This window comes from Ranitomeya imitator, chromosome 7 (genome assembly GCF_032444005.1).
Source record: "Ranitomeya imitator isolate aRanImi1 chromosome 7, aRanImi1.pri, whole genome shotgun sequence".
Classification (NCBI taxonomy): Eukaryota; Metazoa; Chordata; class Amphibia; order Anura; family Dendrobatidae; genus Ranitomeya; species Ranitomeya imitator.
The window spans coordinates 61,778,206-61,850,294 of NC_091288.1; the positions used below are offsets into that span (position 1 = coordinate 61,778,206).

The following is a 72,089-nucleotide window of genomic DNA, read 5'->3' on the forward strand; positions in this document are numbered from 1 at the left end:
CCCAGAGTTCTTGTCGGACTTTCAGGATGTATTTGAAGAGTCCAAGTCTGATGCCCTACCTCCGCATAGGAATTGTGATTGTGCTATCGATTTGATTCCTGGTAGTAAATTCCCTAAGGGTCGTTTATTTAATTTGTCCGTACCTGAACACACCGCTATGCGCAGTTATGTGAAGGAGTCCCTGGAGAAGGGACATATTCGCCCATCGTCGTCACCATTGGGAGCAGGGTTCTTTTTTGTAGCCAAGAAGGATGGTTCGCTAAGACCGTGTATTGATTACCGCCTTCTTAATAAGATCACTGTTAAGTTTCAGTATCCCTTGCCATTGATTTCTGACTTGTTTGCTCGGATTAAGGGGGCTAGTTGGTTTACTAAGATTGATCTTCGTGGTGCGTATAATCTGGTGAGAATCAGGCAGGGAGATGAATGGAAAACGGCATTTAATACGCCCGAGGGTCATTTTGAGTATCTGGTGATGCCGTTCGGACTTGCCAATGCTCCATCTGTTTTTCAGTCTTTTATGCATGACATTTTCCGTGAGTATCTGGATAAATTCTTGATTGTTTACTTGGATGACATTTTGATCTTCTCAGATGATTGGGAGTCTCATGTGAAGCAAGTCAGAATGGTTTTCCAGGTACTGCGTGCTAATTCCTTGTTCGTGAAGGGATCAAAGTGTCTCTTCGGTGTGCAGAAAGTTTCATTTTTGGGGTTCATCTTTTCCCCTTCTACTATCGAGATGGATCCGGTTAAGGTTCAGGCCATCCAGGATTGGACTCAGCCGACATCTCTAAAAAGTCTGCAGAAATTCCTGGGCTTTGCTCATTTTTATCGTCGCTTCATCTGTAATTTTTCTAGCATTGCCAGACCATTGACCGATTTGACCAAGAAGGGTGCTGATTTGGTTAATTGGTCTTCTGCTGCCGTGGAAGCTTTTCAGGAGTTGAAGCGTCGTTTTTGCTGTGCCCCTGTGTTGTGTCAACCTGATGTTTCTCTTCCGTTCCAGGTCGAGGTTGATGCTTCTGAGATTGGTGCAGGGGCGGTTTTGTCACAGAGAGGTTCTGGTTGCTCAGTGTTCAAACCATGTGCTTTCTTTTCCAGGAAATTTTCTGCTGCTGAGCGTAATTATGATGTGGGCAACCGAGAGTTGCTGGCCATGAAGTGGGCATTCGAGGAGTGGCGTCATTGGCTTGAGGGTGCTAAGCATCGCGTGGTGGTATTGACTGATCATGAGAACCTTACTTATCTTGAGTCTGCCAAGCGCTTGAATCCTAGACAGGCCCGTTGGTCGTTATTTTTTGCTCGTTTTGATTTTGTGATTTCATACCTTCCGGGCTCTAAAAATGTGAAGGCGGATGCTCTGTCTAGGAGTTTTGTGCCCGACTCTCCGGGGTTATCTGAGCCGGCGAGTATCCTCAAGGAAGGAGTCATTGTGTCTGCCATCTCCCCTGATTTGCGGAGAGTGTTGCAGAAATTTCAGGCTAATAAACCTGATCGTTGTCCGGCCGAGAAACTGTTCGTCCCTGATAGGTGGACTAGTAAAGTTATCTCTGAACTTCATTGTTCGGTGCTGGCCGGTCATCCAGGAATCTTTGGTACCAGGGAGTTGGTTGCTAGATCCTTCTGGTGGCCATCTCTGTCACGGGATGTGCGTGCTTTTGTGCAGTCCTGTGGAATTTGTGCTAGGGCTAAGCCCTGCTGTTCACGTGCCAGTGGGTTGCTTTTGCCCTTGCCGGTCCCGAAGAGGCCTTGGACACATATTTCGATGGATTTCATTTCTGACCTTCCCGTTTCTCAAAAAATGTCGGTCATTTGGGTGGTCTGTGATCGCTTTTCTAAAATGGTCCATCTGGTGCCCTTGGTTAAATTGCCTTCCTCCTCTGATTTGGTGCCTTTGTTCTTCCAGCATGTGGTTCGTTTACATGGCATTCCTGAGAATATTGTTTCTGACAGAGGTTCCCAGTTTGTCTCGAGGTTCTGGCGAGCCTTTTGTGGTAGGATGGGCATTGACCTATCTTTCTCCTCGGCCTTCCATCCTCAGACTAATGGCCAGACCGAACGAACCAATCAGACCTTGGTAACATATCTGAGATGTTTTGTTTCCACTGACCAGGATGATTGGGTGTCATTTTTGCCGTTGGCTGAGTTCGCCCTTAATAATCGGGCCAGCTCGGCTACCTTGGTCTCTCCATTTTTCTGCAATTCTGGGTTCCATCCTCGTTTCTCTTCAGGACAGGTTGAGTCTTCGGACTGTCCTGGTGTGGATTCTGTGGTGGACAGGTTGCAGCAGATCTGGACTCAGGTAGTGGACAATTTGACCTTGTCCCAGGAGAAGGCTCAGCTTTTCGCTAATCGCAGACGCCGTGTGGGACCCCGACTTCGTGTTGGGGATCTGGTTTGGTTATCTTCTCGTCATATTCCTATGAAGGTTTCCTCTTCTAAATTTAAACCTCGTTTTATTGGTCCGTATAGGATTTCTGAGATTCTCAATCCGGTGTCTTTTCGTCTGACCCTCCCAGACTCCTTTTCCATACATAATGTATTCCATAGGTCGTTGTTGAGGAGATACGTGGCACCTATGGTTCCATCTGTGGAGCCTCCTGCCCCTGTTTTGGTGGAGGGGGAATTGGAGTATATTGTGGAGAAGATTTTGGATTCTCGTGTCTCTAGACGGAAACTCCAGTATCTGGTCAAATGGAAGGGTTATGCTCAGGAAGATAATTCCTGGGTTTTTGCCTCTGATGTCCATGCCCCAGATCTTGTTCGTGCCTTTCATGTGGCTCATCCTGGTCGGCCTGGGGGTTCTGGTGAGGGTTCGGTGACCCCTCCTCAAGGGGGGGGTACTGTTGTGAATTCTGTGGCTGAGTTCACTTCTGTGGTCACAAGTGGTATTGCAGTCTCTGGGCTTCCTCCTTCAGGTGTTTTGGTGAGCTCGTTGGCTGCCTTGCTATTTAGCTCCACCTGAGTCTGTCTTCCTTGCTCCTTGTCAATGTTCCAGTGTTGGATCTGAGCTACTGCATCTTTCCTTGGGCCTGCTGCTCTGCTAGATAAGTGCTTCTAGTTTGTTTTCTGTTTTTTCTGTCCAGCTTGCTATTAACTTTTGCTGGAAGCTCTGAGAAGCAAAGGGGTGCACCGCCGTGCTGTTAGTTCGGCACGGTGGGTCTTTTTGCCCCTTTGCGTGGTTTTCGTTTTAGGGTTTTTTGTAGACTGCATAGTTCTCTTTGCTATCCTCGCTCTGTCTAGAATATCGGGCCTCACTTTGCTGAATCTATTTCATTCCTACGTTTGTCTTTTCATCTTGCTAACAGTCATTATATGTGGGGGGCTGCCTATTCCTTTGGGGTATTTCTCTGAGGTAAGTCAGGCTTGTATTTCTATCTTCAGGCTAGTCAGCTCCTCAGGCAGTGCCGAGTTGCATAGGTAGTGATAGGCGCAATCCACTGCTGCTTATAGTTGTGTGAGGATAGATCAGGTACTGCAGTCTACAGAGATTCCACGTCTCAGAGCTCGTCCTATTGTTTTTTGTTATTGCCAGATCTCTGTATGTGCGCTGATTACTGCACGCTGTGTTGCCTGATTGCCGGCCATAACAGCAAACACCCAGGAATTATCTTCCTGACCATAACCCTTCCATTTGACCAGGTACTGGAGTTTCCGTCTCCAAATACGAGAATCCAAAATCTTCTCCACCACATACTCCAACTCCCCCTCAACCAACACCGGGGCAGGAGGATCAACGGATGGAACCACAGGCGCCACGTATCGCCGCAACAATGACCTATGGAATACATTATGGATGGCAAAAGAAGCTGGAAGGGTCAAACGAAATGACACAGGATTGAGAACCTCAGAAATCTTATACGGACCAATGAAACGAGGCTTAAACTTAGGAGAGGAAACCTTCATAGGAACATAACGAGACGACAACCAAACCAAATCCCCAACACGAAGTCGGGGACCCACACAGCGCCGGCGGTTAGCGAAACGTTGAGCCTTCTCCTGGGACAATGTCAAATTGTCCACCACATGAGTCCAAATCTGCTGCAACCTATCCACCACAGTATCTACACCAGGACAGTCCGAAGACTCAACCTGCCCTGAAGAGAAACGAGGATGGAAACCAGAATTGCAGAAAAATGGCGAAACCAAAGTAGCCGAGCTGGCCCGATTATTAAGGGCGAACTCAGCCAAAGGCAAAAAGGACACCCAATCATCCTGATCAGCAGAAACAAAGCATCTCAGATATGTTTCCAAAGTCTGATTAGTTCGTTCGGTTTGGCCATTTGTCTGAGGATGGAAAGCCGAGGAAAAAGACAAATCAATGCCCATCCTAGCACAAAAGGCTCGCCAAAACCTCAAAACAAACTGGGAACCTCTGTCCAAAACGATGTTCTCCGGAATGCCATGTAAACGAACCACATGCTGGAAAAACAATGGCACCAAATCAGAGGAGGAAGGCAATTTAGACAAGGGTACCAAATGGACCATCTTAGAGAAGCGATCACAAACCACCCAAATGACCGACATCTTTTGAGAGACAGGGAGATCCGAAATAAAATCCATAGAGATATGCGTCCAGGGCCTCTTCGGGACCGGCAAGGGCAAAAGCAACCCACTGGCACGAGAAGAGCAGGGCTTAGCCCGAGCAAAAGTCCCACAGGACTGCACAAAAGAACGCACATCCCGCGACAAAGACGGCCACCAAAAGGATCTAGCCACCAAATCTCTGGTATCAAAGATTCCCGGATGACCAGCCAACACCGAACAATGAACCTCAGAGATAACTCTACTAGTCCATTTATCAGGGACAAACAGTTTCTCTGCTGGGCAACGATCAGGTCTATCAGCCTGAAGTTTTTGCAGCACCCGCCGCAAATCAGGGGAGATGGCAGACAAAATTACCCCCTCTTTGAGAATACCCGCCGGCTCAGGAACACCCGGAGAGTCGGGCACAAAACTCCTTGACAGGGCATCAGCCTTCACATTCTTAGAGCCTGGAAGGTACGAAACCACAAAATCAAAACGGGAGAAAAATAGCGACCAACGAGCCTGTCTAGGATTCAACCGTTTGGCAGACTCGAGATAAGTCAAATTCTTGTGATCCGTCAAGACCACCACGCGATGCTTGGCTCCTTCAAACCAATGACACCACTCCTCGAATGCCCACTTCATGGCCAACAACTCTCGATTGCCAACATCATAATTGCGTTCAGCAGGCGAAAACTTTCTAGAAAAGAAGGCACATGGTTTCATCACCGAGCCATCAGAACTTCTTTGCGACAAAACAGCCCCTGCTTCAATCTCAGAAGCATCAACCTCGACCTGAAACGGAAGCGAAACATCTGGCTGGCACAACACAGGGGCAGAAGAAAAACGACGCTTCAACTCCTGAAAAGCTTCCACAGCCGCAGAAGACCAGTTGACCACATCAGCACCCTTCTTTGTCAAATCAGTCAACGGTTTAGCAACACTAGAAAAATTACTGATGAAGCGACGATAAAAATTAGCAAAGCCCAGGAACTTTTGCAGACTCTTCACAGATGTCGGCTGAGTCCAATCATAAATGGCATGGACTTTAACAGGGTCCATCTCGATAGTAGAAGGGGAAAAAATGAAACCCAAAAATGAAACCTTCTGAACTCCAAAGAGACACTTTGACCCCTTCACAAACAAAGAATTCGCATGAAGGACCTGGAATACCATTCTGACCTGCTTCACGTGAGACTCCCAATCATCCGAGAAGACCAAAATATCATCCAAATATACAATCAGGAATTTATCCAGGTACTCTCGGAAGATGTCATGCATAAAGGACTGAAATACTGATGGAGCATTGGCAGCCCGAATGGCATAACCAGGTACTCAAAATGACCCTCGGGCGTATTAAATGCTGTTTTCCATTCATCGCCCTGTTTAATACGCACAAGATTATACGCACCACGAAGATCTATCTTGGTGAACCAACTAGCCCCCTTAATCCGAGCAAATAAATCAGACAGCAGCGGCAAAGGGTACTGAAATTTGACTGTGATCTTATTAAGAAGGCGGTAATCAATACAAGGTCTCAAAGAACCATCCTTCTTGGCCACAAAAAAGAACCCTGCTCCCAATGGTGACGACGACGGGCGAATATGATCCTTCTCCAAGGATTCCTTTACATAACTCCGCATAGCGGCGTGCTCTGGCACAGATAAATTGAACAGTCGGCCCTTAGGAAACTTTCTACCAGGAATCAAATTGATAGCACAATCGCAATCCCTATGAGGAGGTAGGGCACTGGATTTGGGCTCATCAAATACATCCCGGTAATCCGACAAAAACTCCGGGACTTCAGAAGGGGTGGATGACGAAATAGACAAAAATGGAACATCACCATGTACTCCCTGACAACCCCAGCTGGACACAGACATAGATTTCCAATCCAATACTGGATTATGGACCTGTAGCCATGGCAACCCCAAAACGACCACATCATGCAGATTATGCAACACCAAAAAGCGAATATCCTCCTGATGTGCAGAAGCCATGCACATGGTCAATTGGGTCCAGTACTGAGGTTTATTCTTGGCCAAAGGCGTAGCATCAATTCCTCTCAATGGAATAGGACACTGCAAGGGCTCCAAGAAAAAACCACAGCGCCTAGCAAACTCCAAGTCCATCAAATTCAGGGCAGCGCCTGAATCCACAAATGCCATAACAAAATAGGATGACAAAGAGCAGATCAGAGTAACGGACAAAAGAAATTTCGACTGTACCGAACCAATGGTGGCAGACCTAGCGAAACGCTTAGGACAATCAGAGATGGCATGAGTGGAATCACCACAGTAAAAACACAGCCCATTCCGACGTCTGTGTTCTTGCCGTTCAGCTCTGGTCAAAGTCCTATCACATTGCATAGGCTCTGGTCTATGCTCAGATAATACCGCCAAATGGTGCACAGCTTTACGCTCACGTAAGCGTCGATCGATCTGAATGGCCAAAGACATAGACTCATTCAGACCAGCAGGCATGGGAAATCCCACCATGACATCCTTAAGGGCTTCAGAGAGACCCTTTCTGAAAATTGCTGCCAGGGCACATTCATTCCACTGAGTGAGTACAGACCACTTCCTAAACTTCTGACAATATATCTCTACCTCATCCTGACCCTGACACAGAGCCAGCAAGATTTTCTCTGCCTGATCCACTGAATTAGGTTCATCATAAAGCAATCCGAGCATCAGAAAAAACGCATCAACATCACGCAATGCCGGATCTCCTGGCGCAAGGGAAAATGCCCAGTCTTGAGGGTCGCCATGTAACAAAGAAATAATGATTTTCACTTGTTGAACAGGGTCACCTGAGGAGCGAGGTTTCAAAGCAAGAAACAATTTACAATTATTTTTGAAATTTAGAAACTTAGATCTATCCCCAAAAAACAAATCAGGAATTGGAATCCTAGGCTCTAACATTGGATTCTGAACCAGAAAATCTTGAATGTTTTGTACCCTTGCAGTGAGATTATCCATACAAGAGGACAGACCTTGAATGTCCATATCTACACCTGTATCCTGAACCACCCAGAGGTAAAGGGGAAAAGAGAGACAAAACACACTGCAAAGAAAAAAAAATGGTCTCAGAACTTCTCTTATCCCTCTATTGAGATGCATTAGTACTTTTGGCCACCTGTACTGTTATGACCTGGTGCTAAGGACAATAATGGACCTGGTGGTTAAGAGCACACGGAATGACCTGATAGTTACAAATAATATTGGACGAGCTCTGAGACGTGGGAACTCTGCTGACCGCAATCCCTAATCCTATCACACACACTAGAAATAGCCGTGGATTGCTCCTAACGCTCCCTATGCAATTCGACACAGCCTAAGGAACTAGCTAGCCCTGAAGATAGAAAAATAAAGCCTACCTTGCCTCAGAGAAATTCCCCAAAGGAAAAGGCAGCCCCCCACATATAATGACTGTGAGTAAAGATGAAAATACAAACACAGAGATGAAATAGATTTAGCAAAGTGAGGCCCGACTTACTGAACAGACTGAGGATAGGAAAGGTAACTTTGCGGTCAGCACAAAAAACTACAAAAAGACCACGCAGAAGGCGCAAAAAACCCTCCGCACCGACTCACGGTGCTGAGGCGCTCCCTCTGCGTCCCAGAGCTTCCAGCAAGCAAGACAAAAATCAAAATAGCAAGCTGGACAGAAAAATAGCAAACTAAAGAAAAACAAGCAGGAACTTAGCTTCTGCTGGGAAGACAGGTCACAAGAACGATCCAGGAGTGAACAGACCAATACTGGAACATTGACAGGTGGCATGGAGCAATAATCTAGGTGGAGTTAAATAGAGCAGCAAGCTAACGAATTAACGTCGTCACCTGTGGAAGGAACCTCAGAAGCCGCAGCCCCACTCACAACTACCAGAGGAAGCCCATGGACAGAACCAGCCGAAGTACCATTCATGACCACAGGAGGGAGCTTGACAACAGAATTCACAACAACATCGGGGGCTTATCTATAGCATTACAGAATGCTGTAGAGAAGCCCCTGATGCCGGTGGGCTTAGCTCACCTTCGATTTTGGGGGTGACAGGTTCCCTTTAGGAAGATCAAGTGTTACTATACCTATCAGGCCCAGGTGAATAAAATGCAATACAGGCATATAGTTTAGTTGTGCATGCACCCCAAAAATGATAGTTATGGCTCAGAGTATGGGGACAAAAAATAAATCCTTTAAAGTGTCTTGTATTGTACAAAACTAGTAGAACATAAACAAATAAATATAAACTATTAGAGCTGGAAACCTACCGGCCTGCAGAATAAAGACAACACGATATTTGTACTGCACAGTAACCCCTTCCCAGCATCCACTGTGTATGTGAAACACATGTTGGCTGCGCATGTAAGGAGCGGGCAATACATGTACACTCATGATGAGCAAATATACTTGTTACTTGAGATTTCCTGAGCATGCTCGGGGGTCCTCCGAGTACTTTTTAGTGCTCGAAGATTTAGTTTTCATCATCGCAGCTGAATGATTTACATCTGATAGCCAGCATAAGTACATGTGGGGGTTGCCTGGTTGCTAGGGAATCCCCACATATAATCAAGCTGACATACAGATGTAAATCATTCAGCTGCGGCGATGAAAACTAAATCTCCGAGCACTAAAAAATACTCGGAGGACCCCCGAGCAGGAGCATGCTCGAGAAATCTCGAGTAACGAGTAAATTCGCTCATCACTAATGTACACGTGATGCCATACAGGTGGCACCTGCTTCTGTCAGCAGTGATCAGACCTATCTAGCTCGGATCGCTGCTGTTTAACCCCTTAAATGTTGCTGCCACCTGACGATAATGGCGTTTAAATGTTAGAAGCAGGGGGGCTGCACATCAGTCATAGATCCATTCAAGACCCTTAAAAGCATCAATGAAAACTAGTTTAAACTAAAAAACTTCCTACCTTACATTAACCTAAAAAGAAAAAAGGCCATAACTAATTTGATTTAAAAAAGCCACATCCTTGAGTGGTAGCGGCCATGTTCACACGTTCAGTATTTGGTCAGTATTTTACCGTTCAGTATTTGGTCAGTATTTTACCTCATTTGTAAGCCAAAAATCCTAGATACACGTCACCACTCCTGTATTTCTCACCCACTCCTGATTTTGCCTTACGACTACTGAGGTAAAATACTGAGTGTGTGAACGTGGCCTTAGCTATAATTCTGCGCCCAGTTATGGAGTAACTGGCCGTGCACAAGGTTCCTACACTTCGGTTTCCGCAGTAACCTGCCTCTATGGCCTGAGCTGTGCAGTGAGGAGGCACAGTCAGTGTACGTGTAGAGAACAGACCGCATGCGCAATGCGATCACTTGTTTGCGTTCCACGCTCTCCGCCAATCAGGTGCTCCTTACTTCTAGCCAATGCGAGGCATGCAGCCGTGACGTGCCCTGACCCGGAAGCGGAAGACGTGTGCTGGAGGAGCGGCGCTGAGGCCCCGGGGGCCAGCAGGGAAGATGCCAGTTGCCGTGATGGCGGAAAATCCGGTGTCCTACCAAAGGCTTCTAGAGCAGTGTGAGGAGCAGGAGCTGGAGGTGCGTTCTGCTGACAGCGCAGGAAGCTGTGTATACGAGGCCATGTGCCTGTCACTCCGCACTGTCCCGTCACTGCTAGAGCTGCCTGCAGAGAGGGCCGTATCCCTCCACCCTCGGTATATAGTCCCTGGCTGCACTCTGCTTAGAGGGATTCTCCACTTTCTGCACTTACAGACTCATTTAAGTGTTAATATATTTCAGTAATGGAGGCCTATTCCCTGAGTGACACCCTGCCACCTACACAGACCATTAGGGAAAGCGTGTGTGATTGCTGGGGCCCGCTGATCGTAAGAATAGGGGCCGTACCCCATCATGTAAATGGGGCGAGCCTGTCTGGTACTGGTGGATGGACATTGGACCCCAGTGATGATGTCTGGCTGAATGACATAACAAGGCAGGAGGGTCTGGCTCAGTGTCATTGCCCCCCAAATGTTCCATCTGTTCTGGTGACTGCAGCATCTCTCATTTCTGTGCTGAGGGTTGGGAGATCAGTCCCCGCACTGGGATCGGGCTGATCCCGAGCGATCACCGGACACGCCAGGTATCGGGCACACGGCCTGTTCTTGCTGTTACTGCCGCCATGTAGCAGAGCCACAAACCTTAAGAAGGACTGCACAACCCCTTTAAAGGGAATCTGTCAGCAGGTGTTTTTGTGCTTTGGAATCTGATGGCATAATGCAGAGACACCCTGATTTCAGCGATGTATCACCTACTGGACTGCTTGGTGCCGTTTTCATAGAATATTTGTTTGTCAGATGTAGCAGATCTAAGACTTCTGGGCTGTGTATAACCCCGCCCACACCCCCAATTGGCAACTTCTTGTGTACATTGTCAATAAGTTGTCAATCAGTGGTGTGGGTGGGGTTATACAGATTAGCTGGACTGGCCTGCCCATGAAACCTAGTCCTGTAGTGATAATATCCTGCTGCTAAAACACTGATTGTATTGAAACTACAGCACACTGCCTAATAAGTGACACATCGCTGGAATCAGACTCTTAGCCCCTATCTGATGCTTCTTAGATTAAATAGCAAAACCTGCTGACAGATTCCCTTTAAATGGAACCAGTCAGCTGGTACATTAATTCCAAACCACGGACAGCATGTATCACTGTGGGTGCATCCTTTCAGACAGGTATGTTGTACCCTGAATCGCTGTGTCATTTGAAGGCTGTTGTATTTGTCTGTACAAGTCCCCTCTATAATGTAAAGTGTTGCGGAATATGTTGGCGCTATAGAAATAAAAAATATTATTATAAGTCAATCCAGGGACTAACAGCCTCTCCACATGCCAATCGCTATGAGTGACGTGTGTATAGGAGGAAACCTGTTACTCAAGCAGAATAGGAGAAAGTTGCTAAACACCTCCATCTTGGACTAGTCACATGTTCATCTTGATCCCCAGCTGACTTTTAAATGTATTTTTTAAGCCCCTCAGCATTACAGAATTGGGCCAGGATCAGATGACTGCATGAAAAATCTGCCTTTTCATCCGCGTCTGTTTTTTACACCTCCAGATTTATAAAACAATAGTTTTAAAATATCCATGATCAAGTACAGCTTCCTATGTTTATATTGACAATCTACCTGTAACAATCAGATGCAGAAACAAATCAGTTTTGAAAAAAATCGAGCCAGACATGTGACTGGAAGCAAGGATCACCAAGCTCCGAATTGCTTACTTTGGGCACATCATACTAAGAGAGCAATCGCTGGAGAAGGACATCATGGTCGGAAGAATAAAAGCAATAAGGCAGAGAGGAACACCAGCAACCCGATGGCAAGATGATATCAATATTACATCACGGAGAAGACTCCGGTGGACCTATCTAGGCTAACACAAGATCAATCTTCCTGCAGAGCGTTTACATCAAGTTGCCATTGCTCAAGATTGATTCGAAGGCTATTAAATAAATTAAACCGTAAAAATCGGATGCAGTACAGATGATCTGATTTTTTTTTTTCCCACCTATAGAACTCAGTAGGCGAGTTTGTATCTGAACTACAGAAAAGCTAGTGCTTGCTGCGATTTTCTATCTCAGACACTCAATCCATGTAAACGGTCATCTGGACAGTCATATTCAATACAATTTGTCAGTCTGCTATCGGAGTGTAACATGAAGCGCCCACGTACATAAGATGCACTCATCTGAGCTCTAAAACATACCTGGCTGAGTTGATGTTGCCACAATCTGGCACATGCAATATTTTGTGTAGCATTTATTTATCAGCTGTAAGGTTTAAAGGGGATTTCCGGTCCAAATTGATAAGTCTGCACTCACTATTAGTGATGAGCGAATATACTCGTTGCTCGGGTTTTCCTGAGCACGCTCTGGGGTCCTCCGAGTATTTGTTAGTGTTCGGAGATTAAGTTTTCATTGCTGCAGCTGAATGATTTACAGCTATTAGCCAGCTTGATTTCATGTGGGGATTCCCTAGCAACCAGGCAACCCCCACATGTACTTAGCCTGGCTAATAGCTGTAAATCATTCAGCTGAGGCAATGAAAACTAAATCTCCGAACATTAACAAATACTCGGAGACCACCCGAGCGTGCTCTGGAAAACAAGAGCAACAAGTATACTCGCTCATCACTACTCACTATGTATGACCTCATACTTATGAATTCCTGTAATGCACACACTGTGCACTGCGGAGATTCACAGGTTTCTGACCCGGGGCACTTGTGTGGAGCGAGGCTGCCCACTGGACGGCCGCGTCGCAAGGTGAGGCACGGTCTTGCTAAACACAAGTGTATTGTGCGTGGTCGCGCCCACTGGACGGGCTCTGGCCGGAAGTATGTATAACGCATTCATACCCTCCGGTCCTGACGAATCCTCGCAGCGCACAAGGCTGTTGCCTAAGTCGCTCAATGATAACTGCCTACGGCCATGATTTATATAGGAACTCGTAACCGCCACAATGTGTATAGACATGTAGGGGCAGGAATATCTATATCTATCTATCTATCTATCTATCTATATATATATATATATATATATATATATATATATATATATTATGGTTGGCTGCTGTAGACAAATGTGACTTTGTTCTAACAGTTTTTTTTGTCTTTGTAGTTAGTGATTCAGGAAGTCCATCTGCTTTTACACTTCATGATTGGTCATTAATGACTAAAGCAACTATATTATACGATGAATTAACCGGACTGTTTCTTTATTTAGGCCCCAGGAGGTGTTGCTACCCCTCAAGTCTACAGTCAACTTTTAGTCCTCTACCTCTTGCATAATGACATGTAAGTATGTGTTGTGTTACAACATATTTTAGAGGGGTAGCAATAGTCTACTGAGCAATTTTGAGGAGTGGTGTGTTGTTTTTTTTTTTTTTTTTTGCAGTAACTCTAGATTATGTAACCTGTGTACTAGACACTTAAGATCTCACTATTTACGCAGGGAAAACTTGTTTTAAGCTTGAATAGTGAGATGGTGTAACCGCAGGAATAATAAAAGGAAAAAAGTATTTTCAGCTCACCATCCTCTAGAGAAATTAAAATATTCAAAGATCCCAGGCCGGTGTCCTCAGGCATATGAAGCAAAGTAAGAAAAAGTATAATGCCTAAAATAAACTCTTGGAGCTAAACGCTCAATAAAAGTACATGATTTTATTGAAAAATACAAATAACAAGAATAAGATAAAACTGTAGGGAATTAAGATCAAAGATAGACCATAATACAGTCCCAAATGGTATGCAGTACACGGGATTCATATAATGTACACCTTGTTCTGATAAAGCCAATGCAGAATGCATGTCACAAGGGTCTTTCCCAGACCCTGCAGTGTAATCGCACTATGAGTAAGATGATTCCATCTTTATAGCTTGATCTCGCGCTGCCTGTCAGCCTATGAATTGAATTAGTGGGCACATATGGTGCTAATAGTTTCTCCAGTCACCTTCCACGACAGCGGTACTGGAGGATGTCTCCCCGCCCTAATGGGGGACAGGAAACAGAGGTTAAATACCCTCCCCTTCCTGCCACCTCCAGTGTTTTTCCTGTCCCCTATGGGGCATGAAGAGGTCCTGCGGTAGTGCTGCCGTGGCCGGCGATCGGAGCACTCAGGTCTTACCTAGCCGGGCAGCCTGGGTCGGGATGTGTCTCCTCCCTGCGGCGCTGCTCCCGTCTCCCCACATTGTGCGGACTCGGGACCCTTCCTCCGCTCCTCCCGCGCTCCTTCGGGAGTAAAGCGGAGCGGTGTGGTGCGGCCGTGGTCCCCGCGCGGCTCCCCGGCATTTCCTCCTCTCCTCATGGCCGGAAACGGTGGACGCGCGAACCGGAAGTACCCGAGCTTCCGGCTCACGGCATGTGCGTTCCAGCGGTGGAACGCACGCGCGTCGGACTACAGTTTGATGGCGGCATAGCGGTTTTTCCCCTACGCCTGGGACCGGGAGGAGAAGCACAGGATTGGACGCAGCTTCCACGGTATTTAACCCTGGTAGTCACCTCCAGGTAAGGCCCCCTGTCTGACTGACCATGGAGGGTGACAGATCTGTCTCTGCTTCTGCCGAGCCCTGCGTCCTCCCTCCTACCGTGAGTAGTGGGTTAAGGTCCCTCTATCCCTGTATTCCTTAGGGTGCCATATACTTAGTCCCCCTTCTCTCTCTCTCTTTAGGGAGACAAGGCCTCTGCCCCTAGGAAGGACAGATCTTCCAAGACAAAATCGGAAGATCGAAAATGTGGTGTTTGTGCATCGAAGCTACCTTCTTCTTACAAGAAGAGACTGTGCCAGCCCTGCACTGATGAAATAATTCGCTCAGAACAGCCGTCCTTGTTTGAGAGCATTAAAACCCTCATTAAACAGGAAGTTCAGTCCTTGGTATCGGCCCTTTCCCAGTCTCTGTTACCTCCGCCACCTCCTCCTAAAAAAAGGAAGACGGCAACGGTTACTTCTGATTCAGATTCTGGTGAACTTCATTCCTCCGGCTCGGAGGATTTGTGGGAGAATGAGGGCTCCACTTCCACCCCCAAAGAGGAGAGTAAAAAATATTATTTTTCCTCAGAGGACATACAGGAGTTAATTGGTATGGTCAGGGGGACAATGGGTGTCGAGGAGGAGGAGGAGAAGCCATCAGTGCAGGATGAGATGTTCGGTGGGTTAAAACCTAAAAAATTTAAAGGGGTTCCCTATACATGAAAATGTACAGAGTCTCATCCTTCATGAATGGGAATCTCCCGAAAAGGGTCTTACTGTTCCCTCTGAGCTTAAAAATCGTTTTTCTCTCGATGGAGACGTCTCTCTGTGAGATACCCCTAAAGTAGACGTGCAGGTCTCTAGAGTGTCAAAAAAGACAACCCTCCCTTTGGAGGATTCTTCCCAGCTCAGAGACCCTATGGACCGCAAGATGGAGAGTTTACTAAGAAGATCGTGGGAGACTTCTACCAATCTCCTTAAAACAAACATTGCGTCCACCTGCGTGGCTAGATCCCTGTTTCGTTGGCTCCGCACGCTGGAAGAGCACCTTACCCACGGAACATCTAGGGAAGTAATCTTAGATTCTCTCCCGCTTCTCCAGAAAGCTACCGGCTTCCTTGCCGATGCTTCGGCAGAGTCCGTATGAGTGGCTGCCAAATCGGCAGTTCTCTCTAACTCAGCCAGAAGAGCTCTATGGCTCAAGTCTTGGAGTGGGGATATAACGTCCAAAACAAAGCTCTGTGCCATTCCCTTTCAGGGCCGCTATCTGTTCGGGCAGGCCCTGGATGATATTCTGGATAAAGCAACGGACAAGAAGAAAGCGCTTCCGGAACAGAGAAATCCGAAGAAACGTTTTTTTCGTCCCTCAAAAGAGCAACCCTACCAACGGGAATTCAAAGGGAAAGGCAAAACAGGACGCTGGAGCTATCCTAAAGGGGGGAAAGGTAGGAACATCCTGGTTCCCCAGTCCCAGCAGACCCCGGACAAGCAGTGACTACGCCCAGGGCGTTGGGGGGCGTCTCTCGAACTTCATCAACCAGTGGAGGTCCATTTCGTCGAACCAGTGGGTACTCAACACTATTCAGAATGGACTAAAATTAGAGTTCGAGAGCCCTCCCCCTCATCACATAAGGATAACCTCATTGCAGAGTCTCAGCCCTCAGGGCGCATTCCTTTCCGACCTCCAGAACTTACTCCAGGAAGGAGTAATTTCCCCAGTACCTCACCAAGAAATTGGCAGAGGACACTATTCCCACCTGTTTCTGATCAAGAAACCTTCGGGGAAGCACCGAATAATAATCAACTTGAAATCCCTGAATCAAGTAATAACCTACAGGAGGTTCAAGATGGAGTCGGTCAAAACAGCAATTCCTCTGATAGGACAGGACTGGGCGATGGCTACAGTGGATCTGAGGGACGCTTATTACCACGTCCCAATCCATCCAGAATTCCGTAAGTACCTAAGATTCGCAATATCTCAGGATCGGGAAATAGTACACTACCAGTTCAACTCCCTTCCCTTCGGAATCGCCTCCGCTCCCAGAGTCTTTACAAAGATCATGACAGAAGCCATTATATTCATCCGTCTTCAAGGGATCTACATAGTACCCTATCTAGACGATCTACTCATTGTCGCTCCCTCAGTCTCCCGCCTCAGGGCCGACTTAACAAGATCTCTAGAAATCCTAAAGTCGTTGGGTTGGATCCCAAATCTAGAGAAATCGGACCTACGTCCCTCCAGGAGGAAGAAGTTCCTAGGAGTCCTTCTGGACTCAGAGGCGAGGAGATCCTTTCTGCCCAGAGAACGTCAACTCGATCTGGTACAGAAGATAACAGCATTCAGAACCCTGAAGGCTCCTACTCTACGACATTCCATGTCTATGCTGGGATCTCTAACATCTTGTATCCAGATGGTACCTTGGGCTCAAGCCCACACGAGAGTCCTCCAAACCCATATCCTATCATCCTGGGACGGACAGCAGAGTTCTCTCTCCAAAAGAATTTGCCTTCCCAATCATGTCAAGGCATCCCTGACATGGTGGCTACGGCTCCGAAACCTCCAACAAGGGGTCGGTTGGGATCAGATCCCGCTAAAGACACTAACATCGGATGCCAGTCAATGGGGATGGGGAGCTATAGTCGAGGGAACCAATTTCCAGGGCACCTGGGCCCCAGACATCAGAGCAAGCTCTTCAAACTTCAGAGAACTGAAAGCGGTGGAAGAAGCATTATAAAAGCTGCATTCTCCATTGTTCAGGGACACCATGTCAGAATATATTCCGACAATATGACCACGGTAGCATACCTTCGTCATCAAGGAGGCACAAGATTCAGGAAACTAAAAACCTTAGCCTCAAACATTTTTTTCTGGGCAGAGAGGCACGTCCTCTCTATCTCGGCAGTTCACCTGAAGGGGTCAGCCAATACCCAGGCAGATTTCCTGAGCAGAAGGGATGTACATCCAGGGGAATGGTGTCTGGACCAGGAGGTCTTCCTCTCCCTGATTTCCAGATGGGGGATCCCAGAGGTGGACCTTTTTGCCAACAGTCAGAATGCCAAGCTGCAAACTTATTTCTCCCTAAATATGACAGACAGAGCACTAGGCATGGATGCGTTCTCTCACCCGTGGAGGTTCAACCTCGTTTATGCATTTCCTCCGATCCCATTGCTATCAAAAACTCTACAGAAGATCCGATCGGAACGAGTCGCGGCGATTCTAATCGCGCCAACATGGCCAGGGAGGAGTTGGTACAGCGCCCTGTTAGACATGGCTCAGGAAGGTCCAGTATGTCTACCTCAGAAGGAAAACCTTCTTCATCAGGGACCGTTGCTGCATCCAAACCTTCACAGATTGAATCTTTCAGCATGGCTTCTGAGGCCGAGATACTAAAGGCAAGAGGTCTCTCAGATAGAGTAATACATACTCTCCAAAACAGTAGAAAACCCATAACAAATGCCATTTATGCCAAAATCTGGAAGAAGTTTTCATCGTGGTATCTTCCAGATATTCCAGACCCATTTCATCCAAATATTGCTAATATTCTGGACTTCTTGCAGAGGGGTCTAGAGTTGGGCCTTAGGCCTAACACCTTAAAGGTACAGATTTCAGCACTTAGCTCCTATTTCGATCAGGAACTAGCCAAACATCGGTGGATCAGGCGTTTTGTAACTTCAACGAGTAGAATCCGTCCCAGAGTTCTCAACAATACTCCTCCTTGGGACCTTAATTTGGTTCTTAATAGTCTAACTCGGGACCCTTTCGAACCTTTATCGCAGTCTTCATTAAAGGTTCTTACCCTAAAAACGGTCTTTTTAGTGGCTATTACCTCTGCCAGACGAATAGGAGAACTACATGCTCTATCCATACAAGAGCCTTACTTAAGGGTAACATCTGATAGTATAATCCATCGTCTAGATCCTACCTTCCTACCTAAAGTAACATCAGACTTTCATAGAGGTCAGGACATAGTGTTGCCCTCATTCTACCCGGATCCTTCTAATGTGAGAGAAGAGTCCTTCCACACTCTGGATGTTCACAGAGTGGTTCTACATTATCTTTCTCAAACAGAGAGTTGGAGGATTGACCAAAATCTCTTCGTTCAACTCTCTGGGAAGAACAAAGGCAGAAAGGCTACGAAAAATACTATTGCCAACTGGATTAAACAAGCCATATCTCTGGCATACTCATCCCAGAATCTACCACCTCCTCCATCACTGAAGGCCCATTCTACGCGGTCGGTGTCAACATCATGGGCAGAGAGAGGTGACGCTTCTACGGAACAGATTTGCAGAGCCGCCACCTGGTCATCAGTACATACGTTCACCAGGCACTACAGGCTTGATTTCAACCAGGATTTAACTTTCGGCAGAACAGTTCTGCAAGCGGTTGTCCCCCCCCCCCCCTAGAAATTATTTGTTGGTACTACTCCAGTACCGCTGTCGTGGAAGGTGACTGGAGAAAATAGAATTATTCTTACCGTTAATTCGGTTTCTAGGAACCTTCCACGACAGCACTAATTTCCCTCCCTATCTGATGATTTTATTGGATGATTCCTGCACTTAAGTGGTAACTATTCATATTCATACTACTGTGTCCAGAAAAAACACTGGAGGTGGCAGGAAGGGGAGGGTATTTAACCTCTTTGTGTTTCCTGTCCCCCATTAGGGCGGGGAGACATCCTCCAGTACCGCTGTCGTGGAAGGTTCCTAGAAACCGAATTAACGGTAAGAATAATTCTATTTTTGATGTGTTTTGTTTCACAAATGCCCTTTATGTTTATAACATTTCACAGTGTTTGTACACTATATGGACAGCTTAAATCCCATTTTGTATACAGTATATTGATATTAACGTTTTAAAATCATGTAGTCTGGTTCGTCAATCTGTTCCAGTTTCTATTATTGGCACACACTTTTTTTTTTTTTTTTTCATGATCACTTTTCTGACTGTCTAGTTTAGCAGACAGTCTATTTTCACCTGTATATATTATATGAATCCCTCGCTCTGCATGCCTTTTGGGACTGTATTATGGTCTATCCTTGATCTTGCTTCCCTATAGTTTTATCTTATCGTTATTGTTATTTGTAACTTGTATTTTTCAATAATATCATGTACTTTTATCGAGTGATTAGCTCCACGTGTTTATTGTAGGCATTATATTTATCTGTGGAGTCTAAATTTTGATCCAGATCATCCCCATTGGGTTTAAATATGAAGATCCACATGGTTTAATTAATGCACCGATCCTTTATACGGTAACTTATATTCTGTGAATTTAATAATGCAAGTAAGAAAAAGGTAGTAATCCAGCATCGGAAATTGGAACTTAGCATTTCTGTGACGATGGACTCTAAGTCGTCCAAAACGCGTAAGAAGATTATGCACATGCTTTTTTTTTTTTTTTTTTTTCATTTTTTTTATCCTTTTTTTTGCATCATGTTGTTTATTAATGACTTTTTAATTGTTTTAGTCCAATTTTCACAGTGATGGATTCCTACGTTTTTCTTAAAGGCTGTATTGAAGTAACGGACCATAAATGTTTTCCAGCTCTTATCTTTAAAAAGAGAGTTTTCTACTTGACAACACCTTCCTAATAGCCCCTTGGTGCAAAACAAAATAAACTCTCTTCCAGACCATTGCTATTTCTCCAAAGTTGACCCTGTGTCCCCTACTGGTATCCGAAAATGTCACATGATTTGCTGCCGCTTTCAGAGTGGACTAGTGAAGGTTACTGCTTCTGATTGGCTGCAGTTATCACATGACATAGTGTAAGGAAACAAGCTAGGCAAACAGGGCTGAGATTGGAGCAATGGCCAGATGTTAGAGGACCTTTCACCCAATTTTTCATGTTGAACTCAACATGACATGTTTATTCATTTCAGTTAGTGTTTCTAGAACTGCTGTGCTGTATAATATATCTTGAATGCTTATTTCGGCCGGACCTGTAGACGCATGTCATGTGACCCTGATCACCTTACCACAGGTCCTTCTACACTTCTTTGTTGCTGCCTGCTTATGATTGGTCAGTGTCATACAGGAGGCAGAAGTACATGCCCCCCAGTGAAAAATATCTGATAATGCTCACGTAGGACTCAACTAGGTGCCAAATACTTGATTACTAATTATTTTGCAATGGAGAGGCGAAATAAGAGAGAGAAAAAAATGATTCCACTCCTCGGCCAGGGCATTAGTCAGCAGATGAGGGCTTAAAGGCAGTAGATATGATTTACACCCTCAGGCACATGAAGACCCTTGGCTGCCCCAGGACACTTCCACTGCTGACAAACTGCAGCTCACAGGATCACCCTTGATCTCAGAAGATCTCACAAAGCTAGGAACATCGTTCTAATGTTACAATCTCCAGATCCTGAACTCGCTGTGAAAAGAGAATTATTTCTATATAGCAGCAGAATGTGAACACTGTTAAGGGAAGAAAAATGTAATGGCACATTTAGACTAGCTGATAGTGTCTGATAATCATCCCGTGTAAACATGCCAGTATTCATCTCCTGAGCGATCCAAGTGTTTTATCAGCAGCACTTTGCCCTATGAAAACTGAGGCTGTGTTGCCGATAACAATTATTGACTATGGGGACAGAACATTTGTATTAATCATTCTGTTCCCATACTTTCTCATCAACTCATGTGAATGGTGAGGAAAACAATGGGGTCACTCGGTGTGCAGGAGATGTCTCACTAAGTGCTGCCTCCTACCCCCAGTATGTGCAGTCCCCACCGCCTGTGAAACAATGTTATTCTAGCCATACGCTCCCTCACCAATTACTCTTCTCACTGTATCCTAATATATTTATTAACCAGACTACGGAGAGCGAGTGACCTCCCAGCACATCATCCCTGGGTGACCGGCTCCGATAGCACTGATGCCAATAAATCTGTTAGGACACAGGAATCCCGACATTCAGAACGGCATCGGCTCTCTGTGCAGCTCCTCTGCTCGGTGATGACCCTTATCACTGTCTCCTGCCATTGTGACAAGGCTTGCAACTTTCCATTCACCAATTTATGCCTTGTGGCCCCACTCTCATCTTCTGTCCAGCATTCAGTCTCCTGATCGTTATCAGCATGTGGCTGACATTATCGAATAAAAGTGCATTTACAGGCATCAAGGACACATGTAGAGGCGATATTGCTACCTCTGGTTGTGTTGGTTGTTTTTATGTATAATTGAATTGCTTTAGGGCAGGGGTCCCCAACTCCAGTCCTCAAGGCCCACCAACAGGTCATGTTTTCAGGATTTCCTTAGTATTGCCCAGGTGATAATTGCATTACCTGTGCAAAACAAAGGAAAACCTGAAAACATGACCTGTTGGTGGGCCTTGAGGACTGGAGTTGGGGATCACTGCTTTAAGGAGTTCACTAGGCAAACATATATTTTTTAAGATCTAATATGTCTCATACATTCAATTGCAGCCAACTAAGCTTTCTGCTAAGAGCTAAATACTGCATCTTTCTATGACACTTTTTTTTAACCAAGTTAAAATCTTGCGAAAAAGTGTGGAGCGCTCTTCATTAGTGATGAGCGAATATACTCTTTATTCGAGATTTCTCGAGCACGCTTGGGTGTCCTCCGAGTATTTTTTAGTGCTCGGAGTTTGTTTTTATTTCCGCAGCTGAATGATTTACATCTGTTAGCCAGCTTGATTACATGTGGGGATTCCCTAGCAACCAGGCAACCCCCACATGTACTTATGCTGGCTAACAGATGTAAATCATTCAGCTGCGGCAAGAAAAACTAAATCTTGGAGAACTAAAAAAATAATTGGAGGACACCCGAGCGTGCTCGAGAAATCTCGAGTAACAAGTATATTCGCTCATCACTACTCTTCATCCTTCTCAATCACTGAAAGGACTGTGCAGCACCTCAGTTCTCCGTTCTGCCCAACACTGATCTGTCTGATCAGTGCAGGTCAGGATAGGAGGCTGAAACCTGCACATCACCAATGCGGAACAGGAGCTCCTCAGTGTTCACCAGGGTATCCTAAAAAAGTGCACTGAGCAATGGAGTTGAAGGACCTCCCAGGATATTAGTCCTGTGATCAGTCCTGCACCTTGTGAAAACTGGAAAATATGGGGAATAACAAGACTTTATAACTGGTGCTAAGCTACTCATAATTAAAGTCCACATAGGAGACCTGCAGTAGAAATATGTGCGTCTGTGCATGCGGAGCTGTGTGCTTCTGTGAATACATCTAACATGTACAAAAAAATTCCCACCTATTAAAAATAAACTTTTTATTGATAACAATTAAAAAGGAGCCCTGTAGGCAATCCCCAAAAAAACAACATCATCAACATGTATGTATAGTGACCCAACTAGTTTCAATGTATGTTGAGATGTCACACAAAAACAGGCGTGATAGAGGTCAGGTAGAGAAGTGCCCTGATGCCATTCCAAGGTAATTCACCCTATCAACAACCCTACCTGATCATGGAGGTTGGCACCCTAACTAGCACATGCAAGTTTTGGCACAGTCTTCGTGCCCAATCTGACTCTAGGGAGTTCTGAAAACACAAACCCCTGGTATCAATGGAATGGCTGTTATAAAGAAGAGAGAACATTAAACCATCCTGGCCCAACAAAATGCCGGTTTGAATATGCTAATCTCCAAATAAATGTAAATTGCGAGTACATGCAGTGGCAGTGTGTGCATCTCTACATGCAGTATATGCAGTGGTGCTTGTGCACGATGTGAATGCTGCAGAAAACCAGGTAAAGGAGCCGACTGTTAGGCCACATTGACACGTTCAGTATTTGATCAGTATTTTACATCCATAAAACTGAGCGTGTGACTATGGCCTTAAACTGATTACCTCCCTATATACAGTAGATCTCTAGAGCACTTTATTGACCCCCCCTGCTTATTTCAGTGACCAGGGAAATTTGAATTAGTAGAAATACATTTTTCATATAATGTATATATAAAACTTGGCGCATCTTGTAGTAAGGCGCATCCTAGAATCCAGTACATCATCAATAGAGATCAGCGACCCCAAACTTAAAAGTTCGGGGTACTTACCGGACAGTTAGTGTCCGGTGTTAAACTCCAACCGCGGACTTCTCCTGGAAGTCTGTTGTAATGTTCTCCAACTCCAGTCCTCACGGCCCCAAGCAGATCATGTTTTCAGGGTTTCCTGAGTGTTGCACAGGAGATGGAATTATTGCCAGAGCATCAGAACCTGCGACCTGTTCTCTTCCTAGTGTGAAATACTATGGAAATGCTGGAAACCTGACCTGTTGGGGGGGGGGGCCTTGAGGACCAGCGTTGAGGCACTTCGCTTTCCGGCATCAGATTTGTGTAGTCACCCTGTCCTGCTGGTGCTGTGAGATGTGTACAGATACTATATAGGCTGCTCTGCTGTACACAGAATACTTTAAGCTTAAAGCTTTTTGTAACAGGTTTTCCTTTTTCTTTTATTGTTTTTCAGGAATAATGCTCGCTACTTATGGAAAAGAATCCCGCCCGCTGTCAGAACTGTAAGTTTTACTTAGTAAAATCTGCTGTGCTGGAGCCCCTCTTCTACGTCCATGTACAGTCTGCAGTTTTAACTCTAAGGGTACCGTCACACAGTGGCATTTTGATCGCTACGACGGCACGATTTGTGACGTTCCAGCGATATATCCGTGACGTTCCAGCGATCTCGCTGTGTCTGACACGCTCCTGCGATCAGGGACCCCGCTGAGAATCGTACGTCGTAGCAGATCGTTTGAAACTTTCTTTCGTCGTCTAGTGTCCTACTGTGGCGGCATGATCGCATGGTGTAACAAAGGTGTGCACGATATTGTATACGATGTGCGCATAGTAACCAACGGCTTCTACATCGCACATACGTCATGAAATTATCGCTCCAGCGTCGTACATTGCAAAGTGTGACAGCAGTCTACGACGCTGGAGCGATATTGTTACGATGCTGGAGCGTCACGGATCGTGCCGTTGTAGCGATCAAAATGCCACTGTGTGACGGTACCCTAAGAGACTCACTTTTAAATTGTTTCTGGTTAGTGAGGCTGACGCTTCACCTTTAAGGGCTTTCTTAACTCTGGCGAGTAGCCAGAGTATAACTTGGATGAATGGCTGCATGCTGTGATGGGCAGAGTATATCAGATGGCATGCACCTATACAAATCTATGGGTGCGTGCAAAACATCAGACTGCACTCAGATTTTATCGAAGTGCAGTCCCATTTACGCCGACTCACACAATGGAGAAATTAAGTTTTTCATCTTCTCTGCACCTCTAACCCAATTTGCACATGCGAGAGAATCGGATCACAGTAAAGTGACACTCGGATCACTTTCGCAGCAGAGTTTGAGCCCAGTGTCATTTGCACATGGCATCCGATTCTCTCGCATTACAGAATCATCTGATGCTGTACGCCAGTGTGAATGAGCCCTAAAGGTGAGGGCATATACTAGATGTTTGGTCCTTAAACTAATAAAGGCTTCAAAACAGCTTGCCATAAAACAGTGTGAATTAGGCTGGGTTCAAATCATGCTATTGAATTTTGTTGAGGAGCACGTTGTGTGTTCGTGTTTCTTGGTCCAGTGAGGGTTCAACACAATACTACAAGATCGTTGAGCAGGATCCAGATGAATTTGATGCATTTTCTATCACAGGTTTGGTACCTTATTTAAATAATGTACCCTTCATTATTGGGCCTCATACAGACATCTATGATGGTTAAAAAAAAAAAAACAATTGTAAAGCTTCTGTTAACCTATAGCACATAGATGGCACCTATGTGCAGTCCATGATTTCCACCAACAGACTTGTATGGTTCATTTTGGTCCATGGTTCGGGTCAAAAATCTATCTCCATTTTTAAATTATTTTTTGGGGGGAATACACCGAAAAAACAAACAAACACTTGGGAACATCTAAATAGGTTATAATGAATACGTGTTCCTTCTGCAGGTCTACATTCAAACCTCTGTGTCTGTGCCTTCCATTTTTATTTTCTTAAGCTATAGGTTTGTATGATGCCTATCATTGATTCATACGCACATCAGTTTTGCAGATCAGATTTTAAGATTGAAGTCTATGGGGAGCCGTGAGACACAGATGAACTAGGGAGACGGGCTTTGTGCTTCAGTTTTCCATCCATATTTCATCTGATTTAAACTGATACATTGCAAAGAGTCACTGGATAAATATAAAGTTGTCTTCCTGCTTCAGTGAGAGAAAAAAAAAATGTTGAAACAAGGGTGACACCTTATACGAAATTGGTCCGCTTCTCTTGGATGATGGCACAGAATATAAACTTGAAAATCAGATGTGTGAATGAGGCTCTGCAGCGGCTCAGGAGCTCGGCACACGAGCCGTGGAGCCTGGTGCTGATAGAATGGGCAAACTGCTGGCTCTGTATGGTTCACGTTACATTTGGATAGCCTTTTCTAATCTAAAAAACTTGACATTTCCACAGAATGTGTTCCATGCTTGATTTACCAAAGTCTAGATGTGATTTGGCCAATCATATGTTAACATAACTTGTCTTGAGGTTACATATCATATATTTATAGACTTTTGTGGTGTTTAGTGTTTCATGCTTACTTTTCTTTATAACATTTCCATTGAGATGTGGCCAATTTTGTCCTCTTTAGTCGAGTCCAGAGATTGGTTGGATCTGGGAGGTAGGACAAAGGATCTGGCAGAGAGATTTCCCTGCAATCTATTCTTCAATAGCTGCCCATCAATGGTCAGAAAACATACAGCCCATCATCGAGGCTGTAAGAGGTAAGGAAAGCATCCTTGTATATTTCTTCCTAGGAGAAGCATTTACTATATGGCCAAAAGTGTTTTTGACATTTGGACATCACATCCTTACTAGTGATGAGCGAGTATACTCGTTGCCCGGGTTTTCCCGAGCACGCTCGGGTGGTCTCCGAGTATTTATGACTGCTCGAAGATTTAATTTTCCTTGCCACAGCTAGATGATTTGCGGCTACTAGACAGCTTCATTACATGTGGGGATTCCCTAGCAACCAGGCAACCCCCACATGTACTCAGGCTGGCTAATCATCCGGCTGAGGCAAGAAAAACAAAATCTCTGAGCCGTCATAAATACTCTGAGATCACCCGAGCAACGAGTATATTCGCTCATCACTAATCCTTACAGAATTCCTGTACAGCTTATTTCAAGCTATGACCTTTATTGTGGAATTTGTTTCCTTTTTTCAATTCTAAAGACTCTAGCTGATTCATCAAGACTGTCGCAGCTCACAATCGTGCTATGCCAGCCTTGCAGAAACAGAAGGCGCAGAATTTGAGTCAGTGACTGGAGTAGCATTTCTGGCATATTAACCCCTTCATGACCTTGGGATTTTTCATTTTTCCGTGTTCGTTTTTTCACTCCCCTCCTTCCCAGAGCCATAACTTTTTTATTTTTCCGTGAATTTGGCCATGTGAGGGCTTATTTTTTGCGGGACGAGTTGTACTTTTGAACGACATCATTTTAGCATGTCGTGTACTAGAAAACGGGAAAAAAATTCCAAGTGCGGTGAAATTGCAAAAAAAGTGCAATCCCACACTTGTTTTTTGTTTGGCTTTTTTGCTAGGTTCACTAAATGCTAAAACTGACTTGACATTATGATTCTCCAGGTCATTACGAGTTCACAGACACCTAACATGACTAGGTTATTTTTTATCTAAGTGGTGAAAACAAATTCCAAACTTTGCTAAAAAAAAAAAAAAAAAAATTGCGCCATTTTCCGATACTCGTAGCGTCTCCATTTTTCGTGATCTGGGGTCGGTTGAGGGCTTATTTTTTGCGTGCCGAGATGACGTTTTTAATGATAGCATTTTGGTGCAGATACGTTCTTTTGATCGCCCGTTATTGCATTTTAATGCAATGTCGCGGCGACCTAAAAAACGTAATTCTGGCGTTTCGAATTTTTTTCTCGCTACGCCGTTTAGCGATCAGGTTAATGCTTTTTTTTAATTGATAGATCAGGCGATTCTGAGCGCGGCGATACCAAATATGTGTAGATTTGATTTTTTTTTTTATTGATTTATTTTGATTGGGGCGAAAGGGGGGTGATTTAAACTTTTATATTTTTTTTATTTTTTTCACATTTTTTTTAACTTTTTTTTTTTACTTTTGCCATGCTTCAATAGCCTAGTGGGAGGCTAGAAGCAGGCACAACGCGATCGGCTCTGCTACATAGCAGCGATCTGCTGATCGCTGCTATGTAGCAGAAATGGAGGTGTGCTGTGAGCGCCGACCACAGGGTGGCGCTCACAGCCACGGGTCATCAGTAACCATAGAGGTCTCAAGGACCTCTATGGTTACAATGGAGATGCATCGCCGACCCCCGATCATGTGACGGGGGTCGGCGATGACGTCATTTCCGGCCGCCCGGCCGGATGCGGTAGTTAAATGCCGCTGTCTGCGATTGACAGCGGCATTTAACTAGTTAATAGGTGCGGGCAGATCGATTCTGCCCGCACCTATTGCGGGCACATGTCAGCTGTTCAAAACAGCTGACATGTCCCGGCTTTGATGCGGGCTCACCGCGGAGCCCTGCATCAAAGCAGGTGATCTGACCTTGGACGTACTATCCCGTCCAAGGTCAGATAGGGGTTAAAGGGAACCTGCTACCCCCAAAATCGATGATGAGCTAAGCCCACCAGTATCAGGGGCTTATCTACAGCATTCTGTAATGCTGTAGATAAGCCCCCGATGTATCCTGAAAATAAGAAAAAGAGGTTAGATTATACTCATCCAGGGGCGGTCCCGCTGCGGTGGGCGTCGCGGTCCGGGGCCTCCCATCTTCTTACGATGACGTCTTCTTCTTGTCTTCATGCTGCAGATTCGGCGCAGGTGTACTGCAAAGTACTGCAGTGCGCAGGCGCCGGGAAAGGTCAGAGAGACCTGGCGCCTGCGTACTGCAGTACTTTGCTGTGCCCTCAACAGGGCTGACAAAGTACGCATGCGCCGGAGCCGCAGCGTGAAGACAAGAAGAGGACGTCATCGTAAGAAGATGGGAGGCCCCAGACCGCAACGCCCATCAGACCGGACCGCAGCAGGAACGCTCCTCGGTGAGTATAATATAACCTTTTTCTCATCTTTCACGATGCATCAGGGGCTTATCTACAGCATTCTTTTATGCTGTAGATAAGCCCCTGATGCTGGTGGGCTTAGCTCATCATCGATTTTGGGGGTCACAGGTTCCCTTAAAGCTGATTGGGTGGGTTGTAACCAGCTCCACCAATTTTGGCAGAACTGATTCAAGCTAAAAATGTCACAATGTTTGCAAATTGTTAAAGCTTTTACTCGACTTTGTAACTTTAAAAGCTGAAATGCATCAGCTGCGTTGGCATTTGTAGAAACTTTTTTTTTCTAAACTTTTCTAGAAGCCAGATATGTTTCACAGAGGTGCATGTACTCTGTGATGTAAACCTGGAGTAATGCTCTAGTACTAGTGATGAGCGAATGAGCTCGGGTAAGGCATTATCCAAGTTTTCTCATTTGCTATCCAAGTGTCTTCGGCATGCTCGAAAAATAAGTTCAAGTTCCTGCGGCTGCATGTATCGTGGCTGTCTGACAGCCGCATCACATGCATGGATTGCCTGTTCGAAGATCTTATTCGAGTACACCAAAGTCACTCTGTTAGCACACGAGCATGCTCGGATAATGCCTTATCTGAGCACGTTCACTCATCTCTCTCGTACACATTGTACGAAGTGGGGTTAATCGGCCACGTTAGGGCCAGCTCTAATTTTGAGCAGCTAAAGAGTTAGAGCGGGACAGCTGCTCACCATATCTCCACCCCTGGGTGTGGTTCACATTGTAAAAGGGGACCTGTTTATCTGACATTTTCTTCTGTGTATGGAGGTGGGTAGACCACCTGGATTGTGTAGCTTTGCAAAAGGTCTTAGAAGCTGGACTCTAAGCCAAGCGGGTGAACCAGCACTATTGTTTGTACTGTTTTTATTTTGTTTCACTTTGTGCCGCACAAGGGCTGGATTTAAGTTTTCCTGTGATGTGGTTTATGAGTAGAGTTGAGCGAATATGTTCGCAATCGGCTGCCAAATGTGAATTTGACATTCGTGCCATATTGGTACCCTATTCGTGCTGAGTTTATTTGACGATCGATTCCAAACATATTCAATCATTTCTACTCCCATTGACTCCAATGACGTTCGGCGAATACTGTAAATACAATATTCGCTGCCGCAAAGTAATCAGAACCAAAGTTTGAAAAATTCCCTCAACTCTATTTATGAGGAATAAATTAAACCAGCCGGACTTTTAAATAGAAACTGCTCCAGTGATACCTCAGATCACTCCCAAGTGACAAGCATCGTTACAGTAGATTAAGGCCTGACTCACGGTGGACACTGTAACATGTTTTTAAGATGGTTTTAAGTCCTCGAGGATCTCAGCAGCTTTTTCCCTCACCTTTAATAGAGCGAAGACTTATTTGTTGGCTTAGTAATTTTACACTATGCTGCCGGATGGGACTTTTCCTCTTTCGATTATCTAGCGTGGCACAATGTCATATATGCTTCATGCCACTATCAATGATGTTGTGCTAGAAAGGCTTTATCAAAAGGGGAACCAAAGATGCTGGCTGGTAGGAAGCTGTTCTCTGAGCGGTACACAGCGGCTACATTAGTTGTCTGTGGCCACTGGGCCAGGGTCCTGCAAAATTTGCTCAACTTTCTCCTCTCTTCACTGCGGACAGCTCCCCAGCCTCATATATTTCACATTGCTGGAGGAGCGGGCACACCTCGTTGATTGACATGCATTGTGGCGCTGCCGGCCCTGGTGGTGCTATGAAGCCGGTCGTCTGCACCATATCTACAGTTGGACTGAAGCTGTCGGGGATCAGGTGAAGTTCTGTGTTCCTGGCCAGCCTTCTTGCAGTGCTGACAAGCTCGCTATGAAAGAGCATGGAACTACCTGTTTCCATTTACTGGTCTTGCATAGGCATTAATGATATGAAAGCATGTAAGCACTGCGCATGACTGGCCACCGCGGCTAGACTGCAGTGATTACTGGTCCCTCTGGCCATCAGCAGTAAGCAATTTGTTTAAAAAAAAAACAAAAAAAACGCCATATTGGAGTTCAGATTTTTCTGCATTGGTTTAAGGGTGCCTTGTCACTTTGGCAGAGCCCCTGAGGTGCCAGGATAGCAGAACCCTTGCATAAGTGACCCTTTTTTACAAACTACACCTCTCCGTGAATTCATGTAGATGTGCAGTGATCATATTGACACCACAAGTGTGTCACAGAATTTCGTACCATTGGGCAGTGAAGAATAAAATAATTACATTTTGACCAACAAAATTTAGTTTTGACACTGGTTAATGGGTAAAAAAGGCACCTAAATTTGTCCCACAATTTCTGCTGAATGTGGAAATACCCCATAGGTGGCTGTACCGCTTAGCCATACGGCGAGACTCAGGAGGGACAGAGCGCTGGACTAGGAATCGGCTGCTATAGCAGACACAGCCCTGCAACAGCCTTTTATAAATCCGGGGCAACGTCTTGTGTCTCATGTGTCCTCGGTGGACGTGTGATCTGGAAGCTGGTCCTCTCATTCCATTATTCACATTGCATTTGCATCATTTCCCGGCAGAGGGAGACACAGTCCACAAGATCCTGCTGCTTCGTCTTTGCAGTGTCTGTAATGCCGTTTCTCTCTGTGTAATAAGTGTGATTAGCCATAGTTTGTTCAATAAGTTTTACTGAAACATATACGTTTTCGTCCTCAGATGCTACACGACGGCGCGCGTTTGGCCTGGTAGCACAAGCTTATACATCAATTTCTGCTGATGATTTGGCAGCCTTTGTCGGACTTTCTGTGGAAGACGCTGTTAAAGGTGAGTTCGGCAGCAAACTCCATTGTATCTTTCATTTTATAGTAAAAAAAAAAAGAAAAAAAATGCTGTATATTTCAAAATGTAATTCAGAGGAAAATGAGTAGAATTATTCAATATTCAGAGTCCTGGCTCTTATACTGGGGCATCTAGCAATATGTTCCCTCCCTAGTAGAGATAAGCTGTCGCTTTGCACAACCCCGGTCTGGGTCAGTGCTCGTAGCTGTGGACTAGAGTTGCACAAATTTCCATGCCTTCTGGGGTCTCGGGCTCTGCTTACAATTAGCCAGGATGGCTAGAGATCACGTGTGCCACACAGATGATGTCACTCGAGATCGGCAAATTAAACGCCACGCTCCGGAAACTCGCGCAGCTCCTGTGGACAGCCAGAGAGCACTGACCTGAACCGCGGTTTTTGGTGACACGAGCTGAATTTATTTAACCATTGAAAAAGTAAAAACAAATCTATGCTTGTGTAGTATTGCCATAATCGTGACCTGGAGAATATGGCACAAAAACAATGGCAGTATGTCCCCCTTCCCCCCCGCGCGATCATTTCAACTCACTTGGAAATTTCTCTTTATTCCGGTTTCCCAGTACACTTATATAGTAAAAATTAATTATGCCATTCAAATCTGCAACTCAAACCCCCCCCCCCCCCCCAAAAAAAAAAAAAAAAAGCTCGCGCATGTCTGACAAATGGCAAATAAAAAAGTTAGGGCTCTTTTCCTCAAGGGGAGAAAACAAAAGGCAAAAATGAACTTGACTGTGTGTTAAAGGGGTTTAGGATAGACCATATGTTTCAGATTAGAGGGGGTTCCACCTTCCAGCACGGTCACTGATCAACGTCCTCCCGTGTTCCAGACAGGGCTCCAGACGTGTCATAGTGGTTGTGTCTGGAATTGCAGCTCACTGACATGCATATAAGTGCTTACGATGCTGTCAGGTTGGAATGCAAGGGCCAGGGCTTGAGGACGTAATGCACATTAAAAAATAAGGCCACCATACCATCAGTTGTGTGAATTGCCCTCTAATCTGGGCTGTTACCTCTGTGAACAGATGTGTCCACCCTTCCAGAATGTGAAAATTATTCTCTTGTCATTTACTGGGGACCAACCCAAGATTTATCCCATATTTTAGGCAGATTCCATATGGCTAAAATAAATCTTCACTTTCTATATTCTTATTATGACATTGACAGTTTGTATGCGTGAATATGAATTGGGAGGTAGATCACCGTAGTGTTGGAACACTGCTGGGTTTTTTTTTTTTTTGGTTTATTTTTTATTTTATTTTTTTATTTTTATTTTTTTCCTTTTAAATATACAGTTACTCCAAAATGACATTTTCTCTTTTGTGTTAAATCCCGTAACAGGTGTCGTAGAACAGGGTTGGCAGGCTGATTCCACCACACGTATGGTGATGCCCAAGAAACCCGGTAAGTGGCAGCTTGTGGAAGCTCTGTTTTAGTGATATTGTATCCAACAGATGTAAGTTGATCGCAAATTCTCATGAAGGGGTTCATCCATAACTACTCCCTCTTCCCACCACGATCTAACATTTGCTGTGGACAGTGGCGGTGGCACAGTTACAGTGGCGGCGGCACAGTTACAGTGGCGGCGGCACAGTTACAGTGGCGGCGGCACAATAATTCGCGATTATTGTGCATTGGACCTGTTCTAAGTAAATCCATGTACACAACTTGCCAATCAAGTTCTTCGGCATCTGTACCACTCCATGTACAGTTGCCCATCACTCCACACCCCATAATGACAGATCCAGCCTTGAGGGATGCTTCTCAGTTGGTGCTGGTTGAGTTCTCGTTCCTTGACATTGTTGATACAGTTGTGTTATTTGCGTTTTCACATTTGTTACATATTCCATAACCAACATCCGTGCTCCACAGATTACTGCCTGCTTTGTGCAGCTAATAAAACCTTGGCAGGCTGCCATTATTTTAAAGAAAAGCAACTGCTCGCAATCACGGGGCTCGGGGTTACATCCGCTGCATCCTCCCCCTAAGTTATTCATTGCTGTATAAAAAAAAAAAAATCCTTTTCCCTGTTTATGCTCTGTGTTTAATTTTTGCCTGCAGTTCTGTATGAGATTTCCAAAAACGCTGCTGGTCTGGTGGAGGCAGGGGAATGTGCATGGCAACCGTGTACATTTTGGGTGGGAGGTCCGTAACGGTTTGTTCTGCTTTCCCCACAGATTCTGCTCCCCTGTCTCTGATCCCCAACGAGCAGCAGCTGGCTAGACTCACTGACTACGTGGCTTTCCTGGAGAACTAGCTCTGCCTCCCAAGCCTGACATCAAGAATGCACAGAAACGAGCAGTAGGCAGACTGGGAAGGATTCTCCCAACTTCATTGCCTCCTCTTACACTTTGCAATCGCTGTTCTTACAGGTCACCAAAATCTGGGTTTGGACGGAAAGAGTTAGAGGATGGGAGCAGGCACCAATAAGTTGACCTGAAATTTGGCTTGGGTGGGAATCAACTGCTTTTCTGCCAGAAAGGTCTTAATCCTATGCACAATACCATACGGCAGGTTGTTCTGGCATTAAAGCGGCTTGAGGGTGTTTAAAAAAAAATAGGTTTAGCAATAGTTATTGACTTTGTTTCTTTCTGATGTGAGTCGGTAGCATACATTACCTGTTTAATTTACGACTCGACTTCAGAGCCTACATCACGAGACATCCTCTTATTGCTGTTTTTGTGACTTTTTCTAGTCTTGCTAGTAGTGGAACACGTTGGCATCTTCTTTCCTTCTAGTAACTTCAGACATGCGGAATTTCTTCTAAGCTTTATTCTCACTGTGACACTTGTCTGTCACTGAGGGTACTTTGAAGAGTCTGAAGTTATCATCTCAAAACCGGTAATCCCAGAGAAACACCTGTCAGTATCTCAACAGCCTGCAAAGAAATCTGATTTTGCTTGAAAGTTGAACCGGGAAAGCTGAAGAGGAAAGTGCAACGATGCATTGTAACCATCTACAATCTTTAGTGATGAGACCCGTCTACACTCATTGTAGTCCATAAGAAGCGAGTTACCAAAGGCGGCAGCCTTACGTCCTGGCTCGCTCTAACAAAGAAAATTTAGTTTTACCAATTGAGGGTCATCAGCGGGGCCACATATATGTACAACAGATTCAGCTAGATTACTGTTATCGGAAGACGCTGCACGGAAATCTTGTAGCCTGACATTATAGGCACTTTGAGGAGACGCATTAAAATGTTTACTACACAGATATGTCTACCTTTTGTCTTATGTTTTTCTTTATTACCAGAGGATTACAAGGAGCCTTGCTGAAAAATGATCCCTGAAATTGTAGGAAGTGTGCGTCTCCAAAAATCCCAGTAATTTTAAAAAATTACAAGATTAGTCATTATTTTGTTTAATAAATACTGTGATATGAAAAACAAAGCCAACTTTTTTTTAAAAAACTTAACACTCCCACCCTTTCCCCCCTCCAAAAAGCAGGTACCTGTATATCATGGAATGTGGTGTCTTCATGCTTTCTGCTGTACATGTACGCGATTCAATTATAGACAGTTTCCAGAAAACTTGTGTCTTCATGGTGCTCAAGGTGGACAGATTACTGAGTGGGGTTGGGGAGGACATTGTCGCCAATGACAGAGGTAGGTGGAAGGTTCTTAAACTTTCGCTTAATTCCCTGAAGTCATTTTTAAGGTAAAGACCTCAAAAGTAGTATTTTCTGAAATGCTGCATGTGCCACCTGTTATGCCAGAGAGGCAGCAGGAGATTAGAGAGGTGAAGAAATGGCTCAGGGTTTTGGTAGGCAGGAGGTTTTTGGGTTTCTTGAGAACTGGGCCAGCTTTTCAGTTGGCTACAGGCTCTACGCTAGAGATGGACTGCACCATAATGGGGAAAGTGCAGCTGTGCTGGGTGGGAATGGTTAAACGGTTGGAGGAGAGTTTAAATTAAGGACTGGGCTAGTGGGCAATTATTGTACAGGAGGGGAATGTAGATGGTGACCTTCACCTAAATGATGATACATGGGGAGATGATTAGGACAGTCAATATACTAAGCAGGAATGGAGGTACAGAGAAATACAAGTAGTGCATGTACACTGATGCCAGAAGCCTCACCAACAAGATGGAGGAATTACAATGAATTTTGGAAGGAAATTTTGATATGGTGGGGATAACTGAGACATGGCTGGACGAGAGCTATGTTTGTGCTGTTAATTTACAGGGCTACAGTCTGTGCAGGAATGACTTACAAAGAAGCGAGGGAGAGAGGGGGTCTGCTTATATGTAAAATTGTCCCTAGAATCCATCCTACATGATAATATATGTGAGGCAAATGAAAATGTAGAGTCCCTATGGGTGGAGATGAGGGGAGGGAGAAAGAAATAATAAAATATTGATAGGGGTTTGTTAATAAGTCTACAAATCTAATGAAAGCATATTCTTCAACCACGTAAGCCATAAGAAACGAAAAAATAATCTGGGAGAAATGGTGGAAGAGCATGAGAGGCCAATCTGCTAAGCACCTTTTTCGCTGCAGTATTCACACAAGAAAATCCCATAACAGATGACATGATCAGGGATACCATAAATTCTCCATTAAATGTCACCTATATATAAACATATAACCCAGACCCATTTCCTCACTTTGGGGGATGGGTAACACTCTGATAAATATACAAACATACTGATCAACGATCCAGTAATTAAACTGCGCTGAATTTTGGTTAAAAAGTTCTAACTTTATTGACATAGACACAAACATAATACAAGTAATTAAAATAGTGCCTCTAATCCACAAAAATACAATAATAGGTAAGCGTTAGCAGCTACGCAAATCTAGGGAAGTTACAATTTCACAAGTTTCCATGTAATATAAAAAGTGTTAATTCATTAATTAGGGCATAAACAATAATGAAATACCACGGTGAAAGACAATATATCAATGACTCATAGAGCATGCTGGGGAAAAACCTCAATATAAGTAGGTGCCTCACATTGAACTAGACAGATTAACATTGCAACAGTATTCATCCTATCTGTCTATACACATGGCAATTCATACCACAATGAAAGTCTTCCAAGAAACACATATTTGATATTGTTGGGCTTAAAATTACATTGAAAGCCTTTGCTTTTGTTAATTACTGCCAAAATTAGGTTATGAAATAACAACGTCTGAGTGACGTACCTATGAATGATCTAAGGGGTATAATAAAAACAGCACCAAATGTGCAGATTTCAGCAATAATGATACATCTATCCTAACAATCCTATGAGCCCTTCTCCGAGAAACCAATCACTAATGATTAATGCTGATTGTCTGCATGGTGATGATAAATGCATATACATCTAAACCGGCATCAAAATATGCAGGTTTAGTGGCAATGATGCACCAACTTTGCCACTAAACCTGAGGGCTTGCAAAGCGATGCCATCCTGCAGTATCTCAGGAAAAATAAGCTCCTGACCCAACAGCAACATGGGTTTATGAGAAATTGGTCTTGTCAAACGAATCTGATAATCTTCTATGGTGAGGTAAGTTTCAGACTCAACCTGATCTTATCAAAGTCTTTTGACTTTGTGCAAGATAAAAGGTTGCTACATAAAATGAGAGAAATGGAGCTTTGGGGAAAATTTGTAACTGGGTTAACAACTGACTGGGTGATCGAAAACACTTGGATTGGGTCTTATTTGACGGGGGTTCCTCATGGGGTCAGTTTTGGGCCTTCTTTTTTTTTTCTTATTCATATTAATGACCTTGTAGAAGGGCATACAGAGTAGAATTTCAATATTGTTAGATGTGGCTAAACTCTGCAGGGTAATTGACATACAGGAGCATAATTTAATATTACGGATTTATGCAAGCTGGATGCTTGGGCTGAGAAATGGCAATTGAAGTTTAATGTAGATAAATGTAAGGTTATGCACTTGGGCAAAGGAAATAAAATGTATAGCTATACTAAATTCTATAACACTGGTTAAACTTGTCATTGAAAAAGAATCCGGTGTATGGGTGGACGGCAAACTCAACTTTAGTGACCAGGGCCAGGCAGCTGCTGCTGAGCCAAATAAAATGGGATGCATTAAAAGAGGCATAGATGCTCATGACAAGAACATAGGTTTGCCTCTATACAAGCTACTAGTACGGCCACATTTCAAATACAGTGTATAATTTTGGATTGCAATGCGTAAAAGTACATAGTTGAAATGGAGCAAGTGCAAAGAAGTGCGACAAATGTTGATAATGAAATGGGTGAATTGCATAAGACAAGTTCTCAAACTTCATATTCACTTTGGAAAAACAAAGTCTTAGGGGTAATCTTGTGTTGTATATATCTATGAATGGACAGTGCTGAGCTCTTTCTAACTATATTTTACATCAAGGCCTGTGACCGTGCCAAGGGGACATCCGCTATGTCTAGAGGAAAAAAGGTTTAATCCTAATCACAGACTAAAATTCTTTACTGTAACCGTGAGAATATGGAAAACTCTACCACATGATGTAATGGCTGAGTCACTACCAAATTATGAGAGCCTGGATACCTTTCTTAATAAATAAAATATTACAAGATTCTGTAATTGGACGATAATCAAAGGAACTAGTCTGATTGTGAAGTCTGGAAGGAATTTTCAGCCAATATGAAGTAACCATTATTATTTATATAGCACCATTGATTCCATGGTGCTGTACATGAGAAGGGGTTACATACAAATTACAGATATCACTTACAGTAAGCAAACTAATAATGACTGATATAGAGGGTAGAAGGCCCTGCCCTTGAGGGCTTACATTCTACAGGATGGTGGGGAAGGAGACAATAGGTTGAGGGTTGCAGCAGCTCCGGTAGTGGTGAGGAGGCAGCGGGGTCAGTGCAGGCTGTAGGCTTTCCTGAAGAGATGGGTTTTCAGGTTCCGTCTGAAGGATCCGAATGTGGTTGATAGTCGGATGTGTTGGAGCAAAGAATTCCAGAGGATGGGGGATATTCGGGAGAAGTCTTGGAGGCAGTTTGGTGAGAGAATAAGTGTGGAGGTCTTGGGAGGATCGGAGATTACGTGAGGGAAGATATCGGGAGATTAGTTCAGAGCTATATGGAGGAGACAGATTATTGATGGCTTTGTAGGTTAGTATTAGTAATTTGAACTGGATGCGCTGAGGGAATGGGAGCCAGTGAAGAGACTTGCAGAGGGGAGGAGTAGAGCGGAGAGAGATGAATTAGTCGTGCAGTAGAGTTAAGGATGGAGTGGAGTGGTGCAAGGGTGTTAGCAGGGAGGCCACAGAAAAGGATGTTGCAGTAGTCGAGGCGGGAGATGATGAGGGCATGCACAAGCATTTTAGTACATTGATGGTTGAGGAATCTAGCATCTACCTCATAGGGTTTTTGCCTTCCTCTGGATCAACATGGTAGGATATAGATTGAACTTGATGGACTTATGTCTACCCTCAACCTTAAAAACTATGGAGGATTTGGTGGTGCAATTTTTATTTTGTTCAAGTTTTTAATGTGTAGCAAACCCTATATTAATCTGGTATAGCTGAATATCGTACTAAGGAACTATGTTATCACTTTTAACAAACGGTGAACGGCATGAAAAACAATTGCAAATGTTTCAAAATTTTCAGCAAATTTAAGAAATTTTCCTAAAAAGTGCAAAATCTACCGAAATTCAACAGAAACAAAGTATGTGGCCACTAAAAATTAGTGTCCGAATCTCTGGTGTATGTTGAGACATTCCAGAATAATTCACCATATAAAGTAACATCATAAAAAGCCCTAAATCGCACGTTTACTTTGATCTATTGCAGCTAAGCAAAAATTTACCAAACTGAAGAAGATATTCTAAGCCTGTATGAAGCCATGTCACCCCCGAAACTTAGTGGGTTGCTAAGCTTAAAGGTGCAGTATCGAGCACCGACCAATGTCAAAGCGGTACTACACCAGCAAGGGGGGTGACCCGATACTCTAGTCTGCATAAGGATGGCATTGAGGACCAAATTTGGCCTAGGAGCCAAAACGTTAGGACTTAAACTATAGGCAGGCATGTGCAAAGCTAAAAATATTTAATGAAATCTGTGTCTCTTGAGGTCAACCTGTGTGACTCAAGAGATCAGACATGTCCTCCCTAATTGTCCTCACTTTGTTGTGTCTGGCTATAAGGGTACCGTCACACTGAACGATATCGCTAGTGATCCGTGACGTAGCAGCGTCCTGGCTAGCGATATCGTTCAGTTTGACACACAGCAGCGATCAGGATCCTGCTGTGATATCGCTGGTCGCTGCAGAAAGTCCAGCACTTTATTTCGTCGCTGGACTTCCTGCTGACATGTGTGACGCCGATTCAGCGATGTCTTCACTGGTAACCAGGGTAAACATCGGGTTACTAAGTGCAGGGCCACGCTTAGTAACCCGATGTTTACCCTGGTTACCAGCGTAAAAGTAAAAAAAAAACAAACACTTCATACTTACCTTCCGCTGTCTGTCCCTCGGCGCTCTGCTTCTCTGCTCTGTGTAAGCACAGCGGCCGGAAAGCAGAGCGGTGACGTCATATAAAGTGTATAAAGTGCTAGTGCTCTGTATAACCAGTGCTCATAATAAAATGCTTTAGTTTTGAATTTTGCACCTTTATACTTATGCTGACAATGTGCTAATAGTATATCTAGTGGACCAAGTACCTGTTCCTATTATAAATGGCGCAATGCAAGGTATATTTTATTCTAAATAAGTGCACAGCCTATATTGCTGGATCAGTACCTTCCTTTTTCTTAACTTTCATATCGGCCCATTTTGATTTTTGTAATTTTTAAAATGTAAAAGATAAAAAATATATCTTTTGTCTAAAATGCAAAGGAAATATGTCATCTTTAACTTTTAGGCCTTTTAGAGATCCTTTTATCTGCAACTTGCTTAACTGTTCACAACAGCAGTAATTATTGCCAGGGGTGCCTAAACTTTAAATAATTGCCCAAAGTTGAAATATATCAGTTAAAAATTGTTACTTGGTATTCAATAAAATGGCTTTGGATTCTTATCCACCAACAGTGCCACATCTGTCCATAGTATCTGTCTGGTATTGCAGTTTAGTTTGGTTTAATATTATTTATATAGCACCATTAATTCCATGGGGCTGTACATGAGAATGGGTTACATACAAAGTTATATCGTTTACAATGATAGACTGGTACAGAGGGGAACAGACCCTGCCCTTGCAGACTTACATTCTACGGGATAATGGGGAAGAGACAGAAAGTCGGGTGTGCAGCATCTCGGGTGGTGTGAGGAGGCAGAATTGTTATTGTAGGCTTCCTGAAGAGATGGGTTTTCAGGTTCCGTCTGAAGGATCCGAGGGTGGTGGATAATCGGACGTTTTGAGGCATGGAATTCCAGATAATGGGGGATATTCGGGAGAAATCTTGGAGGTGGTTGTGTGAGGAACAGATAAGTGTGGAGAGTAGGAGGTCTTTGGAGGATCGAAGATTACGTGAGGGAAGATATTCGGAGATTAGTTCAGAGATATAGGGAGGGGACAGGTTGTGGATGGCTTTGTAGATCAGTGTTAGTAGTTTGAACTGGATTTGTTGGGAAATTGGGAGCCAGCGGAGGGATTTGCAGAAGGGAGAAACAGGAGTAGTGAGGAGAGAGGTAGATTAGTTGGGCAGCAGATTTGAGGACAGACTGGAGTTGTGCAAGAGAATTAACGGGGGGCCACAGAGGATGGTGTTGAAGTAATCAAGGCGGTGTCACACCCTTGCTTCCACCGCAGCTCCCTGCCCCCTGTTGTACTCGCCTGTCTTCGGCACGCCTACACTGCTGCGGGTTCCCGCCTGGCGTCCTCTCCTCTGTGCACACTCCCGGTCTCTGTGGAGCGCCCCCAGACACAGGGCCACAAGTCACTCGGTACCGGTCCTTTATGCTCAGTTCTGCGGTTGTCACGGTGGCTGGACCCGGTCGTGACCCTGCTAAGGGGCGTCCAATAAAGGTGGTGGTGCGTAGTGCGAGGAATAACGAGGACACAGGGTTCAGTTTCTTTACCTTTTACTGAAGGTTTTCAGGATCCTCAATCCGGGGCACTTTCAACAGGGCTGTCTGAGACCGGCCGGTCCGAAGGCACATCCAGAGTTCCCTTTGCACGTGGATATCAGTGTCTACCCACTAGCGCCTGTGTGTTGTAGTGCTTCCGTGCTGAGCATTCAGGATAGTCCTCACAACTGCTGTTCTCGTTCGTTCTCTACAGCTCTTTCTCTCTCTCGTTCTTTGGTTCCAGATGTTGCTAGTTTCTAACGTCCCCCAGGTATATTTTGGCTAGGACGCACCTTTAGGACAGGTAGGCCTGGAGGTATTCTGGAACCCTAGTATCGCCCCTCTCCCACGTTGCCTCCTATGTCCTTCTTAGGTGTTGTATGGTAGACAGCCAACCTGTAATTAACTGTCCTGCCGCTGTTTGAAGTAATGCGTGGAGACTGTTACTTCTTCGGTGCTCCGGCCACCGACTATGCGCCTCAGTAAGATGTTGCCATTCTCGGGGCACGACTCCTACTGGATCTCCTTTGTGCTGATCTCTTTTCTCACTGTTCCACAATATCCTTCCTTTCTTGTCTCCTTCTTTGGATACCGCCGCAAGGTAGTGCAGGCGCGGTCCCATAACAATCTGTCCCTTTCGCTAGGTACCTGCCAGATTTCCCAGGGCTGATAGGTCCTCCCTGGAACTCTCCCAGGCTTCGTTCTGCCTAACTTCCTGTCCGACCCCTAGTTTTACCAATGTGAGAAGTGGCCCAATAAATAAGCCTTTTGCTCCCCCTAGTGGCCGGAGTGTGAAGTGTAATGTGTGCTTGGTGATACCTGGTCAGGAGAATTCCTTTAGTGCCATCAGACGTACCATCACTCCCCTTAGTGGCAGAGCGACGTTATTGCAACGACCAGATCTCTGGGGCGCTGCATCTGCCTCTCATCGGCTGTGCGCGCATGCTCGGTTTAGCGCTGCACGCACACACCTCTGAGAGTGTCCCTGCCTCTCCGTCCTTTCCTCTCTATCTCCTGGAGGACTCCAACCCAGAAGTTCTCACAGTGCTGGCCTTATTATCCCGCCTCTTCCTCCAAACCTTGCCTTGTGTTCATTTGTGCCTGCAAGGGATTTAGGCTGCACTATTGTCCAGCGTTTCGTATACCTGACCTTGTGCTTCTTCCATTATCCCTCTAGGTCCAGTCCCTGTTCCTCATTCTGTCGGCTCCTACTTTGTCCTGCCTGCTTGCCCGTGTCCACTGCACCATCCTTGTTCCAGTCGCCGGTCTCACCTCAGCTACCTACCGGTTTGTGCTGCCCTCTTGTACCACCCCTCTGTCCGTACCACCCCTCTGTCCTGTCTTAGTCCTCTTAGTCTTGTATACCTTTCTGGGTCCTACCTCTAGCCCTTTCACTCTGCCTTCCAGCTGGGGTGGTCCATCTGGTCAGCTCGCCCGTGGGAGGATCGTTGTCACGGTCCAGTGGGTCTGCCCCTTCGTACCTTCTGTAGCATCTCCATCTTTGTCACAGGCAGGAGTTGATGAGGGCATGCACAAGAGTTTTAGTAGATTGAAAACTGAGGAAGGGACGGATTCTGGAAATATTTTTGAGTTGGAGGCGAAAGGAGGTAGCAAGAGTTTTGACGTGCGGTTTGAAGGACAGGGCAGAGTCGAGAGTTACTCCGAGGATTTAATAGGAACGAGATTTGTTATTCGATACTATTTGTGGACTGGCTTCGCTCTGTTTCTGGATTAAAAAAAAACAACTTTTTTTACTAATCATGGGCAACCTGTTTAACTGATCAGACAGGCATCAACATCCGCTTATAACCAGGACATGATTACCTTTTGTACACTTGTAGGATTAGTGTAATTTCCCTGGTTGTGCAGTTGTCAGACGGCAGTTAGCACCATTTTCGCATTGTCGATAAGAATGAACATGAAGAGCTTGTGTAGTTGTAAAATCAGTTTTCTTCTTGGCAGATTTCAGAAGGAAATGTTACTATGAAAGGGTTACAATTTGCTCGACTGCAGTTATGATTCTTATGGGGAGTCGATGAGTCATGTTGTAGGTTATAGTTGAATGTTTCTTAGCCTGCTGTCTTTTCCAGAGTGCTGATGTGGGTGAAAGACTTTTAGAAAATGTGTATGGAAAAGGCTCTGATGTGGGGGTGAATATGAAGAATAACCACAGAGTAGCGCCAGTGATCAACCTCCAGATTAATAACTTCAATTACATGAAATTTCAATTAGAATGGATCATGGAATATCATTGTCACATACAAATTATATAGCAGGCTCTAATTACTGAAGTATGATTCACATTTTCTGTGGCACTTATTCACAGCTGTACATTGTACTCATATATAGATGTGCATTGAGTGCAGCTGTTAAGAGCTATAAACAGGAAACATAGGACATAGTTTTTTCCATCACAAGTAGAACTCGCCCATTCTACACCAGCAATCTACTTCGAAAACATTCTATAGAGTATGACTCTAGAGTACTAAAATCTTTTCCATTTACCCAGGTTATAGTAGTAGTGGTGTACTAGCATGTAAATAAAAGGGTTAATCCAGGACTTTTTTTACATAGTTTTCATCATGAGATTCAGTGGCTTCCACTAATGTCACATAGACAGAGCTGCATTTTCTTTTCTGTTCTGCTCTGTTGACCCATCATGCACCATCAACAGAGCAGCTCGGAAAAGGGAGAACAGGCAGGTACTTCATAAATATATTGGAAATCAATAGAATAGCTAAGGGCAAATCAACAATGAAGTCATTGGACAATGTATTCAAATCGAGGAACATTTCACTGTAAAAGAAGAAACCGCTCGTATGTAGTCTGGTCTTTTCTATAGTAACATGAGGATGCAAAACCTGGACGATAAAGAAACAAGATAGAAGAATCAACACATTCGAAATGCTGGAGAAGGATGTTATCAATACCATGGATGGCAAGAAGAATAAATCAATTTTGGAACAAAACAAGGCAGACATATCACTCAGAGCAAGGCTTACAAAGCTACAGCTTGCCTACTGTGGACACCTCATACGGACATCATGGTTGGAAAAATAGAGAAAGGCGAAGAGGAAGACCAGCAACGTGATGACTTGATACAATCAAGATAACGGCAGAGTATACCCTGTGAACCAATCTAGGCTTGCACAAGATTGATCTTTCTACAGAGTGTTCATCCATCAAGTCGCCATGGCTCAATATCAAGCTGAACGCTGTTAAATAAAATAATACCAGGATGTGGGTCTTCAAAGAAAAATAACACTGGGTCCGTGGGAAAAAATGCAGGTGGAGCTTTGCTCTCCAAAATTTTATTTATTTACTTCAGTTTATAGTAACTGTAAAATCAAAGCTCGGGAAGAGCTGAAACGTCACTTTTGTCACAGATCACTGAAATATAACAAGGTGATTACGACAATATCTCATTTTCTCCTTCTGGATTTGCACTGATTTTGCAAACAAATACTTCAGAATCACAAGAATTGAAGATTGGAGTGTGCTATTTTCTATATGGAATATTCTTGTTATGATAATGAGACTTCTGAAAACTCTTCTTCAAAAGGACAGGAAGTAAGAATCTCATGTTTTGTTGGCAGTTTTTGATGCACTCAAGCAAAATAAAGTATACAAAGTGGAGATATATTGATTACTGTCTGGGTTCACACCATTCCGTGGTCCACATGACACTGTCTTGGACTTCTGTCTTAATTACCAAAAAATGGGATTCAGACATGCCCTCAATGGACCTTTCATTTTATGTCTCATTAAAGAGTTCAAAATAAATGATTCTATGGTGTCCAACTAAAAAGAGTGTAAAGTTTCACATTTTGAACTCCCATTCACGAATGGCGCTATCTTCGGTGAGTCTGAATCCTGTTTTTTAGTTATTCAGATGCAAGCCATAATTGTGGACCAAGACGAAGTGTGATCTCAGACTTTATTTATTTTTCCTTCTATTTGAATCCGGTCTTAATCCTCAAAAAAAACATCCAAGACTGCCACAAAACTGCATGTGTGATTCCAGCCTTACACTTGGTGATCTTGGTTCCGAATGATAGAATTTTAATAATCCAGAGAGGTACTTGACATTTCTATGTTTTTACACTATATGGGCACGGTATTGTAATTTTAATGTATCAAATCAGTATTACTGTATTTAGGCAGTGAATGGCTGTATTTTGTTGGATATTTTTTTTTTACATTGTAAAATTTTTTATGACTATACATATTGAAAACTGATGCAGAAAAAGACTAAAAGCGTGAGTAAAATCTTTTGTTTTTTGCTATTTTCAAAGCAGAATATGATTCCACATTTGGCACAAATCAGAAGACTTTCCCATACTCTTAGACTATTTATACAGTATATGAATAAAACTTTAGTGTGCCAAAGAAGAAAAAATGAAATCTAGCACATTCTAGCAGATTTTATTTGGTGCTGGAGCTGTTACTTTAATGCAGACTTAAACTAGTTGAAACCATATTATTCGTAATTTTGCAGACACCGATAACTTGTTTGGACGTTCTCCTTTATTTTTCTGTTTTCTCTTTTACCGTGGGTAATTTGTAGAAGAAATGAATGTATTAAGTGTAAAAGTGTAATGTTCTGCATTGTTCTGCGTGGTGGTTGTAAAGTCCAACACAATTACGATAATTCTCCACCCACTCCCTAATGCAATACATAAGCAACTTGTCCCCCCAGATTGGATCGTGGGCTCAGGCAGGTGCTGTGTGTTTCAACTTGGCAAACATCTGCAGGATTAAGCCCCTAAGGACCACATTGATTTTAATCATTTCCACTAACCAGGAAACATGGATGATTTCTTGCTGTTCTCCAGAAATTACAGTAAAACAAGATGCAAATTTGAACCCCTATATATCATGTCGATTATTACATTTTTTTTTTTGGCACAAGTCTGAATCAGGTCGCTGCATAAAATCATTTAGAACTGGGTTTTAAATTCATTTCTGGCTTTTGTTCCCCCTGGAGAGTTAAAAATAACATTTGCTTTCATTCTTGTGTTACATACATGCAGTACAAATAGATGAACCAATGGGAAAGGAATTATCCTCTCGCTAACGTGGCCGATCCTGGAAATCACAATTGTTTATAACTCTGCAGATTATAAGATTTTGTTTAAAAGAAGTTAAAACAGAAATTGCTGCTTTTTCGCACATATGTGTTTAGCAAACGCAGCTGTATCATAAACGGAATTGTGTTGGAATAAGTAAGACTCTTAAAGTGTGTTATGGAGAATGTAATTCTCCTGCCTAAAACTACAGCTGACCGAAATAAATGTCCAAGGAGCTAAATCTTCTACTAAACTGAAAAGCTTGAGCCACCTCCCTGTTCTGCATCTCCTGCCCATGCTGAAGATGATGTACAGTTGAAACCAGAAGTTTACATACACTATATAAAAAGACACACGTGCATGTTTTCCTCAATATGTGACATGAAATCAGAATAAACCTTTCTCGTCTTACCTCTGTTAGGATTACCATAATTATTAATATTTGCCAAATGTCATAACTGTGAGATAGAATGTTTTAGACATTTTTATTACTTACCGCAAATTCAAAAGTTTACATACACTAAGATTACTATGTCTTTATACAATTCTGGACTGGCCATATATTGATGTCATGTGTTTGGAAGCTTCTGGTAGGTTTTTTGGCAACATCTGAGTTAATTTGAGACACACCTGTGGATTTATTTTAATTCACCCCTGAAACACACTGCTACTTTGTGTAGCATCATGGGAAAGTCTCAAGAAATTAGCCAAGATATCAGGAAGAGGATTGTGGACTTGCACAAGTCTGGCTCATCCATGTGTACAATTTTAAGATACCTCAAGGTGCCTTATTCATCTGTACAAACAATTATATGCAAGTGCAAACAAGATAGGAATATCCAGCCATCATACCGCTCAGGAAGGAGACGGGTTTTGTGTCCCAGAGATCAACGTGCTTTGGTCCGACGTGCAAATCAACCCAAGGACAAAAGCAAAAGACCTTGTGAAGATGATGGCCGAAGCTGGTAAGATTGTGTCATTATCCACAGTGAAGCGAGTACTATATCAACATGGGCTAAAAGGCCACTCTGCCAGGAAGAAGCCATTACTCCAAAAGAAACATTAACAAAAAAAAACAGATTAATGTTTGCAAATGCACAAAGGAGCAAAGACTTTCATTTATGGAGATATGTCCTGTGGTCTGATGAAACTAATATTGAACTTTTTGGGCATAATGACAAATATGAATAATTATGGTAATCCTAATTGACAAAAAATGGGAAAGGCTTATTCTGGTTTCACGTCAGACATTGAGAAAAATATGCATATGTGTCTTTATATAGTGTATGGAAACTTCTGGTTTCAACTGTGTCTTAGACTAGCTGTATATCATGTTTGGGAGATTTGATTCCTACCTACTGTATGTCTTTAAAAAAAAGTCATTTTCTCATGTATTGCTCTTCTTCATCTGTGTCCAAATCATTATTGTCATCTAAAAGGACATATGTTAGAATGGATCTTTCAAACATGACTTAACGAAGCAAAGAAAGAAGGAAAGAAAAGAGGGTGAGAAAAAAAGAAACAGAAGAGATAAAAATAAAGAGGAAAGAAAGAAGAGAAAAAAGTTTAAAGAAAATACATTTATGAATTTCAAAATAGCTTTAATTAGCAAATCATTCTTTTTGTCTAGGGAGATAATCACTGTGGAACAGTATAATTGCTGATGACTTGTTGCGCAAACACAAACTTGTCCTAGACAGCTACTATTCATAGATACTAGTGATGAGCAAGTGTACTAATTGCTCGGGTTTTCTCGAGCACGCTCGGGTGACCGAGTATTTATGACTGCTCGAAAATTTAGTTTTCATCGCGGCAGCTGAATGATTTACATCTCTTAGCCAGCTTGATTACATGTGGGGATTCCCTAGCAACCAGGCAAGCCCCACATGTACTCAGGCTGGCTAGTAGCTGTAAATCATTCAGCTGCCGGCGATGAAAACTAAATCTCCGAGCAGTCATAAATACTTGGAGGTCACCCGAGCGTGCTCAGGAAAACCCGAGCAACGAGTACACTCGCTCATCACTAATACATACCCATGCATTGTGGCTATTGGAAGCAGTCTAGTATAAAAATGTGTCAAATAGAAGTGCACCCCGCTGTAACCGTTCCACAGCTCAGCGGCGCAGAGGAGCTGTCCAGTGATTAAACAGTTCCTTCTGTTTTTTCACCAATGATAACATTAAATTGTTATGGCCTCCAGGGTGATATTTAGTTTTGGTCTGGACCAGTGAGATTGAGATTCCAAGAATTGTGGTTATTCGGTCAACTCCCAAGGGTCTCTTCTCCCGGCCCAGGGCAGCGGCTTCCTCTTATTTCACAGAGTGAAGAACAGCTGGTCTCCAGCTCTCATGTAATGCAGAGGGAATGTATATACTACAAAGACTTTGATTTTCCATTAATAGACAGCAAAAGTAGATGTAGTTTAGAAGAACAATTCTGTTTATGCCCAGATTTGTTTATAGCGTGGAAACAGTTTCTTCCACCAACAAAGACACATGGAAGCACAAGCTGTCCAAGAAGTATACCTCCGGAGGAAGACCCCGACATATGCCAGTGCGTAGACATACTGTAGAAACGTTACTTATTTACTCATGCGGTTGAATTTTTGTGGATTGCTCCTGAATAGAAAAGTGTAGTCAACTATACGTATTTATAAAGTAAAAAATAAAAAAGTATACAAACGTATAGCTCTCTTGGCCTCCTTCAGGTGAATTGATATTTTCTGATGAATGTTTTTCCTGGCCACGTATGCTAAATGTAGGGCTCTAATGTGATATTAACAGGACCTAAGCAATAAGTATTACAGGGTATCCGTTGTTTAATTTTCTTTCTATAAATTAATAGTACTTGTAAAATGTATATATTATTGGCTTGAAAAAGGATTGGAAATCCGAAACGTTGCCACGCCGTCCAGGCATTAAAGCCCACTTTTTTCTATTATTTTTTATGTGTGCTGTTTTCCTTTTTTCTCATATTATTGGAACCATTTGAATATTGGTTTGGAAAGCTCTGCACCGCAAGTTTGGTAATATGATGCTGTTCTAATTTTTTTCTCTATATTTTATTAGAGAAATTTGCTTCTTTCTCCTGAACAGCTTCATTCTCAAAATTGTCAATTCATGGGTAAAATCGTCTTCAATCAATACATATTTTCTGTCAAGCGAGCACTGTTCGTAGTCACCTGGCAGCTCCAAAAAGGCAACCACAAAAAGGTTTTCCGCAAGCTTCTCCATTTCCCAGAGCTCAGGGGCTGCCCTGTCCTTCTTAAGCCTTGTACAGCAATCTGGGCTTAAACAGGATTAGGGCCACAGAGTAAGCTGCTGGGCGGTGGCACAAGCTAGCAAGGGTAGTCAGACAGCGTTAGGAGGTGCGGGAATACAAAATCATCAGGCAGGAGAAATGTCAATAAGCTAGCCAAGGTCAGGAAACAGGAGAAATCAGGATGAAACACCAGATGCACAGGTAAAACCAGGTAGCGCATACATTAACTGGCAGTAGGAACCGGGTCTCGGGTTTTTATGGTAAACAGCCATACGCAGATAAAAACCTAAACTAAGAAGATTAACCCTGTAACTTTCAGACTGTCCAAAGCCACAATTTCCATGAATAATATGGGATAGTTGCCATCAAGCATCACCCGCAACAAAGGCACAGCATTGCCTAGCGGCCAAAGCAGAAGCCAGCACAAATGTTACACTTTTCTGTTACTGAGATAGGAGAGGACAATTGATGCTCATGAAATTCTATGGAAAGCGATAACTTTGATTTCAGGAGAACTTGAAGCAGAATGTCTGTGTCTGCCTCTAGTCATCCCCTCTTTATAGAACTTTAAACATCCTGCCATCTCCTATCTCAGTAATGGTGAATTTTTTTGTTTTCACTAGATACAGATTTTGCCCATGAATTGAGAGTGAATGATCTGTCCAAAAGTTGAAAGAATTAGATTTCTCTAATGAGATATAGTACATTATTATCCTATGAACTATTGATTTCTGAAATAAAAATGTAAACCTTGCTTACGCTCTAAGAGGTTTCTTCAACTCTGTATCAGCATTAATAGTGTTAGACATTACATTCCGTTTTTCAATATTGTAAAGACATAAATGATCTGGTGTTTGTTTACTTTTATGCAAGTCCTTGAATAACACACTTACTATAGAATTGGAGGTACGTTATTTAGTCTACTACATTCAGAATCCTTATAATACAGCTACCGACCATCGTTTTTGGGGGGGTGGACCTTACACCATACTTAAAAAGGAAGGTCAGTTCTATGCATCTACATCAGGGGTGTGGAATGTTTTTTCTGCGAAGGGCTATTTGGAAATTTATACCATCCTTCGGGGACAGTACAAACTCCACCCACAAAGTAGATCCTGACTCTGGCACTGGTGTCAGGACATAATCTTTCATTGCATGCCCTTCAGTGTTCAGTAGGGAACGCTGCATGTATGTGCTAACAGAGCAAGAAGAAACTAATGAGCTTGTGGCAATCAAAATACACCTCCCTGCCCAAGAATGCAGTCCTTGAGAATCTGCTTGGGGGCCTGATAAAAGGTCATCGAGGGCTGCAAATGGCCCTGGGGTTTGAGGTTCCCCACACCTGATCTACATTTACACTAAAATAAAAATTGTATTTTTTAGGTATACCTGTCCTTTCAGATAAATTCAAAATAAGCTGTTTTGCATATAAATTAAGAATGACACCATTTTGGACAATTATTTAACTTGTACATTTTCACTAGTTATCCCCTCTGCATGCTTTATCCCTACTTTTCAGATCTCTTTGACCCAGTGGGAAGAGACTGCTGTAATGTCTCCCATAAACAGTGCATAGAAACAGAGAAGAGATTACTGCTTTTTTCTCTTCTGCACAGCACAGACAGAAGCAGCAGAAACATGAAGGACATTACACAGTAATACTGAGCAGTGTATCTGGGAGTCCACCACTGAAATGAGGTAAGCACTGTTGCTTTAAAAGGGGTTGTCCAGATTTGTGATTAAATTCTGCTTTCATTTTATGTGACTGAAGGCTTCTGAATTGCTCATCGTTAGGATTCTGCGCTTCAGGCAGCAAGACGGGCAGTCATGTGTCCACAAGTATGCAATTTTGCATACTTACCACCACATTCCGACTAAACGTGCACGGCCTCAATCAGTGTTGCCAGATCTATGCAAATCGCATAGTTGCTGTCACATAACCGCCCGCTCTTCCCACCAGTACCGGAAGATCCTGACACTGCGTGACGCTGGCATCACAAACATGGACAACCCATTTAATCTGCAGCACTATCTCCCTGTCTCTCTATTAATTTATGCAGAAACATTGACCATTTAAAGTTGCAGAATTATCCAACAATATACGAGAAATTCTAGTTTTCAGACTACTCGGGTTTCTGCAGTTTTTTTGGTTGTTTTTGGTAAAAGCAGAATTCTGATTTGGTTATTTTGGATACATTCTTCTGTTTTAATAAATCCCAATATGGACAGCTATCATCCTACAGGTGTAACACTTTAGAGACTAAACCATCATCATAAACTAAATGAAAAATGTTTTTTTTTGTATTTCCAAATAAATAGATTGTGGCTCTTAACAATTTTTTTGTTCCGTACTATAGAGAGCAAACTGCAATCCAATAATATATACAAAATGTACCAGTTTGTGATCTGCCCCATTCCTAATGCACAGACCAACCGCCACCTTGTGTGAGCACATTGATATATACTTACAACCTAAGGACAATGGATTCGATCGGGTATACTGCTTTACACTGGTGAAGTGCCAAGAGCGGGCACACCTCTGTCAAAACAACAAAATCTACAGCACTACGGGAAGGGTAACGTAGGAAGGCTCCAGTACATGAGATGGTGCAATAGTCACAGAATGTCTTTAACTGGCGTATAAATCAGTTACATCAGTAACCTGTATAATAATGCGATTGAGAAATATTTAGTAAACTGTAACAAATCTGCCAAAAAATAAAGGAATTAGGAACTGATAAACTCCAAAATATGGCAAGGCTAAAGCAATTTCATACAATCCCAAACATATGGGCTTAAATTCCACTGAAGGAAAGCTGAATATGAAATATAGCACAAAGATGTCATGGTGGTCGTCATGGGCAAATCATGGGATTTGGGGTTCTGGGGAATATATTTAATTCTCATATGATTCTCATCTCTTTTCTCCTGTCACTGCATTTGGCTGACTATGTAGAAATACTTACTCACGCTCAGCCTTCTCTTCCTCTGTGTGTAACACTGAATCTCAAGCCAGGGCAGTGTCTAATCCAAACCACAGGACTATCAACCATGGAAAGTTAGCAGCTAAGCCAACAGTCAGTTAACTAATTCTATCCTGGTGTCCCAACAACCAACAGATTACTCCTAAAACAAGATCAGAAGATGAAAAATTCTAAAGTACTACATACTGTCGATCTTCAGCAAGAGGGAAGCTGGTAAAGTCCATTTACTTCTTCAATAAATGTGTCCATGTTCACCACAATGGCAATGTTGGCATCTTGTACTCATTACTGGATATAATGTGTAAAATACCAAAGTAATGCATAGATTTACCACTTATGTTTTAGTAAAACTGCTAACTTGCACATTGGGATTAGATGGAAAGCATCTAATAACATAGTTGTAGTTATTTTCCAGGGACCACCATCACTGATCCTTGTAAATGTCAAACCAAGACCAGATCTATAGTAACACAATGTTATTGACTTACCAAAACTGATTAACTTTTAGACTATGCAAACTTAAGCCACACACACCTCAGACAGTTTTTGGCTGAACAATAGTTTAGCTGAATGTTGGATAGTCAGCTGAGCCAAGTGCTCCTGTATTCTCTATCGGAGAGCCACTGCAAGACACCTCTGTTGGTGGCTTATATCTTCAGGAACAGAAGGATTGGTAGTACGAAATCGAACATGCTGGATCTTTATCTTCCTGTGCCATCATTTGTCAGGATTAGTAGTACCACTCCAGTGCTTCAGTCTAAAGTTTGAGGGATTTTTGACTGGCTAGTCAAAAGGTCCCATAATGAACAGGTAGGGTTCATATTGGGACCTTTAGGCTAGCCAGTTTAAAAGCCCTCAAACTTTACACTGGAGCGCTGGAGTGGTACTACTAATCTAAGTTCCCTAAGTTCCCATATGCATAAGATCCAATGCATATGGAGACCCCTGACAAATGATGGCACAGGAAGATAAAGATCCAGCATGTTCTTATACTAACCCCCCCACCCGCTTCACCTTTTATCCTCGCTGCTTTGGTCCTATGGCACCATCTTGTGAAACAACTTCCCACTGGTCAGAAGTAATGGTCACAAGTGCTCAAATCTATGAGAGCCAGAACAAGACTCTCATTGACTTGCGTTGAAAAGTGACCTAAGGCTCACCTAGCAAACACTGGCGCTATAAGGCAGGTCACAACCTGATGGAGACAGATGAGAGCAGCAGTGATATAAGTTGAGGATGGTGGCGGGTAAGTATAAGATTAGGGGCAGGGACCTTAGATTGAAATCGACACTCCAGCGGACAAATAAAAAAAATGCTGGATTGGTGCTTTAATTGTGTCCAGAATATGTTTAAAACATATAATAAATGTGGCACAGAGAATGAAAGTGTTTGTGTTTTGGCACAAACTAAGACAGATTTATGGAGAATAAAGCTTAATAAATCAGCCCCAATGGGTACATCAAACTATATGTCAGAGGGAAATTGCCTTCCCAAAATACTGAGATTCTTAGTTCTTAATTTTTTTTTAATCTTGTAATTAGAGGACAAAACAAAGAGAGCCTTTGGAAAAATACAGTGACTATAAATATCAATATTAAAACCTTTTTGTTCTAGAGCCTAACCAAATAGACAAAGAAGGTGCCTTGACCTCACCATTAGTGGTCCAAGGTTATGTAAAAATGAAAAATACTGCTCAATTTTGTTTTTTGAACTCTTCATAACAATAAAATGAGTTCAAAATGAGTTGATTTTGTTTCTAAACAAGAGATTTCTGCAGCCAGAAGAAGTGCTGGACAGTTTCTAATAACTTCTGTGAATACTAACTCCCCAGCTAAGACATAGCCAACAACTAGGGCCCGCCTCACTGTTGAGGACCACCTCACAGTTTGAGAAGCTCTGCTTTATTGTTGACCTCCAGGACGTAGGTTGCAAAGTAAAATTGCTCTGGAATATTCAATTATATAAAAGAAACTATGGGACCCTAAAACCCCAACATCAGTAGATTATTATGAATATTTATATATACATGTAATGTATTTTAGGGTAGCCCAAAAGGAATCGGCCCTGTGAAAAAGTGTTCTTGCAAATAATTACATTTGTATTCATAATGATAAAACCATGTGTGTATTAATAGTACATAGAAATGATAAACTGTTGGGACTACAAGTATTTGGACAGTGACAGAATGTTCATTATTTAGCTCCTGTGGATTTCAAACTGCACCAAGAAGATGTGATTGAAGTGTAGACTTTCAGCTTGGATTGAAAGGGTTTTTATAAACATAATATTTTAGCTATTTAAAAATAAGTAAATTTACAATATTCCATTAGTCCAAATATGGATCAAAAAGTACAGACTAGCTGCAGATATTCTGACCTAAGCTTAACAGCCTCATTGTCACGCACACAGGTGGCACACGTGGTTTGTGGACCCACTGTGGTTCGGGGCCGGGCTTGCCTAGGAGGGGAGTAGCTAAAATACCTGGTTTTCACTGGAGCTCCTGATGGTGGAGTCATGCTAGAGCTGCAAATACCTGCCAGATATCACTCCTAAGCAGTCCCCAATACTGCAGCTGCTGACCCCAGGAGTCAGGTTCGCACACATGGACATGGGCCCTGTACATTCTACATCGGTTCTGAATCCTCTGGCAGAGCGGACACTGACACGGAGTCACAGACAGAGCTGGATTTGGAGACTGGGATGACAGTCCAGACAACACAGTGTAAAGGGAAAGGTACAAGTTAAGACACATGGGTCTTGGGAACTGGTTCAGGTTCCGCCGGAGCAGTTTAGAGTTCAGGGACTGCCAGAGCGTCTTCAGAGTTTAGAATCTGGCTGCACAAGAACCAGGGTTTTGGGTTCAGGACCCAGAGACACAAAGACCAGGGATTCAGGTTCAGGATCTGGCTGCACAAGGATAAAGGGTTCAGGTTGTGGGACCTAACAACTCACTAGTAGAGCAAACTCACTAATGAGACAATGTTGGATAGGCACCTCCCTATTGGGAAGGGTGCCTTATATACAGTATGGCTCCCAGTCTTTAAAATAGGGGAGTTAGCGCACTAGGTGCTCCCCCAGGATGTAAGGCGTGAACAGACAGCAGGAAGCAGAGAGAACACAGAGGACAATGTCGTGTGGACAGGCTGGTAAGTATTTCTACATATCTGCAAGGAGGAGGAAGGAGAGTCATGTGGGGATGCTGGAATTAGCACAACATTCATAGGTAAGAATATATTGAGTTCGGGACAAGACCCACAGGCCATGCCGTACTCAGACCGTGTTTCACGTAAATCTGAATTAGGTCTTATATGGATTATTTTAAATAGTTGGATTCAAATACTTTGCAGATAGTGACTGCCTGAGGTCTGGAATACATGGACATTACTAAATACTGAGTTTCCACCCTTTTAATGTATTGTCATGTTATTGCTGCTTCTGCATATCTGTGGGTCGCTCTTCAGGTTGAGATCAAGTCACTGACTTGGTCATTGAACAATTATCCATAACTAGATGGTGGCTTGATTCTAACGCATTGGGTATTCTAGAATATGCATGTATGTATTTATGTATATATATAGCAGCCACATAGCATACAGCAGAGGCCATGTAACACAGACAGCCACGTAGTATATAGCACAGTCATGTAGTATATAGGAGCCACGTAGTATATAACACAGCCATGTAGTATATAAAACAGCCCACACAGTATATAGCACTGCCCACGCAGTATATAACACTGTCCACGTAGTATATAACACTGCCCACGTAGTATATAACACAGCCACGTAGTATGTAACAGCCCACGTAATATATAGCATCCATGTAGTATATAACACAGCCCACGTAGTATATAACACTGCCCAAGTAGTATATAACACAGCCCACATAATATATAGCATCCACATAGTATATTACACTGCCCACGTAGTATATAACATTGCCACGTAGTATATAACACAGCCCACGTAGTATATAGCATCCTCGCAGTATATAACACAGCCCATGTAGTATTTAACATTGCCCACGTAGTAAATAACACTGCCCACGCAGTATATAGCACAGCCCACGTAGTATAGAGCAGCCTCGCAGTATATAACACAGCCCAAGTACTATATAGCACTGTGGGCACCATATCCCTGTTAAAAAAAGAATGAAAATAAAAAATAGTTATATACTCACCCTCCGGTGTCCAGCGAAGCTGTCCCTTTGCGCGCAATGCGGCCGCCAACTTCCGTTCCCAGCGATGCATTGCGAAATTACCCAGATGACTTAACGGTCTCGTGAGACCGCTACGTCATCATCTCATGAGATCGCAATGCATGGCCCGGAGCGTCGCGGAGCATAGGCAGCATCAATAGTAAAAAGTTGGTCACACAGGGTTAATAGCAGTGTTAGCAGACTGCATTACACCGCGGCATAATGCGGTGTAATGCAGCCATTAACCCTGTGTGAGCGCTGACTGGAGGGGAGTATGGAGGGCGCACTGACAGAGAGTAGGACGGGGCAAATTCGGGGCCGGACTGTGCCCGTCACTGCCGGTCGCAACCAATCAGCGACGCTGGATTTCCGTGACAGACAGACAAACAGACGGAAGTGACCCTTAGAGGATTATATATATAGATGTTACCTTAAGAAGCTATTGGTTTCTTTTTGCAGTTTGTTTTCAGAGAATATTAGTCTGTATTTCTAAATTCTTGTCCTATCTGTTGTGCAGCATTTGAAGTACAATGCAGAGCTCTCTACACTTCAGATTTCATCCTGGTACATCTGTCCATAGTCACATCATTAGTAACCAGGAGTGACCTAGTCCTACTGGAACCCATATTTCTCCATGCCATAACACTGCCTCCACCACATTTAATAGATGGTGCGGTATGTATTGATTCATGAGCCAATCCCAGTAACGTAACTTGAGGCTTGTGGAGCCCAATGCAAAATCTCTCACAAGGGCCCTAAATTTCATGTGCATGTAATAGTATTGGTCTTCTCATATGGGCCAAAGGGAATTTTTTGAGCCCCCTTTTGCTCAAGGGCATGGGTTCAACTGTAACTCCAGCATTCAATAACATTACTCCCCTGGTTATTTCTTTCCTTCTCCATATCCATACAGTTCTCTTTTAATTTTTCTTGTACGATTTTTTTCTTGTTTTTATAGTCTTGTTAAATAACCAGGCGGCTTTTTTTTCGATTTTTTTCTAGTGAAAGTCTGATCTGACCTTTCTTGATTGTCACAATTGGTTTCTATCTTGACATATACGCTCTAGATTTACATTCATTAATTTGTCTCTTTATTTTTCCTTGAGTGTTCTTGACTTGACTGGGCTACTTGGTGTGAAGGTATTTCTTTACCAAGACAATGTAATTTTTTTTCACGCTCTTTCAGGATTGTTGAGCTCAGTAGGGCTTTCCTTCTTTTTAAAAATGTACCAATTTTTGGAGTTAGCCAGAGTTTCTGCTATCTCTTTAATCTCTTCATGACTTTGAAATTTTCAATTTTTTCGTCTTCATTTTTCTTCCCACAGCCATATTTGTATTTTATTTTTGCCATTATGATTCTCCAGGTCATTACGTGTTCATGGATACCAAATATGTCTAGGTTTCTTTTATTTAAGTGGTGGAAAAAAATATTATATTTTTTAATAGGGCAAAAGGTGGGTGATTTGAAGTTTTATATTTTTTAAATATTAGTTAAAACTTTTTTTTATACTTTTCACTGACTTCAATAGTCTTCATAGTAGACTTGAAGCTGTGATCTTCCGATTGCTTGGTCCTGTACATAGCAGGGATATGTGTAGTAGAAATGATCATCTTGTAAGAATGCCCGCCACGGGCTGGCATCCATAGGAGATCTGCAATTGCAGGCACAGGGGTCTTCAGCAGACCCCTGGCCCGCAATCATGTGACAGGGGTGCTGATGGATTGGGTTTGTAATGTTCTTCTAGTAATCACGAGTTAAATGCCGCTGTCAGAGATTGACAGTGGCACTTAACATGTTAACATCTGCAGGTGGATCGCGATTCCACCCGTGGCAGTTAGGGGCACATGACAGCTTATGAAGTCAGCTGTTATTTGTCTGGAAGGATGCAGGCTCAACGCCAGAGCTTGCATCAAAGGGAGGGAGACAATCTACGACTTACCTATATGTCATAGGTCGTGAATGAGTTAATAGTTCAAAACTTGGTAGTAGACCAGCACTTGGAACATCAGAAAAGCATTTTTTTTCTTTATTTATCGAAAGTGACACATGACAAACAAAATAAAATCTTATTTTGTCATGTGTTATTTTGGATAAATAAAGAAAAATATGCTTTCCTGATGTTCTCGAGTGCTGGTCTACTACCAACTTTTGAAACTATATCTACCGTGGGAACGCGGCCCGGCTTTTTTTTGTCCTGCGTACTGAGATTGCTTAATGGATGTTGTGGAACTACATATTCGGGTAAGAAGAGCTGATCACCATACTTTATTTCTGAATCTCTCTAACAGGTTGGTTGTATCTCTAATAGGTTTATTCTTTTTTTCAGCTTAATTGTATAAATGTCTTGATAACTTTATTCTGAGAGTCGTTACTTTTTAAAAAATATTCATTTTTCTTCCACTGAATTTCAAGAAACATAAGACTTTAATTTTTCCCCAGTGTAACTGTGTGAGAGCTCTTTTTTACATGATTAAAGTTGAAGTTTTCATTGGCATTTCATTTGCTTTACTGTTTTTTGGGAGGTAGATGAACAAAAAGCAGCATTTTGCATTGCGTTTTTTTACGGGCTTCACTCTGTGGATTAGATACCATAATAATTTTATAGTTTGTGTTTTGTTACTTATGCCAAGATATGTGTATTTTTTAGGAAAAACATGTGTTTTATACTGGATACTATATACAGTGGGGCAAAAAAGTATTTAGTCAGTCAGCAATAGTGCAAGTTCCACCACTTAAAAAGATGAGAGGCTTCTGTAATTTACATCATAGGTAGACCTCAACTATGGGAGACAAACTGAGAAAAAAAATCCAGAAAATCACATTGTCTGTTTTTTTAACATTTTATTTGCATATTATGGTGGAAAATAAGTATTTGGTCAGAAACAAAATTTCATCTCAATACTTTGTAATATATCCTTTGTTGGCAATGACAGAGGTCAAACGTTTTCTGTAAGTCATCACAAGGTTGCCACACACTGTTGTTGGTATGTTGGCCCATTCCTCCCTGCAGATCTCCTCTAGAGCAGTGATGTTTTTGGCTTTTCGCTTAGCAACACGGACTTTCAACTCCCTCCAAAGGTTTTCTATAGGGTTGAGATCTGGAGACTGGCTAGGCCACTCCAGGACCTTGATATGCTTCTTACGAAGCCACTCCTTTGTTGCCCTGGCGGTGTGTTTTGGATCATTGTCATGTTGAAAGACCCAGACACGTTTCATCTTCAATGCCCTTGCTGATGGAAGGAGGTTTGCACTCAAAATCTCACGATACATGGCCCCATTCATTCTTTCATGCACCCGGATCAGTCGTCCTGGCCCCTTTGCAGAGAAACAGCCCCAAAGCATGATGTTTCCACCACCATGCTTTACAGTAGGTATGGTGTTTGATGGATGCAACTCAGTATTCTTTTTCCTCCAAACACGACAAGTTGTGTTTCTACCAAACAGTTCCAGTTTGGTTTCATCAGACCATAGGACATTCTCCCAAAACTCCTCTGGATCATCCAAATGCTCTCTAGCAAACTTCAGACGGGCCCGGACATGTACTGGTTTAAGCAGTGGGACACGTCTGGCACTGCAGGATCTGAGTCCATGGTGGCGTAGTGTGTTACTTATGGTAGGCCTTGTTACATTGGTCCCAGCTCTCTGCAGTTCATTCACTAGGTCCCCCCGCATGGTTCTGTGATTTTTGCTCACCGTTCTTGTGATCATTCTGACCCCACGGGGTGGGATTTTGCGTGGAGCCCCAGATCGAGGGAGATTATCAGTGGTCTTGTATGTCTTCCATTTTCTAATTATTGCTCCCACTGTTGATTTCTTCACTCCAAGCTGGTTGGCTATTGCAGATTCAGTCTTCCCATCCTGGTGCAGGGCTACAATTTTGTTTCTGGTGTCCTTTGACAGCTCTTTGGTCTTCACCATAGTGGAGTTTGGAGTCAGACTGTTTGAGGGTGTGCACAGGTGTCTTTTTATACTGATAACAAGTTTAAACAGGTGCCATTACTACAGGTAATGAGTGGAGGAAAGAGGAGACTCTTAAAGAAGAAGTCACAGGTCTGTGAGAGCCAGAAATCTTGATTGTTTCTGACCAAATACTTATTTTCCACCATAATATGCAAATAAAATGTTAAAAAAACAGACAATGTGATTTTCTGGATTTTTTTTCCTCAGTTTGTCTCCCATAGTTGAGGTCTACCTATGATGTAAATTACAGACGCCTCTCATCTTTTTAAGTGGTGGAACTTGCACTATTGCTGACTGACTAAATACTTTTTTGCCCCACTGTATTCACAATAGTTCATTGACTGAGAATAAGGACAAACGCCATTGTGTTTTCACAGTACTACATAGCTTATTAATGAATACATCAGAGTCCCAATTGATCAAAGAGAAAACGGGCATAAATTGTTTTAAAAAGTAGCAAATTTTTATGCAATATGGAGTTGAGCAAAAATTTTGGGACTTTTGGCATTTTCTATTATGTCAAGGGCCACGGTGAAGCTGGAGAAGGAATGGGGACGTGACACCATGGATCATTGTTACGCACCTACCCAAGTTCGTTATATTTTGTTGTGCTGCATGTCAGGCTTTGTAGGTAGCACGGCGTGCTCCCATTTCTTGTATTTCCTGGGCCTATATAAGGCCACTCAGATGTGTTGGTATTGTATTAAGACTTGCTAGTAACTATTTTAGTTGTCTGTGAACAGTTACAGTCTACAGTCAACAGGATGTCTCCTGGCTGTCTGTGGTTTACTGTCCATGAGTTACTTGTCTTCAGTTTTCAGTAACCTTGCTACCTTTCAGAGGAGGACTTCACCTGCTTGTCAGTGGTTTCCAGTAACCCTGCCAGCTGTCAGTGGTCTTAAGGACTTCACCTGCTTGTCTGTGGTTTCCTGTAACCTTGCTACCAGTCAACGGAGGACTTCACCTGCTTGTCTGTGGTTTCCAGTAACCTGGTCTTCAGGACTTCACCTACTTGTCTGTGACTTCCAGGACTCCTTCAAGACTTTCAGTTTGCCTTTATTTGTCCAACAGCGGCTTTTGAGGTGTTTACAATTTAAGATGTTCAATATGCTTCTACGTGTCCGCCTGCAGCTTCTAGGACATCTCATATCTGCTTGCAGCTTCCAGGAACAATTTAAGACTTTCAGTTTGCCTCTACGTGTCTGCTTAGGGTTTTCAGTAACTCCACTTGCTGTTTCCCCGTGCCATACCTGTCTGCTGCACCGAAGATCATGGCCCGTGTGCTCACCCGGACCTTGGACTGAGAGTATCTACCTCACCTAGTGAACCCACATTGTGTAACTGTAATCTAATTCATGACGAGTTGTGATGTACCTTATGCCTGAAATCTTACTGCGGTCTCAGACTGGAGTAAGATTTGTGGCTAATGCACACTGAGGCAGACACCATTTTTTAGACACTCCCAATTCATTAAGAGGCATGTCCTTCCTAATGAATCAGGCTCTTCTGACTCCAGCACAACCCCTCATCAAGGCCGGTGAGAACAATACCGATTTTGATGAATTGGGGGTCTTGGTATTCATCACCACAAAAGAACCCACCATGGCAATTAGAGCCTTGTTGTGACTGACATCATTTAATAACACAGCCTAGAAATAGTCACATTCTATTGTGACATCACCACAATAGATTAATAGTTTACAAATTAATCAAAATAGGTGTGTGACATCACAATATAATACAGCCAATGAATAACCACAAACATTATCGTGAGATTATTAAAAAAGAACACAGGCTAACAATAAATAATAAAAATACAGTGACATTTGTTATGACCTGGTGGTAAGGACAATAATGGACCTGGTGGTTAAGAGCACACGGAATGACCTGATAGTTACTGATAATAAAGGACGAGCTCTGGGACGTGGGAACTCTGCTGACCGCAATCCCTAATCCTATCAAACACACTAGAAATAGCCGTGGATTGCGCCTAACGCTCCCTATGCAACTCGGCACAGCCTAAGGAACTAGCTAGCCCTGAAGATAGAAAAATAAAGCCTACCTTGCCTGAGAGAAATTCCCCAAAGGAAAAGGCAGCCCCCCACATAAAATGACTGTGAGTAAAGATGAAAATACAAACACAGAGATGAAATAGATTTAGCAAAGTGAGGCCCGACTTACTGAACAGACCGAGGATAGGAAAGGTTACTTTGCGGTCAGCACAAAAACCTACAAAAAGACCACGCAGAGGGCGCAAAAAGACCCTCCACACCGACTCACGGTGCGGAGGCGCTCCCTCTGCGTCCCAGAGCTTCCAGAAAGCAAGACAACAATAAAAATAGCAAGCTGGACAGAAAAATAGCAAACCAAAGAAATACAAGCTGGAACTTAGCTTCTGCTGGGAAGACAGGTCACAAGAACGATCCAGAAGTGAACTAGACCAATACTGGAACATTGACAGGTGGCATGGAGGAAAGATCTAAGTGGAGTTAAATAGAGCAGCCAGCCAACGAATCAACCTCATCACCTGTGGAAGGAAACTCAGAAACACCCACCAGAGGAAGTCCATGGACAGAACCAGCCGAAGTACCATTCATGACCACAGGAGGGAGCCCGACAACCGAATTCACAACAGTACCCCCCCCTTGAGGAGGGGTCACCGAACCCTCACCAGAGCCCCCAGGCCGACCAGGATGAGCCAAATGAAAGGCACGAACCAGATCGGCAGCATGAACATCAGAGGCAAAAACCCAGGAATTATCTTCCTGACCATAACCCTTCCACTTGACCAGGTACTGGAGTTTCCGTCTCAAAACACGAGAATCCAAAATCTTCTCCACCACATACTCCAACTCCCCCTCAACCAACACCGGGGCAGGAGGATCAACGGATGGAACCACAGGTGCCACGTATCTCCGCAATAACGACCTATGGAACACATTATGGATGGCAAAAGAAGCAGGAAGGGCCAAACGAAATGACACAGGATTGATAACTTCAGAAATCTTATACGGACCAATGAAACGAGGCTTAAACTTAGGAGAGGAAACCTTCATAGGAACATAACGAGACTACAACCAAACCAAATCCCCAACACGAAGTCGGGGACCCACACAGGGCCGGCGGTTAGCGAAACGTTGAGCCTTCTCCTGGGACAATGTCAAATTGTCCACCACATGAGTCCAAATCTGCTGCAACCTATCCACCACAGTATCTACACCAGGACAGTCCGAAGACTCAACCTGCCCTGAAGAGAAACGAGGATGGAAACCAGAATTGCAGAAAAACGGCGAAACCAAAGTAGCCGAGCTGGCCCGATTATTAAGGGCGAACTCAGCCAACGGCAAAAAGGACACCCAGTCATCCTGATCAGCAGAAACAAAGCATCTCAGATATGTTTCCAAAGTTTGATTAGTTCGTTCAGTTTGGCCATTTGTCTGAGGATGGAAAGCCGAGGAAAAAGACAAATCAATACCCATTCTTGCACAAAAGGATCGCCAAAACCTCGAAACAAACTGGGAACCTCTGTCAGAAACTATGTTCTCTGGGATACCATGTAAACGAACCACATGCTGGAAAAATAATGGCACCAAATCAGAGGAGGAAGGCAATTTAGACAAAGGTACCAAATGGACCATCTTAGAAAAGCGATCACAAACCACCCAAATGACCGACATCTTTTGAGAGACGGGGAGAGCCGAAATAAAATCCATAGAAATATGCGTCCAGGGCCTCTTCGGGACCGGCAAGGGCAAAAGCAACCCACTGGCACGAGAACAGCAGGGCTTAGCCCGAGCACAAGTCCCACAGGACTGCACAAAAGAACGCACATCCCGTGACAAAGACGGCCACCAAAAGGATCTAGCCACCAAATCTCTGGTACCAAAGATTCCAGGATGCCCAGCCAACACTGAACAATGAATCTCAGAGATAACTCTACTAGTCCATCTATCAGGGACAAACAGTTTCTCCACTGGACAACGGTCAGGTCTATCAGCCTGAAATTTTTGCAGCACCCGCCGCAAATCAGGGGAGATGGCAGACAAAATTACCCCCTCTTTGAGAATACCCGCCGGCTCAGGAACACCCGGAGAGCCAGGCACAAAACTCCTTGACAGGGCATCAGCCTTCACATTCTTAGAGCCCGGAAGGTACGAAACCACAAAATCAAAACGGGAGAAAAATAACGACCATCTAGCCTGTCTCGGATTCAACCGTTTGGCAGATTCAAGATAAGTCAAATTCTTGTGATCTGTCAAGACCACCACGCGATGCTTGGCTCCTTCAAGCCAATGACGCCACTCCTCGAATGCCCACTTCATGGCCAACAACTCACGATTACTAACATCATAATTACGCTCAGCAGGCGAAAACTTTCTAGAAAAGAAAGCACATGGCTTCATCACCGAGCCATCAGAACTTCTTTGCGACAAAACAGCCCCTGCTCCAATCTCAGAAGCATCAACCTCAACCTGAAACGGGAGCGAAACATCTGGCTGGCACAACACAGGGGCAGAAGAAAAACGACGCTTCAACTCCTGAAAAGCCTCTACAGCTGCAGAAGACCAATTGACCACATCAGCACCCTTCTTGGTCAAATCAGTCAACGGTTTAGCAACAGTAGAAAAATTAGCGATGAAGCGCCGTTAAAAATTAGCAAAGCCCAGGAACTTTTGCAGGCTCTTCACAGATGTCGGCTGAGTCCAATCGTAAATGGCCTGGACTTTAACAGGGTCCATCTCGATAGTAGAAGGGGAAAAAATGAACCCCAAAAATGAAACCTTCTGAACTCCAAAGAGACACTTTGACCCCTTCACAAACAAGGAATTCGCACGAAGGACCTGGAACACCATTCTGACCTGCTTCACATGAGACTGCCAATCATCCGAAAAGACCAAAATATCATCCAAATACACAATCAGGAATTTATCCAGGTACTCTCGGAAGATGTCATGCATAAAGGACTGAAATACTGATGGAGCATTGGAAAGCCAGAATGGCATAACCAGGTACTCAAAATGGCCCTCGGGTGTATTAAATGCTGTTTTCCATTCATCGCCTTGTTTAATACGCACAAGATTATACGCCCCTCGAAGATCTATCTTGGTGAACCAACTAGCCCCTTTAATACGAGCAAACAAATCAGACAGCAATGGCAAAGGATACTGAAATTTGACTGAAATTTTATTAAGAAGGCGGTAATCAATACAAGGTCTCAAAGAACCATCCTTCTTGGCCACAAAAAAGAACCCTGCTCCTAACGGTGATGACGACGGGCGAATATGGCCTTTCTCCAAGGATTCCTTTATATAACTCCGCATAGCGGCGTGTTCTGGCACAGATAAATTGAACAATCGGCCCTTAGGAAACTTACTACCAGGAATCAAATTAATTGCACAATCGCAATCCCTATGAGGTAGGGCACTGGCTTTGGGCTCATCAAATACATCCCGATAATCCGACAAAAACTCTGGAACTTCAGAAGGAGTGGAAGACGAAATAGACAAAAATGGAACATCACCATGTACCCCCTGGCAACCCCAGCTGGACACAGACATAGATTTCCAGTCCAATACTGGATTATGAACTTGTAGCCATGGCAACCCCAAAACGACCACATCATGCAGATTATGCAACACCAGAAAGCGGATATCCTCCTGATGTGCAGGAGCCATGCACATGGTCAATTGGGTCCAGTACTGAGGCTTATTCTTGGCCAAAGGCGTAGCATCAATTCAACTCAATGGAATAGGATACTGCAAGGGCTCCAAGAAAAAACCACAGCGCCTAGCATACTCCAAGTCCATCAAATTCAGGGCAGCGCCTGAATCCACAAATGCCATAACAGAATAGGATGACAAAGAGCAAATCAGAGTAACGGACAATAGAAATTTAGACTGTACCGTACCAATGGTGGCAGACCTAGCGAACCGCTTAGTGCGCTTAGGACAATCGGAGATAGCATGAGTGGAATCACCACAGTAAAAACATAGCCCATTCCGACGTCTGTGTTCTTGCCGTTCAGCTCTGGTCAAAGTCCTATCACATTGCATAGGCTCAGGCCCATGCTCAGATAGTACCGCCAAATGGTGCACAGCTTTACGCTCACGCAAGCGTCGATCGATCTGAATGGCCAAGGACATAGACTCATTCAGACCAGCAGGCATGGGAAATCCCACCATGACATCCTTAAGGGCTTCAGAGAGACCCTTTCTGAAGATTGCTGCCAGGGCACATTCATTCCACTGAGTGAGCACAGACCACTTTCTAAACTTCTGACAATATATCTCCGCTTCATCCTGACCCTGACACAGAGCCAGCAAGATTTTCTCTGCCTGATCCACTGAATTAGGTTCGTCATAAAGCAATCCAAGCGCCAGGAAAAACGCATCAACATCACGCAATGCCGGATCTCCTGGCGCAAGGGAAAATGCCCAGTCTTGAGGGTCACCACGTAACAAAGAAATAATGATCTTTACTTGTTGAACAGGGTCACCTGAGGAGCGAGGTTTCAAGGCAAGAAACAATTTACAATTATTTTTGAAATTCAAGAACTTAGATCTATCACCAAAAAACAAATCAGGAATTGGAATCCTAGGCTGTGACATCGGATTCTGAACCACAAAATCTTGAATGTTTTGTACCCTTGTAGTGAGATTATCCATCCAAGAGGACAGACCTTGAATGTCCATGTTTACACCTGTGTCCTGAACCACCCAGAGGTAAAGGGGAAAAGAGAGACAAAACACACTGCAAAGAAAAAAAAATGGTCTCAGAACTTCTCTTATCCCTCTATTGAGATGCATTAGTACTTTGGGCCACCTGTACTGTTATGACCTGGTGGTCAGGACAATAATGGACCTGGTGGTTAAGAGCACACGGAATGACCTGATAGTTACTGATAATAAAGGACGAGCTCTGGGACGTGGGAACTCTGCTGACCGCAATCCCTAATCCTATCAAACACACTAGAAATAGCCGTGGATTGCGCCTAACGCTCCCTATGCAACTCGGCACAGCCTAAGGAACTAGCTAGCCCTGAATATAGAAAAATAAAGCCTACCTTACCTCAGAGAAATTCCCCAAAGGAAAAGGCAGCCCCCCACATATAATGACTGTGAGTAAAGATGAAAATACAAACACAGAGATGAAATAGATTTAGCAAAGTGAGGCCCGACTTACTGAACAGACCGAGGATAGGAAAGGTTACTTTGCGGTCAGCACAAAAACCTACAAAAAGACCACGCAGAGGGCGCAAAAAGACCCTCCGCACCGACTCACGGTGCGGAGGCGCTCCCTCTGCGTCCCAGAGCTTCCAGCAAGCAAGACAACAATAAAAATAGCAAGCTGGACAGAAAAATAGCAAACCAAAGAAATACAAGCTGGAACTTAGCTTCTGCTGGGAAGACAGGTCACAAGAACGATCCAGAAGTGAACTAGACCAATACTGGAACATTGACAGGTGGCATGGAGCAAAGATCTAAGTGGAGTTAAATAGAGCAGCCAGCCAACGAATCAACCTCATCACCTGTGGAAGGAAACTCAGAAACACCCACCAGAGGAAGTCCATGGACAGAACCAGCCGAAGTACCATTCATGACCACAGGAGGGAGCCCGACAACCGAATTCACAACAGACATTGTTGTCACACTAGAAGATGGCTTATTAACCTACAAATAAGGATAAATGGTATTGTGACAGTACAATTATAGAAAACAGTCTAGGACTAAACACAACCATTATATTGTCATTATCACTATAAAATAATGCTGAAGAATGTTTGATGGTGACATTAAAATTGAACTGAGCCAAAGAATAATCATAATTATTTTTATGAAATCATAAAACATTATCCCAACAGGAACAGGAGGTTATTATGTCCTGTATAGTTAAACCTTGCCATATGTAGACAGGATGAAAAGTAGCAATACTAAAATACTGAAAGTGTAACAGAGCTGGGCGCAAGCCAAAGTCAGAGCAGATGTAACCAGGCAAAAGGTCAGGATAGGCAGTAAATGAACCAAGCAAACTAAGCAGCCATAGCTAAAGAAAGCAGAGCAATGGTACCAAAAGGCCTGATGTTCCAGGCAAAAAGTAAGACACTAAGGACCCTAAAATATCAGGTAATGCTCAGAACGCAAAAAGCAGAGGGAGGATTCTGCCACCAAATAAAAGAATGGGACATTGATGGGGAATAAACAAGTTACTGGTGTCCTGTTATAGCAATTTTGTCACAGAAATGTTTTTTTTTTCTAGGCTGAGTTCTATTCTATTAATGTCACCATTGCACTTGCCTTAGGCAGTGGTTTTATTTTACTGTCCAAATAATGTTTGCTTTACTGCAGTGATGTTACATAGATTTTTTAGTTTTATTTATTGGCAGCGTTCTAGAATGATTCATTGAATGATGAGGTTATGCCTGTATTTGTGGGTATTTCTAGACTTTGTTCTATTACTTTAATGTCTCAATATAACCCGTGTCTTGAGCTATAGGCTGTGTTCTACCATGATGATATCTAAGTACCTTGTATTTTATTCCTACTAGGATTCACTGTATTGTGGTGAATCTCAGTAGCTTTTATATTTATTTCTAGGCTGTGGTGTGTTGTAGGGATGTCTCTCTACCCTACGTCATTATTTCTAAGCTCTATAATATTTATGTTGTTACAATAGTGACTATTTCTTGCTCACGTTTTATTCTGTCAGCACCTATCTTACGAAACTACAACACGAGTTGTCTGACCACTTCTCACTCCATAACTTACTATATATTTGCTGGTGGGGAGAAACCAAAGATGGGCGCTTTACATTCTAGTGAATATGGGGTCTTAGTGGTCAAACCCCTACTAGCTTTCATGTTTCAAATATCCAGTAGAGCAGAGGTCCCCAACGTTTCTGACCTTGAGAGCCACATTCAGCTCTGAGAGAGGGTCGTGAGCCACATCCAGCCTTGAGAGAGGGTCGAGAGCCACTTTCCGCTCCCGCCCCTCTCATAATAGTGACAACCAAAGCCCTTATTACAGGCATAATGATAACCAAAGCTTTCCACAAAAATCAATCACCCCAAAGCAGTATACAAAAATCCAGGGGTTCCCACAATACCCCCCATTCAGTATTCTCCTATAAAGTACTCCCAAGACACTGTCACATCCAGCTTCAAACACCTCCTCTGACAGGTGGTGTCATCTTGTCTCCAGCGTACCATCCTTAAATCATCTCAAAACCACTATCTGTGCATCCAGATCTGCTCTTCTGTGCAGGGCTGCTCACAAAATTCACCATTTTCAGATGTGCTCTTCTTACCTGTTTGCTAGAACTTGAGCCAATGTACCAAGATGGTAGACAACTGCGAGCCACAATCCATGGGACCGCGAGACACGTGTGGCTCCCGAGCTAAAGGTTGGGGACCCCTGCAGTAGATAGTTGATGAATGTTATTGACTAGAAGACCCCTGAGGGCTCATTCACTAGTCAATGATTTTATCACACTAATTTCAGCAGAATTTTTCATAAAAATGTCATCAGATTTTCATCAGTTTCATCAGTCTTTGGTCAGAGTTTCATCAGTTTTTTTTTGATGAGATAAAAAAAATAATTTTTCCACCTTCCCTTATGTAGCAGTCTACGAAAAACAGACAGCACTTGGAAGGCAACCGAGAGCTGTCCATTTTTTTTCATTGACCCATAGACTTTTATTGCTGAGTTTGACCTGGACCTCAGATCAACATTTCACTCAATTTGCAAAAAATCATGTGAGCAGCCTCATAGACTATTGTAAGTAAGAGATATATCTTTAAAAAACATGGATAGCACTCATATGCTAAAAGCTTATTTGTGAATGAGCCTTTAAAGGGGTTGTCTATTACTCGGGTAACTCTTTCTCAATCACTATATTCCCCCCTTATAAATTAATAACAGCTATCTCTGGTGCAAGTGCTGTTCTAGCAGTGTCGGCACTTGCTCGTTCGGGTCTTGTGTGACATTATGTCATGTGATCCCTGCAGCCAATCAGCCGCCACTTCACTTTCACCTCCTTCAGACAAATCGGACATCCAGAGGAAGTGAGCGAGCAGCCACAGCTCTGACTTGCATTAAATATCAGTTACGTCTGAAATTGCAAGAGTGAAGTGGCCGCTGATTGGCTGCAAGTATCGCGTGACATAACAATGTCACGCAAGCCCCGGGAAAGCCAGCACTGACAATGTTATGTTATTTTATAAGGGTAAACATGGCGATTGAGAAGGCGATGACCAAGTAGTAGACAACCCCTTTAAGATGGATTATTACTAGGATTTTATGTAAGTTGTAACCCATAAACATTGCGGTCTCAGGGCTTCACATTAATATAAGGTTATCATTAATATACTAATATAAGGTTTTCATTAATATACTAATATAAGGTTTTCATTAATATAATATGATTATAATATGATACAGTGATAGCTATTGGTGTATCTAACTGTAACAACTCTGCTGGCGTCATGGCATGGCCTCTCATCTCTCACACTATCTTACCCACTGCTCCAGGTCATGTTGTGGTTTCTGTTTGTTGCCAGCTCCATATTCTGTGCCTCTGCTCTCTGCATGCTTCCTGGCTGTGTGCATAGGGGGGGCGGCGCCTGAACTCTCTGGTTCTTATAGGAATCAGGTGCAACTGTCTAATCTGTTCCTGACCAATTACCAAGAGGCCTCCAGTATTTAGGGCAGCTCCATCCAGTGGACTGGGCCTGTGCAATGTGTTAACTCAGTTGGTGTTTTGCTTCTGACCTGCCAGGCCTTGCTCTGTGTCTTCCCTTCTTCGAAGGCTGTTCTCCTTGCTTTGCCATGTATCTTGTTTCTCTGCCCTCCAGGAGGCTGAATATTCTGGTCCCTCTGTCTTTGTTCTTATACCTTGTCTTGTTCTATTAACTTGTCTGAACTTTGTCCTACCTTCATCTCCTTGTCTGTGGTTTCTTTCCCTGCTGTGTCTTTCCTAGTGCCTCTCTGCTCTGCTCTCGACTCCGCACTCTGCGACCTTGCTTTGCTTCTTGCTCTGCAACCTGTGACTTTGCTCTGCACTCTGGGGCTTCCTTTGCTCTTCTCTCTGTACTCTGTGGATTTGCTCTGCACTCTATGCCTCCGCTCGGCTCTTGGCTCTGCACTCTGTGCCTCTACTTTGCTCTTGGCTCTGCAATCTGTGACTTCGCTCTGTTCTTGGCTCTGCACTCTGTGCCTTTGCTCTGCTCTTGGCTCTGCACTTTGTGGTTCTACCCTG

The 72,089-nt window shown here is 43.4% G+C and overlaps 1 protein-coding gene across 1 annotated transcript; it reads left to right on the forward strand.

Annotated features, from left to right (window-relative positions):
• The first annotated feature begins 9,926 nt into the window (after nt 1-9,926).
• COPS8 (COP9 signalosome subunit 8) lies at nt 9,927-34,600 on the forward strand. The gene is made up of 7 exons (XM_069733326.1): nt 9,927-10,084; nt 13,268-13,338; nt 23,959-24,007; nt 26,130-26,262; nt 31,249-31,356; nt 32,729-32,791; nt 33,565-34,600. Exons 1-7 carry the CDS (start codon nt 10,007-10,009, stop codon nt 33,642-33,644), a joined length of 582 nt encoding a protein of 193 aa, XP_069589427.1. The 5' UTR covers nt 9,927-10,006; the 3' UTR covers nt 33,645-34,600.
• The last annotated feature ends 37,489 nt before the right edge of the window (nt 34,601-72,089 follow it).

What these genes read in the sequence shown, in the direction of transcription:
- COPS8 (XM_069733326.1), top strand. Translation starts at nt 10,007, where the DNA reads ATGCCAGTTGCCGTGATGGCGGAAAATCCGGTGTCCTACCAAAGGCTT. An exon ending in TACCTCTTGCATAATGACAT is followed by an intron (nt 13,339 to 23,958) that starts GTAAGTATGTGT and finishes ATTGTTTTTCAG; the next exon opens with GAATAATGCTCGCTACTTAT. An exon ending in TCCCGCCCGCTGTCAGAACT is followed by an intron (nt 24,008 to 26,129) that starts GTAAGTTTTACT and finishes TGTCCTCTTTAG; the next exon opens with TCGAGTCCAGAGATTGGTTG.